This window comes from Ipomoea nil, unplaced genomic scaffold (genome assembly GCF_001879475.1).
Source record: "Ipomoea nil cultivar Tokyo-kokei standard unplaced genomic scaffold, Asagao_1.1 scaffold1317, whole genome shotgun sequence".
Classification (NCBI taxonomy): domain Eukaryota; kingdom Viridiplantae; phylum Streptophyta; class Magnoliopsida; order Solanales; family Convolvulaceae; genus Ipomoea; species Ipomoea nil.
The window spans coordinates 4,954,045-5,026,133 of record NW_017617745.1 but is presented as its reverse complement, the minus strand read 5'-3'; the positions used below and the strand labels follow the sequence as shown (position 1 = coordinate 5,026,133).

The 72,089-nt window shown below is 37.1% G+C and overlaps 3 protein-coding genes and 1 long non-coding RNA gene across 5 annotated transcripts; all 4 read left to right on the top strand.

The window, feature by feature from the left end:
- The first annotated feature begins 17,611 nt into the window (after positions 1-17,611).
- LOC109185140 (probable transcription factor KAN2) lies at positions 17,612-24,595 on the top strand. 2 transcript variants are annotated; one of them, XM_019335115.1, is made up of 6 exons: positions 17,619-18,791; positions 18,907-18,983; positions 19,951-19,999; positions 20,490-20,667; positions 23,130-23,190; positions 23,942-24,595. In XM_019335115.1, exons 1-6 carry the CDS (start codon positions 18,128-18,130, stop codon positions 24,077-24,079), a joined length of 1,167 nt encoding a protein of 388 aa, XP_019190660.1. In that variant the 5' UTR covers positions 17,619-18,127; the 3' UTR covers positions 24,080-24,595. The 2 variants fall into 2 exon arrangements, with proteins under 2 accessions (XP_019190662.1, XP_019190660.1); XM_019335117.1 differs by lacking the exon at positions 23,130-23,190 and having other exon boundaries at positions 17,612-18,791; positions 23,942-24,058.
- Positions 24,596-35,490: 10,895 nt separating this feature from the next.
- LOC109185290 lies at positions 35,491-36,054 on the top strand. The gene has a single exon (XM_019335269.1). The coding sequence runs from the start codon at positions 35,491-35,493 to the stop codon at positions 36,052-36,054; it is 564 nt and encodes a 187-aa protein (XP_019190814.1).
- A 7,251-nt stretch (positions 36,055-43,305) lies between these two features.
- Positions 43,306-43,665, top strand: LOC109185327. Its single transcript, XR_002054965.1, has 3 exons — positions 43,306-43,385; positions 43,430-43,473; positions 43,606-43,665. It is a non-coding gene; the product is annotated as an uncharacterized LOC109185327 (long non-coding RNA).
- Positions 43,666-48,626: 4,961 nt separating this feature from the next.
- Positions 48,627-50,985, top strand: LOC109185289 (zinc finger BED domain-containing protein RICESLEEPER 2-like). The gene is made up of 3 exons (XM_019335268.1): positions 48,627-49,903; positions 50,033-50,819; positions 50,907-50,985. Exons 1-3 carry the CDS (start codon positions 48,627-48,629, stop codon positions 50,940-50,942), a joined length of 2,100 nt encoding a protein of 699 aa, XP_019190813.1. The 3' UTR covers positions 50,943-50,985.
- The last annotated feature ends 21,104 nt before the right edge of the window (positions 50,986-72,089 follow it).

Here is a 72,089-nt window from a genome sequence, read left to right as displayed (position 1 = left end):
TTTTTATGATTTTGTGTGCTGCCCGCCTGTGTACACTGTCGTTCATGGACGTGTGCACGCCGGCCCAAATACTGTGGATTTATATGTGCATACTACATTGGATGTGTGCACTGTCATCCACGAATGTGTGCATACCCGCATTTAGGTGTGTGCACGGTATATGTCCACATGTTTGTATTTCAAGGGTGTTTGCATGTAAATGCAACCCTATATATATATATATATATATATATATATATATATATATATATATATATATATATATATATATATATATATATATATATATATATATATATAATATCACTCACATGTGTATGCTTCGCCCAGACGCGAAATAGGAATGGATTTTGTCCGTCCACGTGTCCAGATCTAATAGATAAGAAATACTGATTTTTTTTTAAAAAAAGCGCGATGGCATTTTCGTAAATAATTGAACAATGATGTGCAAGTAAAATGTATTAAAAGTGCATGTAAAATGTATTATAGGTGCAAGTAAAAGTTTACACTGAGCATCAATACTAAGTGCACCTATAGTTCTACGTAGTTGCACAAATAGTTATAAGTAGATGCACCTAGGTGCATGAAGGTTTGCGGGTGGTTTTCAGGGGTATTACTACCCGCTGAACTCAAATCAATGAAAGTTAACAAGGAAAAATTACATGCACTTATAGGTGAAAGTAGGTGCACCTATAGTTATAAGTAGTTGCACCAATAGTCATAAATAGTTGCATCTATAGTTATAAGTAGGTGCACCCAGGTGCATGAATGTTTGCGGGAAGTGAATGTTAACAAGGCAAAATTACATGCACTTATAGGTGAAAATAGGTGCACTTGTAAGTGATTTTACTTGCACTTCGATGTTAAATTATTTACAAAAATGCCACCACTTTTTTTTTAATCTATTAGATCTGGACACGTGTCGCCCGCGGATTCGTTCGCATATTCCTTTCTGGGCACTTATTCGCACCTGAGTGCATCCCAATATATATATATATATATATATATATATATATATATATATATATATATATATATATATATATATATATATATATATATATATATATATATATATATATAACTTATTTATTTATTTATTTATTTTAATTATAATAATTATTCGGGGACAGGACGAGGCGGGGAGGGGAGGGGTATCCCCGTCCCCGTCCCTATCCCCGCCGGGGAATTTTAAAAATTCCCCGTCCCCGATCTCCGAAAATTTTCCCCATCCCCGTCCCCATCCCCTACAGGGGCGGGGATCCTCGGCAGGGACGAGACACATTGTCATCCCCACTCACCCTAGGCCAGCGGGATACCAACTTAACCACATGCAATCACCAAGACTCACAACTCCTAAAACGGAACCCGAAACATCAAACGAGACTCATAAACATCAAACGGGGTACGACGAGTGGTCAACCACCCGCTGGCCACCCCCCGGTGGGCGGCCATGTACAAGCGGGTACACGGCGGGTGGTCAACCACCCGCCGGCCTCCCGCTGGTACGGCGGGCATGTACTGGCGGGTGGTCAGGTGGGGATTCGTCCCCCCACCGACCCCCCACTGGTACGATGGTCACTTGGCACTTTTCCCAACCCGGGAATTCCACAATTACATCGAAAACCAAGTCCAAATTCATCCCAATACACTACAACAACAGTATGGACTTGAACCACAAGAATTAAGCCAAGAAACCAACACAAACAAACCCTAAATATGTGCTCCTAACATATCAAGATTCAAGAATCAATTCCTAATCATGCAAGAACAACAAGAATCACAAGGACATCAAGATCCCATCAAATAAGCCCTAATGACAAGCTCTAGACATGCCTAAACGCAAGACCACACATATAATCAATTACCAACATCAAGATCGCCAAGATTACCAAATAAGCACAACATAAACCCTAGGCAAAGCTCTATCAAGACTCAATCATAGAATCACACATACAATTATCAATGGAGCTAATAATCTAGATATAGCAAGGAAAATAGGTTTTGTAAGACATGGGTTACCTCTTCGCCTTAATTAATCCTCCCTTGGCTATTAAGGTTCTTCTCTAAGATTTCCCTCCGATTGATCTCCCTAGGCTTGGTTGTGGGGAATCTCTTGGCCCGGTCTCTTGGGAATAATTTCGTGTAATATAACTATGGGTGGTAAGGGTTCTAATTGCTTTCTAATCCCCTATTTATAGAGTTAGGAATCCTAATCAGAGTCTGAATGACAGAAGGTCTACTTTCTTTATTCCTATCGGACTTGGAGTCTTTAATATGGCAAGGGTCCACGATCTATTGTGGACCACATTAATTAATTAAGGGGATCCTGGCCAGATTATGTCCTTTTTAATTATTTGTTAACGGGATTAATTCAATAATTAATCCGGGTTTGAAGGTCATAACACGGGGTGTTACACCCTTCCCCCCCTTATGAGAAGCTTCGTTCCCGAAGCTTAGACATAGACTACTTCCCCGGTTCCCGGGTTTACAAGCAATTTAGGAAGTCATTACACATGATCGTTTTCTACTAGGCACAAGTCAAGGTTGGATCAAGTCAGAAGGCAAGTGATGTAACACCCTGTGTTATGGCTTTCAATCCCAAATTAATTATTTAATTAATTCCGTTAATAATAATTAAAAAGGATTTAATTTGGTTAGGATTCCCTTTAATTAATTAATGTGGTCCACCAGGGATTGTGGACCCTTGCCTAAACTAGAGTCTTAAGCCCATTAGGAATAAAGAGAGTAAACCTTTTACTAGTCAGATTCTAATTAGGAATCCTAGACCTATATATCTATTAGGAATAAAGAAAGTAGGCCTTTATTATTCAGATTATGATTAGGATTCCTGATTCTATAAATAAGGGATTAGAAATAAATTAGAACCCTTACCACCCATAATTATATTACACGAAAATATTCCTCGGAGATTCCCCACCACCAAGCCTAGGGAGATCAATCGGATGGAAATCTTAGAGAAGAACCTTAATAGCCAATGGAGGATTAATTAAGGCTAAGAGGTAACCCATGTCTCAACAAAACCTATTTTCCTTGCTATAATCTTCTTCTTTGGCTCCTTTTGATTTACAATTCTATGCTTGGGTCTTGATAAATCTTTTATGATGATTATGATATGATCTTGATGTTGATCAGGTGATCTTATGTATTGATCTTGATAATCTTGATGATTATAAGAGGATCTTGATAATTGTGTGTTGTTCTTGATTTTAAAGATAAAATTATGATTTTATGATTTGAATATGATTAGAGCCCTAGGTTAAATCGTGAATTTCGTATTGTGATATTTTTGGTATGTTTGGGTGGGATTTCGCATGTTCGGGTGTTGATTATGTTTAGAAGTCATATTAGGATGTGTTTAATGTGATTCTTGGTTTTGATTCATTACTTGACTACTTGGCGTCGTCGTTGGTGTTTAAAAGTGTCTAGACATGGTTTCGGGTTCCACGAAAGATCCCGGGACCGAGATATTACAAAAGAGTCAGTGGGGGGTAGGGGAACCCGCCACCTACCCGCTACCCCTATTGGTGTCGCCGGCAGCGGGCAGGCGACTGCCTGCCGGACACCCGCTGCCCAGAAGCATGCCACCAGCAGGTGGTCTTCCACCCGCCGCCCACCCGTTGGTTTTCCCAATGTGGGATGGTGTTTTTCCCTGTTTGATGTTTCCCCGTCCCCCGTGGTGTCCCAACGGACCCCATTCGTCGTGCCCGAGTCTAGTTTGATGTTTCGGGTACCATTCGTAGGATAAAAGAGTCTTGTGTATTGCATGCTAGTTGAATTGGTATCTCGTTGGCCTAGGTGAAATATGTATGAACCCCTTAGGAATGTTCCTAGTATGTGGATGACCACGCATAAGTTTTATTTATACGTTTTCCCCCCTTCCCCATGTGTTAATGTGGGTTGCATGTGCTTGTTATGTGTTACGTGTGCACGATACCCCAATTTGGTTGCGATCACATTGGCTATACGGGCAGTTGGATGGGTTGTGAACCATCGGCTGTTAACCAGGCCCGTTGTGATCGGTCAGGTATATAAATATTATATAGGGCTGCGGTCCATCGTTTGGTTGCGATCAAACGTTATACATGAGCTGAGGTTCATAATCTGGTTGCGATCAGAAATACACTTTTTGGGCTGCGGTCCACCGTTTGGTTGCGATCAAACGTTATGATGAGCTGCGGTTCATCGGTTGGTTGCGATCAACCCCTTCGTGCTGCAGTACGTGGCAGGGTGCTGCGGGGCCGTGTTAGCGCTATATGCACTGACCTCATGTATCGGCATGTGATTGGTCATGTGGCGCCACCAAAGTGTGCTTATGTGTTGAGATAATAATTGAATAATGATATGGACGATGTGAAATAATATTGTGACCTTAGGATATATGTTAGTATCTTTATATGCATGATTATAACTGTTGAATGTGCTTGTCCCTACTTGTTGAGTTTATTCTCGATTTTAAAGCTAGAGTCTCCTAAGTAGATATCTTCCGGCTTCAAAATGGTTTTCCTATATATATATATATATATATATATATATATATATATATATATATATATATATATATATATATATTATATTTTAACGCGTTGGAGTGGGTTACCAGCATTATTCGCTGAACAGATATATTTGGCTTTCAAGCACAGATGAGTAGCTCCGGAGCGCGCTAGAGGACCCAAGGCTTAGATAGTTAGCTTCTTTTTCGGTCTGCGTGCCATGATGATGTAATGACATTGTTTTGAGGATAATTAGATAGTTTAGCCTGTGCATCTGAGTTCTCCAGCTCAGATGTGGCATAGCACCCCAAACACTTATGTTTAGTATGCTCTGTTTTGGGATTTAATGATAGTATTACCTTCATTTCGTAAGCTTTGAAAGCTTAAAATTTTAGGGGTGTTACAAGTGAGGTTTGAGATTTTAGGTTTACATTGGTTCCAGGCTCCTGAACTGGAGGCCCCTGAGGTCCCGTGTGTCCTCAGCATGGTTTCAATCGCGGACACTCTTTGGTTTATCGTGCCGACCTCGACCCTCAACGAGGTGAATCCCTCTTCCATGAGTTGGTTCTACCTCACGAGTAGCTCCACAACACGGTCTTCGGTTGTGGTCTCCTTGGTTCTCCTCTGTTCCCGAGTGGGTTCCACGTCTCTTGGTTCAACGTCTTCATATTCTTGTCCGTCTTCTTGGACGGCTTGTTTCATTTTCTTGTTTGAAATGCCCAATCGGCCAATCAGTAACCTCTGTTCGTCGGTGGATTTCATGCAAATCTCCTCGAGGGTAATGTATTGTCCCTCTTCGACGTGGTAAATGTCGTTGCGGCGGAGGTTTTGAGCATTAAAGATCATCCCACCCGTGGGCTTGGCTTCGGTCCGGCTTATGTCTACCCCCTTTCTTTCCATAATCCAGCTTAGGATCATCCCGTAGGGTAGGCTGAGCCGATGGCTAGATTTTCAAAACTCAATGTGCTTTAGCATAAGAGCGGGTAAGTTGAATTTAATCTTATGCTTAAGGAAGTAGGCAAAGGTGCACTCAAGGCTTCCCACATCCTTACTCTTGTTGTTGTTGGGCATCAAGCTGTCCGTTACAATCATGACCATGATTTTCTGTTCGGCTATTAACAACTTCTTGATTGGCCTCGTGGCCGAAGTGAAGCCGTCTTCCCTTCCCAACAAATAACTCAGATAGTCTTTGTACCCCACGTTTTGGGCACCAATCCAAGCCTTCCGATCATACTCCGATAAGCCCATGGTGGTTAGTTTTAGGAGTTTGGACAAGCGGGTTTCAGATAGTACTATTTCTTTACCTCGGACTATGGAGGTGATCTCCAATTTGTCCCCGTGCTTAGTAACTACCAACTGGTGGTAGAACTCTTTTACCAGTTTGGGGTACGTATCGTTCTTTATTCCTATGAACATTGCCAACAAACCTTGAAAGTTAAGCATATCGACCATTTCTTGAGAGAATTGGTCGGGTTCGAGTGTTTTACATCCAAATACCGAGTAATCGGCATTGTTCCATTCCGGGATTCGGGCATTGGTGGGTCTCCTTGGCATTGTTGGAATTTTGCAGTTGGGCCTCGCTTTCCCGATGAAGTTTCCGGTGGCTTCCCTGGTGAGCATGATAACGGCAACTACGACGGGAACCTTCGAGTCCGGTGCGGCTGCAGTGGTGGTGCGACGTTCGTCTGGTGCTGCGACGAAGGGGGCGGCGATGTCTCGTGGCTGGTGCGACGCGGTGGTGGCAGTGGGGCGGTGTTTCGTCTAGGCGATCGGCGGGGTTGCGGAAGGCAGTGCGATAGCAGCGGCCGGTTGGCGGTCGACGGCCGGGCGGTGCGTGGGGTGTGGCCGGGTGATTGACGGGTTCGGGGGGTGGTTTCAGCTGAGGGAGGGAGGAAGAGAGAGAGAGAAGAGAAGAAAGGAAGAAATTTTTTTGATTTGGGGATTTTAGGATTTTAGGGACTTGGGATGGGGTTAAGAAGGTTTTGTCTCCCTTAGGTTTTAAGAAACACTTGTGGTCTAATTGTTAAGGCCTTGATTTGGGGATGAGAGGTTTATGGTTTGAGTCTTACTCGTAACATTAGAGCTTTTGGCGCACTCTTTTTATGTTCTTGAGGGCTGTCACCATCTGTTGTCTCAAGGTGGAAAGAATTCCAAGTTTTAAGTTTTTCTAATTGCATCTTTAAGTTTAGCAAGCATTGGTTTTAGGATTCATCAATTATAAGAGGCACGAATTAGTTTCTAATTAGTCGAGGCGGCGTAGGAGAATTAAACCGATTGAACTAATTACGAAATCTTATTATTAAAGACAATGTGCGGGGATCCTAACTAATCGAACTAAGTAGGCGTCTTACAAAAAAAAGGTAGTTTACAATGATTCGCATCTCTCTATCCTAGACAGAATTCCTATTCCGGATTTTCCCCTAATTGGTTCGTGGGGTCCTTGTCTCCCAAAGGTCCGCCTTCGTTTCCGATCCTAGTTTCAGCTTCGGCTTCGATGTCAGCTTGGGTGCGACTCATGACAAACACTTTTCCGGGCGCCCCATAGTTCCCTTGGTTGTTCGGGTTGCCCGGTTGCCATCCGAATAGCGGTCCCGTGCTTGCGGGTCGTTGGCACTGGAAAGCTTTGTGGCCGCTTTCCCCGCAATTGAAGCACCGCAAGGAATTCCCTTGGCAATCCTTGCCCCGATGGTCCTTGCCGCACTTCCGACAAAGGAATTGTCCTCCGCTTGTCTGGATGCTCCTTTTCGGTGGCCCTTGGGTTTGTTGATTAGTCGTCCTCGCGTTGGAATTACTTTTCGCCCTTTTGAAGTTGGGGCCCCCACTTCCGTCATTCCTTCTCCTTGCTTATTCATGAGCCCCACATTGTAACAGTTGTACTCGATAGAGGTCAGCGGCGCTGGCATAGGCTTCGTTGAGAGTCCTTGGTTTGCTTATTGTCAAGGATTTCCTTGCCTCAAAGTTGAGTCTGGCCACGAATTTCTCTACTTTAGTTATTTCCGTGGGCACTAACTCTCGTGCGAAACGAACCAGTTCTAGGAACCTCTTGTGATAATCCGTTACCGTAGTGATTCCCTACTTTAGGTGAAGGAACTCTTCGTACATGGCTGCCTTAGGTGAGCGGGCTAGAAGCGTTCCCGCAACTTAGTCTTTAAGGCCTCCCAGTTGAAAGTCGTCTCTTGTCTATAGGTAGGGCCTTCATGGACCCACCATAGATCGGCCTCATGTCCGAAGTAGAATGAGGCCAACTCGACGCGACGTTCCTCTGGGCAACTCGACGCGACGTTCCTCTGGGCATCCTACTACCTCAAAGATCTTGTCGAACGTTCGGATCTATTCTTCGAGTGTCACAGGGTCTTCTTCTCCTGCGAAAATAGGTGGGCGATGGTTTGACACTTGGCGAGCCACATCATGGCTCCCGTTTGAGGGTGATCGATTATGGTTGTTAAGGATGGCGTTGCTTAGGGTTTGGGCGATTTGAGTTAATTGTTGTAAGTTCTGGGTTATCTGCTCGTGCGCAGGGGAGTCAGGGGTCCTTGCCTGGTTCCTCGATGGTGACATTTCCGGTTCTACAGGGTTAACATTCGTCGTAGATTTAAGTCAAGGGTTTGCACAGTTACCTGGGTGCCGTAACTATAAGCAATTTAAACTAAACGAGGAGTAAATCAAAGGTAAACTGAGCAGAAAGCAATAAATAAACTCACAATCTCACCGCGCGTCCTAAAATTCCTAAGTACTAAGTTCCTAAGTGCATAGAGTCCAAGCCTAATGTCCTACAGTTCTGATCATAAAGGTACACGGCAGGTGGTCAACCACCCGCCGGCCACCCGCTGGTACGGTGGGTGGTCAGGTGGGGATTCGTCCCCCCACCGACCCCCCACTGGTACGATGGTAACTTGAGACTTTTCCCAACCCGAGAATTTCTCAATTAAACCCAAAACCAAGTCCAAATACATCCCAGTACACAACAACAACAGTATGGACTTGAACCACAAGAATTAAGCCAAGAAACCAACACAAACAAACCCTAAATACGTGCTCCTAACATATCAAGATTCAAGAATCAATTCCTAATCATGCAAGAACAACAAGAATCACAAGGACATCAAGATCCCATCAAATAAGCCCTAACGACAAGCTTTAGACATGCTTAAACGCAAGACCACACATATAATCAATTACCAACATCAAGATCGCCAAGATTACCAAATAAGCACAACATAAACCCTAGGCAAAGATCTATCAAGACTCAATCACAGGATCACACATACAATTATCAAATGAGCAAATAATCAAGATATAGCAAGGAAAATAGGTTTTTTAAGACATGGGTTAGCTCTTAGCCTTAATTAATCCACCCTTGGCTATTAAGGTTCTTCTTTAAGACTTCCCTCCGATTGATCTCCCTAGGCTTGGTGGTGGGGAATCTCTTGGCCCGATCTCTTGGGAATAATTTCGTATAATATAACTATGGGTGGTAATAGGGATGGAAATGGGTCGGGGAGGGTTACATCCATCACCCGACCCTCCTTATATTTTCTCCACCCACCCCCACCTCCAACCCGCATCGGGTGGACTTTTTCAAAACCCACCCCCACCCCCACCGGGTGCGGGTGCCCACTACGGATAACCACCACTTATCATCTTATTATGTTTTTTAAAAAATAATATTTAAATTATTTACACATAATAAAAAAATAAAATCCATTAGTGATACTAAAACATAAATAATGGAAATATTTAAATATAATAACTAAATTGTTAATTTTTAAAAATAAACTTAGTAGTTTTGATATAAAAAATAGTAAAAAGATACGCGAAGTTATATAAACTTTTATAAATAACTACATACTACTATACTAGTACTTATTTTACTATTATATATATATACACACACACACACATGGTGGGTCGGGTGGGGTTCTAAGCGGGTCTTGTACATAGAACCCGAATCCAACCCGACCCACCGCGAGTTTGCTTTTGTAAGACCCACCCCCGACCCACCACCCACCATCACCCAAAACAACTCGATCCATGCGGGATGGATTTGGGTGGATATCCACGGGTCGGATTGAAATTGCCATCCCTAGGTGGTAAGGGTTCTAATTGCTTTCTAATCCCCTATTTATAGAGTTAGGAATCCTAATCAGAGTCTGAATGGTAGAAGGTCTACTTTCTTTATTCCTATCGAGCTTGGAGTCTTTAATATGGGCAAAGGTCCACGATCCATTGTGGACTACATTAATTAATTAAGGGGATCCTAGCTAGATTAAGTGTTTTTTAATTATTTGTTAACGGGATTAATTCAATAATTAATTCGGGTTTGAATGTCGTAACACGGGGTGTTAAACCTACCTTGTCAATACTTGTCAAGTATGGGATTTTGGAAACCAAATAAGCAAGGAGTCCTCAGGTTATCACACCCCTAGACTCGTCTCTCAACCGTCAATGTCCCATAGACAACATCTCACGACCTTCAGGCTCACTTACGAGAGTAGGGAATGTTGAAGGTCTAGACTACTCATGCTTATTGAGGGGGATTAGTAGCGTCACGAGAGTGGGACAACCCCGTGTTCCGATTCGGCCTAACATTGGATCACGAGAGTAGCGTGTTAGTATACCAAATTGGTGATTGGTAGTCTTGAACCTGATGATTAAGTTTCTTAACCCTCAATCCTTTGTTCTATGACATCAGACCAATAGATACCCATTCCAATCCCTACCTTTTTATTTATTGTTTTTATCTCGTTATTTCTATTTCCATGCTCATCTTGTTATCATCTTATTGTCTGTTGTTTAGCTTCTATAAATATTTCATGCTTGTGCCTAGATTCTTCGCTGGCTAACCCAAACCCCGCAGTCCAATCCTTGAGGACGATCAAAAACAAATTTATTTTTATTTGTTCTGTAATCCACTACATTGCATTCTTGGTGAAGGATACGGTCGTCACAAATTGGCGTCTTTGCCGGGGATTGACAATGTAGGATAGCCTTTGAAATTTTTCTAGCATAAGTCTTTGAAAATTTTTGGGAAAACAAAGTTTTGTTTTGTTTTGTTTCTATTTGTTTAATTTGTGTTCACTCTTGGTTATTACACTGATCTACTGACTAATCTTCTTCAAGAAATTGCTAGTCTGTTTCAGTTTCAGGAGTAATCTTTTGGTATATGCAAATTCGAACAAAGGGGAGCCAAGGATTACGTCTCCTCAACCAAGAACTTTCAACCATGAATCAAGGAGGATGTTTTAATTCTCAATAATATGGGGCAATACCATATAGTGGCTATTGTGAAACTCCATCGATATCCATTAGCCATCATATCACTCAAATCCCACCTCCAAATTATTGCTATAATGCTCAATTTCAAAATCCTTACCCACTGCAATCAGACAAAAACTCACATTACCATTTCCAAAATCCAGACCACAACTCTTACCCTTCTTACTACCACCAAGACCCACCTAAAACTTCATACCCCTTCCCATGGCCACCAATGGAAGAACTTTCCATCAAGTTGATGGAAGTGATGTCTAGAATTTCAAGTGGGACAATTGAAAAAATCCTTGACCGAAAGAGTTCCCAAAGAGATTTCTAAACCTCAAGGTGATAATTTGATTCAAGGTGGATGACATGTGATGCAAGAGGAAGAGGTGAATCAATAAGAAGAAATTGAAAAATGGGAGAGTAGGAAATGAGAGGAGGTGGAAATAGGAGAAGATGAAGGTGGCTAAAATGCAAGGAAGTGGTGACAAGGAGTACATTCAAGGTTATCTATTGGAAGAGAAAGTGTCGAAGGAGAATGAAATGTATGAATTGAATGAAAATACGCCATTAATAGAGAGCATTTCTCCTGGAGAGCATTGTAACATCCCACTTTTCTAACTCTTAATTATATCTCTAAACAGTCATTAACATAAACTAAGCAGCGGAATCTAGATGATAAGTAGTGGGAGTGTCACTGCCACAACCACCACTCTTGGTGATTGCACAGGCTAAGGGGTAAAAGTACAAATAAGATTAAGTCTGAGTACTAGAAATAAAAACTGGAAAGATAAGGGGGAAAACGTCACCCCAAAACAGTCTACATCAATCCTCCAACACAAGTCATAAGTCTAAATCCATAATGTGATCATAAATAAAATTAGAGTTTACACATCTCAAACTAAGAGACTAATCTAACTCGATCTCTTCTCATTGTTGGGCCCACTTGAAAGGGGTTTTACAAGCAACACATAGACAAACAGGAAAACACCCGTTAGCACGAAGCTAAGCATAACCACACTCAACCCTGTAAAGCATTCTAACATATACTTTGAAAACATTTGATATCTTTATAGCAATAAGCTAATCTTAAAACATCTTTAGATTATCATATACTTTCTAAATGCTTGCACCCTATAATATCAGCTGGCATGCTTATATATGTATAAGACTGATCACGTATATTCATCAACATATAAACTTCTCAAATAACTTATCAAGCAATTCATGCCTACGGATAGGATTACGTTAAAGGACTATATAACAGGTATTCACATGCTTCCACACTCTTATCACATAACTCATTAAGTAGAACTTCTACTACATTACAACAATCATGCTCAAAGGAATACCTTAAGTTAAGCTTCTCATTCAAATAATTCACTTACGATGCTTCATTCGCATACAATCATGTATAACATTATGGTCATACTGCTTGTGCAATCTAGTGCAACAATGTAATCATACTCTTATGCAATCCTATGCAACAATATAATCATACTCTTATGCAATCTAGTACAACAACATAATCATACTCTCATGCAATCTAGTGCAACAATATACTCATACTCTCATGCAATCTTGTGCCACTATATACTCATACTCTTATGCAATCTTGTGCAACAATATAATCATACTCATATGCAATCTAGTGCAACAATACACTCATACTCTTATGCAATCTCGTGCAACAATATACTCATACTCATATGCAATCTAGTGCAACAATATACTCATATTCATAGGCAATCTAGTGCAATAATATAATCATTCTCATATGCAATCTAGTGCAACAATATACTGGGACCGCAATGTCCATAAATATCTCCCGAGAGGAACATAATCCAAACGGTATCCTCCAAAACCTCACCGATATTGATAATACATAAATATATATCTCTCATGCATGCAACAATTCTATTATTTCTCAATGCATCAAAGAATGTTATACCACATGCTCATGGTTTTTGAAAGTATTCTTGGACTCACGTTGGCCCTTTATGCATCTTTGAAATATGACTCATGTGAAATGTCAAAATGCTATATAACATGCTTCTAAATCATGTATACACTAACATGAAGTATTCAAAAATATAACAACATGCTCGGTTTGCAAAATAGCAATTTCTATACATTTCACTCAACAAGTATGCTTCTATTCTCATTGATCAAATAATACAATTTAATCATGCTTTCATAATAAATCATATTCTCACAGGATCATGCTTATATACTCAATAAACCATTATCTGATCACAATAATCAATAATTTTTCAAACACAGAGGACTTAGCAAAATATGCACTGTGTAACATTTCTTCACAAAATCCTTCTTAACAATAAGGATGGCAATGGGTCGAGTGTGGGTCGGGGAGGGCTACATCCATCACCCGACCCACCTTATATTTTCTCCACCCACCCTCACCTCCAACCCGCATCGGGTGGACTTTTTCAGAACCCACCCCCACCCCCACCGGGTGCGGGTGCTCACTACGGGTACCCACCACTTATCATCTTATTATGTTTTTCAAAAAATAAAAATTAAATTATTTACACATAATAAAAAAATAAAATCCATTAGTGATACTAAAACATAAATAATGGAAATATTTAAATATAATAACTAAATTGTTAATTTTTAAAAATAAACTTAGTAGTTTTGATATAAAAAATAGTAAAAAGATACACGAAGTTATATAAACTTTTATAAATAACTACATACTAGTACTTATTTTACTATTATATATATATATATATATATATATATATATATATATATATATATATATATATATATATATATATATATATATATATATATATATATATATATATATATATATATAGACACACACACACACACATGGTGGGTCGGGTGGGTTCTAGGCGGGTCTTGTACATAGAACCCGAATCCAACCCGACCTACCGTGGGTTTGCTTTTTTAAGACCCACCCCCGACCAACCACCCACCATCACCCAAAAAAACCCAATCCATGCGGGGTGGATTCGGGTGGATATCCACGGGTCGGATTGGAATTGCCATCCCTACTTAACATACTTCTTTTTAATCCAAATTCCACGAAATCAAAACCAAAACGAGCGTCGAGACGAGCCCGAAGAGCCAAGCCACAAGGGCCCGTAACACTCGGTCCGAAACGACACATAGCTGAGCCACAAGGGCCCGGCCACTGCACAAAAATCTCATCAGAACAATACTCAGGGACCTGGGGCAGGACTCTCCATAGTCCGCCCCTGGAGCCCCGTTGATGTGCCGGGACTAGGCTACGTCCCTCTTCTAGGGTCGTGCCCTAGTCCCGTGGTGGCACGGCTCTAACCGGCTGCCTTCTGATGGGCCGCGGCTAGGGCCGCCACTCTGATCTGGTGCACACTGTGTTATGCACCAGATGGTATTTTACCTGCAAAAACTCATCCAAACATATCCAAAACAATCTCAACAACGCACAAACACATACTAGATCACTTCCAAGCATAAACACATCAAAAACTCATAGTTTCTACTCATTTCTACTCAAAACTAAGCTTCACAGAGCCAAATCTAAAGAGGAATCCATGGGGTTATACCTCTTGTAGTCTAGTCTTCTTGCTTAGATCTCTTCTTCCTCTTGGCCTAGCTTGAGCCTCCTTCACCACCTACACTTCCCAACACACCTTCTATCCTTAGGCTAGAACCTCAAAGACTAAAGAAACTAGAAGAGAAAAGATACTAGAATGAAGGATGAGCAAGCTTACTAGGTTGATGTTTCTCTCCTTTGATGTTGGCAGACAAAAATGTGAGGAAGAGGCAAAGAGTGAGATCAGGAAAATGAGATGGAATGAAGGGTTTATATAGGGTTCAAAACCCTAGGATGATTCACAATGATTGGTTGAGGGCAAAGGGGTAATTTCCCCAAGCTAAAAGATGATTTTATAAGGGATTTTTGGATGTCTTGTGGTCCACCATGTATCATGAACCATAGGTTGAAATGGTATTTCTTTATTACTTTGGGGTGGAAAATGAATTTTCCCAAAAGCTATATGGATGAACACTTGTTCAAAATTCCCTTTTGAATTCTCCCGGTCTCACTCGGTTAAAATTCTCGATTTAAAACTTGGTACGCGAAGTACCCGAAAACTCTGGAATTTTCGAATGAAATTCACTTCTTCAGTGTCGAATTAATTTTAAAACGGAACAAAATTATTTTATTCAAACACCGATTGATCGCAAAAATTTTTAATGGGGTGAAAAAGCTACTTTGGAATTTCTTAATACTGGATTTATAAAATGAAATTTTGGGTTGTTACAAGCATTCCGTGCGAACGTCTGTGCAAAAAATGCCACAAAAATCTGGGCATTCTGTTTTACGCATGGGCAGTCGAACGCCCGTGCAGCATCCATGCAAAGAATGCATCCCAACTTAGGAGCATCCTAACATGCATTTGTGCTGTCCGTTGGGATGGTTCACGTGGAAAGCTTCTCCCATGTGAAAATTGGGGTTAGATCTGAGCTATTGATCTAATCTAGATTAACGGCTCAAACGGAAGGAAAGTTAAAAAAAAAAAAAAAAGAAAAAAAAAAGAAAACGCTTCTTGGCAACATGGATGCAAATGATCAAAGCGTCTTGAACTGACGCACCTTAAGTTTCAAACTTATGCACCATAAGCTGGAAAATAATGAACTTTAAGCTTTAAACATACGCACCATAAGAGTTAAACAGATGCACCTTAAATTAGAAAATGACGCACCTTAAGCTTTAAACATACGCATCTTACGCTATAAATTTACACATCTTAAGTTATAAGCTTATGCACCTTAAGTTTTTGCACCTTAAACTTTAAACTTAGGCATCTAATGCTATAAACTTATGCACCTTAAGCTATAAACTTACGGACCTTAAGCTTTAAACTTATGCACCTTAAGTTGTGTCCTTACACAAAATGACCATAATGCCACCGCACTTTTTTAATTGTTCTTCATTCTGGGCTATTGCTTTTGGCAATATCAAAGGCTGTAATTAATCCGCACGTTTCACCTAGGAGAAGCTTCGCACCCGATCCCTTGTGTGTGTCTATATATATATATATATATATATATATATATATATATATATATATATATATATAGGGAAGAGATCAGGTGCATTTGTGGCTTCCCGTGCGGATGTGCGGTGGATTAATGTGCGTGAGGTTTATACTTAATGTGCGTGAGACTTGTACTCAATGTGCCTAAGATTTGTACTTAATGTGCGCCATGTTAATATGCATGAGTTTTGTACTTAATGTGCCTGAGTATTGTGTTTAATGTGCGTGAGATTGTGCTTAATATGCGTGAGTATTTCATAATTACGAGCTCGGAAGGAAGCAGAACAGAAACTCACGCACATTAACGCCCAAGTTTCTTGTTACTTCTTCCTTCAATTTGGCCATGGATTCTGGATTATCAGCTACCTTCAGTGCAGTTGAATGTTTATATAGATGACGCACGCACAGTAAAATTTGCACAGCAGCTAAGTGTGGATTTCTGTTGTATTATTCCCATAATTCTTAACCACCATAGCCCGCCTCCGCATCATCATCATCAGGGAGGGGGCAATGGCTACTGGGGATGGGGAAGAAGCTGACATCAATATTTTCTGCTGCATTTTACACATTCACGCACATTAAGTACAAATCTCAAGCACATTAAGCACAACACTCACGCACATTGAGTACAAATCTCACGCACATTAATCCACCACACATCCGCACGGGAACCTTTCACTATATATATATATATATATATATATATATATATATATATATATATATATATATATATATATATATATATATATATATACACACACACACACACACGTAAGGCATACACAAATATAATATATGTAGCATTGCAGACCTAATCAAATTACAAATCAGATTACATACGAAAAACTGAAAAACTTTAACTATGTATCTTAAGAGTTAGTTCCATTTCTTGTCTTAGATTTATAGGTGGCAGTTCACTTTTAATCATTTTTTTATCAGAGCATTTACATTTGGTCCTAGTATTATTGTGGTTCTCTATTAATGAAATCAGGTTCCATTTTTGGTCCTCTGTTAATAAAATCGTTGAAATGTCGTTAAATACAAAGACATTTCAATCATTTTTATACAAAGTGAGTTGACCCTGCTATATTTTTATGTTTATTTTGAAAATTCATAATTGAAAACTGAAATGACTTTGTATTTAACGACATTAAAATTGTTGTGTTGATAGAAGACCAAAAATGGTCATACCACAATAATATTAGAACCAAATGTGGATTTCTGATAAAAAATGACTAAAAGTGAACTGTCACCTATAAATCTAGGATCAAAAATGGAATTAACTCGTATTTTAATATTTTGATAAAGAATGTGTAATGGTGGAAGAGTCAAATTTCTTATATTTATAAAAGATTTTTAACATGTCAGTATGACACCAAAAAAATGATAAATATGTAATTGAATAAAGTTGACAAATTCTTTGTAAGCGAAGAAAAAGAATCTCACCCCTTAGGTTTTGTTTATTTTTCTTGATATCATGGAATGTGATTCCTATTAACCTAAACTTTTCTAAATCAAAGATTACACTAAACGTGAGAGTAATTTTTCCAGCTTTTAAATCCCCAAGAAAATTCAAACTTTCCTGGTTAATAAACGCCTTCCTAGAGTACTTTGAGGGTAGAGTGTTGGTTAGAAAGGTAAATGTGACTAGCTTGTTGATAGACACAAATATAAATGCTATACAAAAGCTTACACTAAAATTTCCTTTTTCATATTTTGCCTTCCCCAAAGAAATCAAAGGGCCGGGGGAAAAGGAGCTAGGTAAAGAAAGGAGTTTAAAGGAATCAAAGTCTCCAAAACCTTATTTACTTTTCCTTTTTTCTCATCTTTTTGGTCACCCCCTTTTCTCATCCTACTACCCACACAACCCCAAACACACCCATACCAATACCATCTTCAAGTGTCATTTTCTCACATATACTTCACACAAAAGAAACAACACCACCATTTGCTTCATACTCTGCCAGGCCATTTCATCTCTCTCTCTCTCTCTCCCTCTCTCTCTCACGTATCTCAAATCCCTACACACAACTGCTCTCTTCAATTCTTCATCAAAAACAAACCCAAATTTCCTCTCTCTCTCTCTCTCTCTCTCTCTCTCTCTCTCTCTCTCTTTCTCCAGCTGAAAATCAAGAAACCCATACTTTTTAGTATTCAAACTGATAATTAACCTTAACCCAGGATAAGTAAAAACCTAGATAGGGAGGAGGAATAAGGAGGAGGAATTCTGGCTGTGCTTGAATAGTAGTTGGAGGAAAGGAGGATAGGAGGAGGATGGAGTTATTCCCAGCACAGCCAGACTTATCCTTGCAGATCAGCCCACCAACAACCAAACAGCAGAAGATAACAGAAGACAGTAATCATCATGAGATGGATTTGGGGTTCTGGAAAAGAGCTCTTGACACCAAGAACCACTCTATCCAATCTTTCTCTAGCAACAAACCTTCTTGCAATTTCGACCTTTCACTTTCTAATCACCCAACCCATTCTTCTTCTCCCCCTTCTAATAACACCAACATCTTCCATTATCATCCTCCTAACACCATCCACCAAAACAATCTCTACTCTCATCACCATCATCACCATCTCTTTCAGCATCATCAGCAGCAGCAACAGCAGCAAACTGGGCCGGATTTTGGGTTCTTGAGGCCCATTAGAGGAATCCCAGTCTACTACCAAACCCCTTCTTCCAATTCCCCTCATCCTTTCCCTTTTCCCCATATTCCCTTTGACAATAATAGTGTTACTGCTACATCGTCATCTTCTGGTGCCCACCAGCATCATCATCATCAGACCTCGGCGGGGCTAATGCGGTCGAGGTTTCTGTCGTCGTCGAGGTTTCCGGCTAAACGGAGCATGAGAGCTCCGAGGATGAGATGGACTAGCACTCTCCATGCTCGATTCATTCACGCCGTTGAGCTCTTGGGTGGTCATGAAAGTAAGTAAACTTCATATTTTAATATTCTTTTTCTTTCATGATTTTCCAACTTTTTAGCTAATAATTACTAATTTTCCTAATTTTTGTGGATTGGGTATTTCTATTTTTTGGCTAGGAGCAACACCCAAATCGGTTCTTGAGCTAATGGATGTTAAAGATCTCACCTTGGCACATGTTAAATCCCATTTACAGGTAAAATTAAAGGCTGGGTTTAATTTTAATTTCTTTAATTAATTTCTCTGTTAAAAGTTTATTGTTTGGAGTTATTGGAAAGTACAGACTACATTGGTTGAAAGGGTGTAAATTTCTACAGACATTTCAAATTCCAATGTTCCTTCTTTTTTATTAAAGAAAGTCTTTTTAATTGCAAATTTTCAGTAAAAGAAAGAGTGGTGTCTCAAACCCTTATTAGCAAATCTTTTCCCACTAGATCTGATGGTTTCTGTAGGCTATTGTTTCAGCTTTTTTTGCTTTGGAGAATGGACCATCCATCCATGTTGGGAGTAAAAACTAGAGAGAGAGAGAGAGAGAGAGAGGTGTATAATGATTCATCAATAATAATGCAATCAGATCAAGCAAATAAGACAGAGCAAGAGATAGATATATAATAGTTATGCCAAGACAAGTTTAGATACAGTTCTTCTTTTCTTTGTTAGTATTAATTTTTTAAAAGAAAATGTGTAACATATTACAGAGAAAGTGGCAGGTAGTGAGAAAGTACAAAACACTATGATGTCTCAATGATATCCTTGTAAGTTGTATCTCTTTGAGGTTTTACAGATTCACTGTCCCCAAAAACCATGGTTAAAAACACTAGGACATACATACATACATGTACATGTATGTGTATGTATGCAATGCATACATACATTATGCACACATACATATGCATACATTGTACCGGGCACATGTAAAAGTCATTCATCATGTTACCCTTTTCCCCGTAATTACTTATTTTAAAGCATATAGCTTATTTTAAACTACAAATAAACTATAAGCTTTGTCTGATTAACAACTATTAGCTTTTCATTTTTTTAGTTTTCAACATTCAGCTAGCTTTTTAATTAGGCATATCCGTATTAAAGATTTTACATTAGCCACCTATATGTACATAGATGTATATATGCAATGTCACCTAATAATTTTCTTGTTTCCTCAGATGTATCGCACGGTAAAGACTACAGATAAAGCAGCAGCAGCTACTTCAGGTTGACCTCTTTTGCTTGATTGAATTGTGATTATTAATTTATTATTATATTAAGAGAACTACTTAATGCCATGTTCTTTAAGTATACTAATTTTGTCACGTTTAATCCTAAACTTTCAAATTTACTACCTTTGATTCTTCAACATTTCAAATCGTTACTATTCATTGTCCAAGTTAACCATCCATGGTCTTTCAACTTTTAAAATTTAACCAGTTATGGTCCTGCTGGAAGGACGATGTCTGGTTAAAATTTAATAGTTGAAGGACCATTGATAGTTAACTTTGACCATGAATAGTTAATTTGGAGCACAGATAGTAACAATTTGAAAGTCGAAGAATTACAAGTGATTAATTTGAAGTTTAAGACTAAATGTGACAAAATCACTATACTCGGACTCCAAATGGTATTAACTCTATAATTAAAGTAAACATCCCAAAATTTTATCTATATTTCACATTTAAGTTGTATATGGAATATTTTGTTCACTTAGGCCAATCGGAGGTCTTTGATAATGGGTCGTCTGGGGAAACATCTGAAGACTTGACGCTTGACATTCGAACCTCAAGGAAGTCTGATGAATTCTCAGTTCAACAGCGAAGAACAAATATTCATAGTAATCAAGACAATATTGATAATTATCATCATGCGCTTTGGAGCAACTCATCGAGGTAATAAACTACTTATATTTTTGGTGTTTGTGATTTATTCATTTATTACTTGGGTGGGGTGGGAAGGGAAATAGTAAGGGGTGTATTTAATCATGAATTTTAAAGACTTTTAAATATTTTTAACTACTTTAAAAGTTTAGTGGTATTAAATTTAGACTTTTAAAGATTCTTTAAAAGTTTACCAGTATTCGATTCAAACTTTTCAAAAGTCTTTAAAAGTATACTGGTATTCGATTTATATTTTTATAGTCTTTGAAAGTCTACAAGTATACAAAAACTTATTATTTCCTACTAATACACCCCTCCTAAGAGTACTTCATGAGCTACCTTAAGTACTAAGCTATTGGTAAATTATATCGTACACCAGGGTACATAAACACTAAGCTTCAAGTATATCATTACTATTTTTATTTACTCTTTCGTATGTTCTTAATATTTCTTCAATATATTAATAAAACAACAAAGCTTAATATACATAAAAACAATTATTCTGTAACATGCTCATAATATTTTTATGCTCATACATTTATTATGTTCATAATGTTCTCTTTTATATATGTTCACAAAAGCAAAGGTTAATATATATAAACATAACACTAAAATAATGACTTTATGCACATAAAGATTTAAAGATAATTAAAAATATATCAATATGAGTGTCATTTAAAAGATTTAAATTAATATTGTTTGTACAAAAAGAAAAAGAGAAAAAAAATTAAATAGAAAAAAAATAAGGTTAAAAAATATTGATGCTTGAAGTACATGTTGCTACATGCACCCTGATCCATGATATAACTATTGAGTAATATTTAATCTAGTACATGATATAACTTTTGAGTAATATTTAATACTTCTCATGTCCTATTTTATTGTTTTGTTTAATATTCATTAATCAAACCATCTTTTCTGTTTATTTTCTTTAGTAGTTTTACTTTTTAAATTTAATTTTTCTTTTTTGTGTTTACTTCTAGTTTGAATGTTGTTTCTAAATATATAAATTTTATATACTAATATTAAACTTATAATAAAATTTTGAATTATAAATAACTTTAGTTTGAGGTTCAACTTAATATGTGTTAGCTTCAATCTCTATTATTTTCATGTGTAAAAAAAAAAATTGAAAATTGTGTACTTTGGAGGAGAATCGCTGACTGAAAAGTGATTATATTCTAAGTTGGAGCATATATGAAGCTACTAGCTATAAGGATTTAAGATCATAAAAGTTAAAAATTGAAGAGAACTATTGATGTCATTCCTATGTATATATATTCTGTTTGTCTAGAACTTGTTAGACACAGAAACTCCATGATGTATTAATAATCCCTTTGGGTAGTGGTTAAAAAGTAAGTCCAGTGTAGAGTATAAAAAGAATTGGATTTGTTTAACTACATACATTGGTTTATAAATATTAAAGTATTCTATTGTGTGCTATATTTGTTACAACAGTATATATGCACAAGAAAAAATCATCAATACAACATAGAGTAAAAGATTTTAAATTTAAGTATTAAATTTAAATTGATGGAGTGTGTGTGTATATATATATATATATATATATATATATATATATATATATATATGCACAAGAAAAAATAATGAATACAACATAGAGTAAAAGATTTTAAATTAGAATATTAAATTTAAATTGATGGAGTGTAACTATAAGGATTTTTTTAATAATGTGGTATTTGAAGGGAATTATTATACCATGGACCAGGATCCACCTTACATTATAGATCCTAGTCCCAAATGACATTTGGATTATGTGTCTACAGTTAACCGATTATATGACTAGACCCTAGTCCAAAATAGCTTTCAAATTATGTAACTGTAGTTAACAGATTGTGTGTTTACTACAATTAACATATTATGTGCGTGTAGTTAATATATTATATACATTCAATTTATCACTTGCATATAATATGTTTACTACGGATACATAATAGGTTAATTGCAGGCCTATAATCTAAATGTTATTTTTGACCAGGGTCCACAATACAAGGTGGACCCTAGTCTGGGGTATAATTTGCCATTTGAAGGGGGACCCAATAGGAAGACTTAGTCCCAAAGTTAAACCCTAATCAAAATATTCTGATGGCCCCATTTGTAGAAATCTTGGTTCCAAAGAACAAGCTATTAGATCAACCCTTCCTATTTGAAGCTTTCTTCAAGGTAGAGTGTTTGTTCTCATGGGTATCACATGGGTGGGTGGGTGGGTTCAGTACCTCCAACTTTATCTGTCATAAAAAGAACAAAGAATATAATATATATATATATATATATATATATATATATATATATATATGTGAGTTATGAAAAATATAAAACGAATAATAATAGCAATAATAAGACAGTAAAAAAGATGGGTTTCTTTTCTGAGTCTGCTTTATTTTCCCTTTTCTTTTCCTCCTTTCTCTCCTGCATGCATGGCTTCCACTGATAGCAAATATTCTGTTACGTAGTAGGGAAAGTTGGCTGCATTCCAACCCAAGTCACAATAGAGGGAACATGCCTTCTCTTGAGGTATAGTATAGTCTACACTTTATTATTAATTAAATAGTTTAATCATTCTTGTAATTACCATATTACCCTCCTCATCATCACATCTTTTCAAGTTCTTTATGTCAAGCATAGGGGCAATATAATGAACTGCCCACAGCCACACATGCACATGTAGATACAAAAAGATGAGGAATTAAAAGAAAAGATTCTGTAAACTAAAGCCAGGATAGGATGCTCATTTTTAATATTAAGTTGGGTCAAATTTTAGAGTAAAGCTGGAAGACTGAACCAGTCATAAAAAAAAAAATAAATAAATAAAGTATGGTATCACCATTCTTTATATATACTGCTTTAGTCAAATGCTGCTTCAATTCTTTTCTGATGAAACACTCATGATTCTTTATAATGTAATATCTGTTCTATACTTTTTTCAATCTTTCTCAGCCCAGATATATAATCAATGTCCCCACTAAGGTTTTATCCTATGACCACTCATCTGGATTGGTAACAGATATGTCATCACACTGCAAACATGCTTAAGATTCTGTTCTTTGCATTTACCTTAAGAATTAAGAATACTACATTAGCAAATTCAAAATGAGAAAAAACAAAAATGGCTTATTATTATACAAACAACCTGCATTGTGACAAATGAACTGCTGGATATATGTATACATATTCCTTTGTGGGTATTCATTCATTTGGTCAACTTGTCCTTGAGATTCTCTTTTGTATATAGTACTCTCACACACACACATGCCTTGTGTTGCAGAAAGACATGGAAGCAAAGTGTTTGAGCTATGATAGGGTATCAGCAGAGGTGAGCTCATCAACCATAACAGAGACAAGCCCAAAGAAGCCAAATCTTGACTTCACTTTAGGGAGGCCCTCATCATCAGATCAGCTCTGAAACAAAGTATCATCATAATCATAATCATAATAATATAATAGAAGAAGAAGAAGAGTAGAATATCTTCTATGTCTTGGTGGGTGCAAGAATTGAAGTATGTAGTGTAGTAGAACTACTCATTTTGAAATCATTATAATCTTTTGACTGATGGGGGGACTGGTGAAAAGAGAATCAGGTGCCCACTCATAAAATCAAAGTAGAGCACAAAAAGTTTTATATAAAAATAAAAAAGAAAAAAAGAAAAAAGAAAAAGACAAGGAAAGGAAAGAGAGGTAAAGAAAGACAAGGAGACAACAAAGACAGAAAGCAACAAAAGGAGAAAGGTGGAATTTGAAAAAAAGGGATGTCCTTAGTCCTTCCCATTCTTTTACTCTCATGCAATCGGGACATAAATTGTTGTTTATTCTCGTTACAAGTAGCTCTCTTTACCACCTCTAATTAAATCAATTGTATTATTGTATTACTATACTATTCCTTTCCAGGAAAATTTATAAAAAAATGCTATTTATTTTTGTTTATGCTAATTATTATGCATTTAGAGAAAGGATAAGAGAGAGAAGAGGCTTCCTTTCTATCATATTATTATTCTTCCAAAAGGAAGAACCCCAACCCGACAAAGCAGTGGGAGGTTGTAAATCATGGTGTCAGGGCCCCCCACACCCCGACAAAGCAGTGGGAGGTTGTAAATCATGGTGTCTCAACTGAACATTAATCACAGGGCCCCCAGGGCCCCCCACACCCCGACCCGACAAAGCAGTGGGAGGTTGTAAATCATGGTGTCTCAACTGAACATTAATCACAGGGCCCCCCACACCCCGACCCGACAAAGCAGTGGGAGGTTGTAAATCATGGTGTCTCAACTGAACATTAATCACAGGCTAGACCATTGCTCACAAGGAGCCCCCCTCACTTTGAGAGGTTGCTCCCACACTGCCGCTGGTGAGACTCAATCCCTGGTCATTCTTCCAAAGTTTCACCTCTATGACCAGTTGAGCTACCCATGCGGGCTCTATCATATTATTATTATTATTATTACTAGTATTTGTCCCGTGCGATGCACGGAAAATATGTTATAAAAATATACCCTATATGAGGTTTATTCATATATAAAATTTTTGTTATTTAATAATTATTATGTGTGAATTCCTATGATAAAATTATGAACATAAATATATTTACAATTAAAATAATATTTAAGGTGGGTGATTACTACAAATCTTAAACTATATTAAAAATTTAGTACATAGTATTTAATATTACAAATTTTTAAGAACTTAGTAAACTTCAATAGTAATTGAATTACAATTTTAGAGTCACCACGGATCAAAATTTTTAGACCTTTGAGATTTCTAACTCTAGATGTAGCAACATACAATTGACCTTTAAAGACCAAAATCACAATCTTAGTTCGAATATTGATTTTTTCTTCCAAATACTATCGAATTAAGTGTGTAATCAATAAAAGATGAGAACTAATAATTCGAGAATATAATCTTAATGTTACTAAGCCACTTCACGTCAATTAAGTTGGAGAGTGTTGTTGGATAGTATCCGATGAATCCACGAATAACGCATCTTTGTCTCCGTAGTCCTCAATATGCACATCAACCATCTTAAATATTAGGCCGCCTAGCTATGCCATATATTAATTTCAAACTTATGAACTTTGAGGTTGCATGCAATAAAAAAGTATATTTTAAATACACTAAGGGTACATTATATATGTATGTAAGGTACTTTCAATATAAAACTAATGTATTTTTAATATATTAAAAATGTATTTGATATTCATGATCCATACAATTATGTGGACCATCGTTCCTCACAATAATTTGCCAGTAGAAATTGAAATATAAATAAATATAATAAATAAATAAATAAATAAGTAAATAAATAAATAAATAAATATATATATATATATATATATATATATATATATATATATATATATATATATATATATTAGAAACTGTCCGTGGAAATTATTATCATTATTATTATTATTGCAATTATTATTATTATTATTGTTATTATAATTAACAATATTATTATGATTTTGTGAAATTAAATGTTGATTATCAACATTTAATTTTCACAATAACAATATTATTATGGTCTTGTGTAAATTAAATGTTGATTATCTCCATTTAATTTTCACAAGACCATATGGCTTTATTATATATAGGATTATAAACTTTGGTGATCTTAACTTCGCTAGACTAATTCTAAGCTCACAGAACCCTGCTCCAATCATTATTGTGTGGACCATGCTATATGGACCACGGTCCAAAACACATAAAGTACATTATTCTAACTTATCAAATACATTATTCTAACATATAAAGTACATTATTCTAACTTATCAAATACATTATTCTAACATATAAAGTACATTATTCTAACTCATAAAATAATTATCTTACCCTAGGAATTTCATTATTCTAAGTACATTATACATTATTCTAATTCATAAAATACATTATTCTAACACATATAAAGTACATTATTTTAACACATAAAGCACATTATTCTAACTCATAAAATACATTATCTTACACTATAATGTTCATTATTCTAACACGCACGCAAATCAAGGAATTTTTTTTTAACATCAAAACGACGTTGTTTTGGATCATGATCCACACAATCAGCTCACCAATCAGATCCACTATAGAAGTAGATCGCAAGTCATGCAATCAACTCACCAGTCAAATCCTATCTAGTCTTAATGTGCGCGCACAAGAAATCCAATCCAGACCTTCCAACATCCTTCAGCTATATTTTTTTATTATTTATTTTATTTTTGGTTGTCCTTAACAATCTAAAAACCTAGGTAAGTGCGCTTCCTCCCTGGTAATTGTATTGGGATCTTTATGCATGTCAAGTGTATTTTTGGATGTAGCATGTTCTATCTATTCCTAGGCATCCTCAAATGCTAGCTTTATACTTCCCCAACCAAGAAAAGTGAAAGGAAATTGAAACAATAAAATGACAAATAGGAAATGAAAATCTTATTTTGATTGTATATATTTGACCAAAAATTTAAATCTCTACTAATAGATCCAAGATGTTATTGATATTTTACTAATGAATTTATAGGAATTACTTTTTTTGTTCCATTAAAAAACAAAAGTAGATAAAAAGAAAGAGAGAAAGTAAAGCAACGGAAAAGAAAAAGACAGGAAAAAAAAGAAGAAAAGGATATATGTTTTATCTTTACCCCTACCTTTTTATGGTCATTATGTGAATACTTTTGTTCTATATGCTACTTATCTGTCCAAACTCCACAGCTTTTTAAAACTTTTACTAGTTACACGTTCCAATATTGTTATATTGAAAAGCACTATCATATCCATGATGCACCAAATGCCTACACTCATGAAACAATACTTAATTATATCAAGTTGTGCCATATTCTAGCTCTCTATAAATAGTGCATTACCTATGTTTGTTGTATAATTTTAATGCCGCTAAGTTGCTTATAGTTCTTTAGTATATCAGAAAATACAAGTTAATATACTATTAGGAATAGGCGTAACTAAATTTTGACAAGGAAAAGTGTAATTTAGATAGAGGTGTCAAATGGAAGGGCTTGAACCGGCCTGGCCAGCTCGTCATTGGTCCGCTTATTTTTTAGCCTGGTTTGATTATATTTTTGACCGGGCTTAGCCCAGTCCGAAAAATGAAAATTAAAGTCCGGCCTGGTTTATAGTCGAAAAAATTGTCAATTTAATACCATAACTATTCAATTTTTTCTCAATTTTAGTCCATCCAACCAAATTGCCTGCGAAAAGTCGCCGAAAATTTTTAATGGATAAAATCTTGAGGGCAATTTTGTCATTTGCTCCTCCTCTTTTCTTCTACTCCGTTTCTTGTCTTTTACGTTGAAATTTTTTTCTCCTCTCATCTTTCTTCTCAAAGCCGACCACCTCGAGATCGACGAAAGCAACCTCTTTTGGTCCTGCAACCACTTCAAGACAACGATTTCTAGCCTCGTCCGTCGCAAATCCACTCTAAACCCTACCCTCTCTGCCGCTGGCCTCTGCCGCCAAGATAATCTCTCAGGTCAACTCCAAACCGAATTCCAACGGCGTTTGGTGAATGTGCCCGCCTGGCCCGAGCATAAGAAGGGAGGATTCGATGTGTTTGAAGAGTTCGATGAGACAGATTTCAAGCTCGACGATATAGCTTAAGGTGTGTAGTTTTATAGCTTAAGGTGTGTATATTTAAAGCTTAAGGTGTGTAGTTTTATAGCTTAAGGTGCGTATATTTAAAGCTTAAGGTGCGTCATTTTCTAATTTAAAGTGCTTAAGTTCTAAGGTTAAGGTGCGTAGTTTTATAGCTTAAGGTGCGCATATTTAAAGCTTGGTGTGTCACTTTTCTAGTTTAAGGTGCGTAGTTTTATAGCTTAAAGTGCGTCATTTTATAACTTAAGGTGCGTAGTTTTATAGCTTAAAGTGCGTCATTTTATAACTTAAGGTGCGTAGTTTCATATCTTAAGGTGCATCAGTTTGAGACAGATGATAATTTGCATGCATGTTGGCTGGAAGCGTGTTATATATGGCCACTATTCAAGTGAGACCACCCCTTCCCATGAGTCCGTGTGGACAAATCATATCCGTGTGGAAGCGCGTTATATATGGGCCACTATTCAAGCGCAGTTGTTGTTTCTTCATTTTTTCGGTTTGTGTGTGTGGGGGCTAACATCCTTGTGTTGTGTGGGGGTTGGTTGGAATTTTTATTTGAGGTGTGTGCATAAGAGAAATGGAGTCTGTGCACAAAGATGTTTGTGACAGGTATCAACTGTTGCATTTGTTATTTAGTTTTTTTTTTGCATTATTAAGGGGTATGCGTGACAGTATTGAAGTATGTGTGCATATGCTTCTGACCTGGTATGGGTGATTGCATAGTTAGGTATGTCTAAGTTGAATGGGGTGTGTGCACATACGCTTTTGACCTGGTGTTAGGTCGTCGTGCATTTCAGACGCCGCTGCTGTTCTTTTGCTATTAGCATTTAAAGGTGTGTGCGTGTTAGACATGTTGTATTTGCACACTCTGTATAGTTATTCGGGTACTTGGTTGTGTTAGGTGTGAGCGTGAGAGGAATGGAGTGTTTGTGTTTACGTAATTTAACAACAAATATTGCCTGATGTAAGACAGTTTGTGCATTGCCTTTTTTTTTGGGGGGGGGGGGGGGGGAGGGGGGGGTTTAATCTCGGGATTGTATGTGCATTTAGCTTTGATGCGTATGTGTTTGCAGGAAATGCAGATGGTGAGAGTTAAAACGTGGTTCGAGATAGTCCGTCTAATGTTGGGTGAAAATCAAAAGTAGTCCAACTAAATTGTTTGTTAGTGCCTATACTTTTCAGATTAGACTACGGACATATTATATTCATCTATTAATTTCGAATGCAGAGTTTATTTATTTAGATGTAATAAATTTTGATGGAATATCATTTACGCACTTACTTTTTCATTTTTACTTTTTCATTTCTACTTACGCTGGATAGGTCCTATTCATACTAACTACTAAACATGTATATGTCTTATGCACACACATTTGGGTATACACGCAGTCTTATTCATACTAATTTGTAATTACTAAACATGTATATGTCTTATGCACACACATTTGGGTATACATGTACCTTATGAAACGGCTACCCGCCTCTATATTACGGCAACACACACAACAATGCACAGACATATAACCTAATATGCACACACGCCATAAACATATACAATTAGGGTTTCACACTCAATTGAGCGTTGACGCACCAGAGGTTGCTCTTCACTTCAGTAATACGGACATGTGTTCAGTATTCCGCACACAATTTCGAATAGCGCACTCAAACATTTCAATCTTGCTTAGTGAAATGCTCACTCCATAATCCGAGCATGCACACACCCCAGATATGTGATTCACTCCCACCTCTCTAATACGGTAACGTACAGAACAATGCACATACATATAACCGAGTTTGCACACACGCCATTTACGTCAAAAGCATGTTACTAAAAGTATATACTTAGGGTTTCACACTCAAATGGGCGTTGGCGCACTAGAGGCAGCTCTTTACTTCAGTAATACGCACATGTGTTCAATATTCCGCACAGAATTTCGGATAGCGCACATAAACAACATTTCAGTCTTTCTCAGTGAAATGCACACTCCAGAGTCCAAGCATGCACACACCCCAGATATGTGATCTACACCCACCACTGTACTATGGTCACCTTCAGTAATATGCACACATAGTTTCCGGTACACTCACATAGGGATAGGGATGGCAATTCTACCCGAACCCAATGAGTTCCCCGCATTCCCGCCCCTACGGGTTTTAAAATACTCGCACAATTTGGATAATGGGTGCGGATATGGGGGGAATTTTGTATACCCGCGCGGGTATGGAGACGAGTGCGGGGGGAGGTATCCTCGCCCCGCACCCGCACTTATATATATTGTTATTAGTATTCATTTATTATATATGTTTATGTATATTTTTTAATTAAAAATGCATAACGAATTAAACTTCTTAGTGTTTGTTAATTAAAATTGAATAAGAACAACACAAATAATATAATGAGTAAACACTTAATTCAATTTATACTACCAACACAATTTTAGTTCCAATTAAGGATTAACTTCATTGGCTCTTATTAAATTTTAGATTTACGTTCAAACTTATAAAAAATATACATGTGATAATTAGAATTGTAGTATAAAATTTTTATTAGATTTAAGTGTAATATTAATAATTAGAATTGCGGGTTGGGTATTACCAGCACCTGCAAAATCCCCGTGGGGGCGGGTATGAGGTAGGAATATCATTACCCGCGCGGGTGCGAGTGCGGGTAGTGGGTTGGGAATGCGGTGCGGGGGCGGGGCATATATCCCCCGCACCCACCCCGCCCCATTGCCATCCCTACATAGGGATGTCAATCGGGCCAGCTCGCTCGGTTTCGGGCTAGCCCTGTCGGGTTGCCGGGCTAATCGGTTATTTTATTATTTTATTTTCGAGTTCGGTTTGGCCCAAACCCTAATCTTCGGGTTGTCGGGCTAATCGGGCGGTCTGAACCATCTAAATTAAAATTAAAACCTGAAAGGCTGAAAGTGAGTACCCATATTTAGAGTAGGGATGGAAACGGGGCGGGAAGTATACTCCTCGTCCCCATCCCCGACGGGGAATTAAAAATAGTCCATATCCCCGTCCCCGCGGAAAATTTGGCGGAGACTGGGAATTCCCTTCCCCGGTCAATTTTTAGTCAAAATATTAAATTAGTGTAGTTTTTAATTTTAAAAAACTAAAAACTTAAGTTTTTGTTGGTTTTACGGCTTTGGATGCCGGTCGACGGGCCAACACTACCGTAAAATACTGTAAACGAGAGTTCATGATAAAATAAAAAAGAAAAAAAAAAGAAAAAAGAAAAAAAAAAAAAAGAGTAGGGCAATGGGGATAATAATGCGATATTATTTCTCTAGGATTTCGGCCGCTTAAGTGCCAAGAGAAGTCAAAAATGATCAATTTTTCCAGACTCTTACATGGTGATCCCAAGGGGATACTTATACAATAAAACAAAATTTGTACAAGGAAAGTAGGGTTGGCGTAGAGCCAAGATCTATAAGCAAAGTAGGGTTGACACATAGGGGCGAATCAGCTATGGAAACTGGCCGCTATTGCGCCCTAATTGCCTAAATTAATAAAGGAAGCTACTTGCATTAAATGCGGAAAGTAAATCTTCGTGGGACATGTTTATAACCGCCTCTGGGAAGTACTCGGTCGGGGAGTATCCTGGTTGCTGAGGAGATGCCTCGGGGGGCTGCGGTGCTCGGGCGAAGATGTCCCGACCGCGTAGCCTAGTCGCCTGACTGTCCTCCTGAATGGTTACCGACCTGGGATGCGCTGCCTGCGGAGCCTGGTCGCCCGCCCACATTCTGTAGGGCGTTCGGTCGGGGACACACTGGCTGTCGCATCTGCCCGCTTTGCTCAAGCCGACTGACCTTCACTTGGACTGGCAGTCGTTCTTCCTGGTGGTCAGTCGTCAGGGGCCGGCCAGCTACGATCTCCCGGAACCCTTCCTGCTATCGCGGGTGTTGGCCCTTTATTAAGTGTCGTATTGCGTTCACAGCTAACCGCCTGGCCTCATCTTCTCGACCGGGTATCCGTTTCAGGGTACCTATCAGTTTTAATTTAAATGTTATATATATATATATATATATATATATATATATATATATATATATATATATATATATATATATATATATATAGGGTTGAGTTCAAATGAGGACAACAATATATAGAGGACTGTGAGGACAAATAATGAGCACACAACAAATTAATACCAGGCACACAAATTAATACATAATGGCACACAAGAATAAATGTAAACATCAGGTTTCGAACCCAGGCTCTGAAAATTAACAAATCTAGCACGCGACATACAAACTGTGACACACGACTTCATTCGGCCATGCACACGACATACCGGCTAATGTCACACACTACATCTGTCCTCACAGTCCTCTATAATATACTTGTCCTCATTTGAATACACACACACACACACACACACACACACACACACACACACACACACACACACACACACACACACATATATATATATATATATATATATATATATATATATATATATATATATATATATTTATTTATTTATTTATTTATTTATTTATTTATTTATATATTTCATTGGTAAAACCCAAATAATAATCCTACGAAAAGATTATTATTTTATGGAAAAAATTGGGAAGGAAAGGGTGAAGAGCATTGTAGCCTAGGTTTTCCAGAACAAAACGTGCTACAATTCAATTGTTTGAGCACCCAAACAATGAACCCGGCGAACAAGAGCAAGGTTTTGAACACAATAGGCTAAAGAAAGGAGTAGAAGCATAGTATTTTGGAGCTGAATACATAGAGAAATTATTCTCTCTTGTTGTGTTGAAAATCCGCTGCTCTACCCTCTCTTATATAGGGCTGTTGGGATTAAATAGCATTTCTTTTGGCATTCAAACTGATTCAAAATCAGCTTATAACACCTGAAACAACATGCCACTAAGTGAGATTAAAATCAGAATTTAAAAATTGGAATCAATGCGGAGTTAATTCCGTAACGGATGAGGTGTTATACCAAAATTTGTCCAAGCCTCTATTCTATACATTTCAATAAGCTTTAAAAGAGCTCTTGTATAAATAGTGGTGCAAACTCACTTCTCAAACCAATGTGGGACAAAAGATTCACCTTTTCCCTTCATTATCCAACTCAAATGGGTCTACTTTGAGAATCAATTTCTCATTCACCCATTATCCGTTTTGAGCATACAATATATCAATCTCTTCGTCTCACTACAAAGAACCCGAATCCACTTTGACCCGACCCAAATCAGAAGTAGAACCCACTAATAATTGTACCACAAAATAGCCACTTAACATATCATTTTAAGCAATTGATTTTCAGGGTATTTTGAAATTGGAAACAATTGTGTTCACCGGTCGATCCCTACATAGGATGGGTAGGGGTTACTGCACCCTTTGAACCTTCCCTTGTGAAGATATATTTACTCTACTGGCTGTACGGTAGAACGCGATGTCTTTGAACCGACTGCCGTTTGTGTAGATGATGACATATCTCACACAGGAACCTCCCAACCATGCTCTGTTCTCATGACTGTGCCCATTTTGATCGTGGGTCACCGTTCCTGGTTCTGCAAGAGTTTGTGAAGAATTGAGCCCTATTCAATTCTCCTTTGAAGCGGCCCTCACTTCTCTCTCACATAGGTGATTCTTTACCAAGTATCTCGCATACTCAGACATGTCAACGGACATTCGAATCATTAAAGCATCAATGTGCTATCCTCGTACGGGAATCACTATTCTAATGAGGAGAGGTAGGGAGTCCGAGACCCCCACAGTAACTAACTCCGTTCCATAACTTAGTTGTCCCATTAAACCTAGGTGCCAACTAGGTTGGGTATCCACAATAGAACTTTTTGTTAGGAACAAGTGTATTTAGATTTTGATGATATCAAACTGTCTTAGATTGTAGACCCATATTTTTCATTTATTAAATAAGTCTCGTATAACAAAGCCATGAGGTGTATAAATCATGCACGAGAATAGTATAATAGATCTACATGAAGACTTGAAGATAACAAGATGATCGAGAGATGCTTCCAGACGAAAGAAGGATTGAGCAAGTCTCGGATAGATTGCTTTTACAAAAGGAACCATCGTCTAAGAAGAAAGGACGAAAGATGATGACAATCTTGCGTTCCTCTCTCTCAAGTAAACAAGTCAAAGACAGACTTGTAAAAGACAACACTCATTATGTGAAGCAATGAGAATGTTGTCTATGACTCAGATGGGCAAATCATTCGGACAAAAAGTGTCCTAGGAATGATCTTCACAAAAGACAAGGAGCATTAAAAGTCTTGTACCATCTTATCAGAGATCAAGGACAAAAGCCATAATGCTTATGGCTCCAACGGCTATACAGTACAAATACATTAAATGCCCAATGCCCACTGGGTAATACTCACTGGTTATTAGGTTTGAAATTTTCATCTCCCTCCAACGGATGAATTTTTCCACCTATAAATACCTCTCTTCGCCATTGAAGAAGGTGCTGGTTAATTCACTCTTGCAATCCAAAGAAAAGCTCTTCAAGCAGTCTCATCTACCAAAGCTTTTCATAACCAGTGATTTTGTGATTTTTTCAAAGACATATCCATCTCCATACTTCACAACTCGAAGTAGTCTTGAAATTTCTCAAGTGAAGATCAATCCAGACGTCAAGTCAAAGCTTCAACCTGTTGGAGAAACATTAGACTATCTTTCCAACTACTCAACTTTGGAAGAAGTTGATAGAGGAGGAGTAAACTCGTGGAGTTGAAAAACCTTCAAAGTGGTTGTTCGGCTTAGTGATTAAGGAAGCGAGCTTGAAATAGTTTGTACTAGGAGCGATAGTGCAATCCCTTTCACGTGTTGTGAAAGAAGAGTGGAGTAGGCTTCGTTAACAGCTGAACCACTATAAAAATCTCTCTCTCCATATCTCTTTACTTTCAGCTATTACTTTCGTGCATTACATATCATATTGACCAAACGCTAAGTTTTAACTTTAACGAAAGTGTGCAAAGAATATCCAAAACAAAACACCATATCCGTTGTGCATCGCTCCGAAAGGAGTTACTTTTGAAAAATCGATTAGAGTCTATTCACCCCCCCCCCCTCTAGACTCTCTATCGACCCTACCGGGACCAACAAGTGGTATCAGAGAGGTTACCTTGTACGGTAAACGTTTTGCTTTACTGCCTAGTAGATCCCTTTTGCAAAATCTCATATAATTTAAGCTATTTTTCGTCTTTGCACGTATTTTCTAAAAGAAAAATGGAAAGAGATCATTCTAACCGTTCTAGGCCTCTTGCCTTTAATTTCTCAAAGTTTGATGATTGGAAAGTGAGAATGCAGGCACATCTCTCGGCCATTCATGATGAAATGTGGGACGTGATAAGTGAAGGTCCTATTGTCGTAATGATGGTAAACACGCAGGCAGTTGCTCAAGGAGCAGATCCAGAAACCATGATACCTAAGCCAAAATCACAACTTACTTCATATGAGAAAACAAGAGCAAATCTCGACAATGTTGCAAGAGATATTCTCTATAAGTCTCTAGATGATTCGCTGTTCCCGAGAGTACGGAAATGCACTACAGCAAAACAAATCTGGGATACTCTCATGAGTCTAGGTGAAGGGGGTGAACAAGAGAAGGACAACAAGCTCACCGTAGCCATGAAGAAGTTTGAAGATTTCAAAATGATGTCAAATGAAGCCATCACCGACATGGAGCTCAGATTCACAAAACTCATGGGTGATCTTTCGGATCTCGGAAAGGAGCCGACTGAAAAGGAAAAAAATCTAAAGATACTTCGAGGGCTTCCAAAATCATGGTAGATGAAAGTAACAGACATGAGAGACCACAGAGACATGAAGACAACCAGTACGAGCAAGATCTTTAGTGATCTCAAAGCGTACGAGTTTGAGCATGAGCTGAAAGAGTTTGAGGAATCCGAAACGAGAAATATAGCCTTGGTTGCTAGTCAACAAACGTCAACATCAAACAGGTCGAATTCTAACCCTAGTGAATTTTCATCTGATGAACAATATGCGTTGTTTGTGCGAAAGATGAAAAGGTTCATGAGGAAGAACAACTTCCAAGATCAACAAAGAACGTCAAATCGAAGGCAATACGAAAGATCTCCTCAACCGTCAAAACAAGAAACGATGGACTCACAAGTGCTTTGCTACAACTGTCGAAAACTGGGGAATTTCAAAGCAAATTGCCCTCACCCCATAGTCCGCAAATATCAGGACCAGGGCACAAGCACAAGCACACCAAAAGAAGCTGTTGAATTTAGCAAGAGAAGCGGAAAACAAGAATCAACAAGCTCACAACACTAGAGAAGAAGAAAGGCAATGATGGTAAATGAACCAGCTGAAGAAGCTCAACCCGAAACAAGCTCCTCAAGCTCAAATTCAGAGAGCGAAAGTTCGGGAGATGAGAAAGGTCTTCTGTGTCTATTCAGTCAAAAAGAAGGAACAAATGATCTATGCTTAATGGCTGGTGATGATGAGGTAAACTCTCAGACCTCCTCGTCAAATCAAATAGAACCTAGTTCGGGTAGTGAAGGAAATCCAAATGAAACTATCTTTGAGATGATGATGGATTTCAAAGTAATCAAAAACACATACTCTAAATTAAAAGAAGAGAACTCTCGATTATTGATCAGCTACGATGAGCTAAGGAGAGTTAGAATTGATAACATTAAGCTAGCCATCGCAAAAGAACAGCTCGAAAAGCAAGTTCATCTTCTTAAAGAGCAGTGTACAGAAAGAGAGTTGCGGGAGCAAAATTTGCGTGAGGTTCTTGATTCGTTCAACAACTCATCCAATTTGATGGATCGATTGGTGAATGGATCAAAACCGCCAGGGAAAAGAATCGGATTGGTTATGACCTCAGCTCCCCTTCACATATCTTATTGCACAAACCTACAGACATTTACTCACACGAAAGTTTCAAGTCTGCGTTTTTTCAAGGCCCTACCCAAATGTCTGAGCCAATGATAAAGATTAACAATCGTGATCAACCACAATCAACAAGCCAACCGAAAGGAAAGGCTGTACAACGAATTGTGGAACCTCAGAATGGAACAAGTGTATTTAGATTTTGATGATACCAAACTGTCTTAGATTGTAGACCCCTATTTTTCATTTGTTAAATAAGTCTCGTATAACAAAGCCATGAGGTGTATAAATCATGCACGAGACTAGTATAATAGATCTACATGAAGACTTGAAGATAACAAGATGATCGAGAAATGCTTCCAGACGAAAGAAGGATTGAGCAAGTCTCGGATAGATTGCCTTTACAAAAGGAACCTTCGTCTAAGAAGAAATGACGAAAGATGAGGACAATCTTGTGTTCCTCTCTCTCGAGTAAACAAGTCAAAGACAGACTTGTAAAAGACAACACTCATTAAGTGAAGCAATGAGAATGTTGTCTATGACTCAGATGGACAAATCATTCGGACAAAAAGTGTTCTAGGAATGATCATCACAAAAGACAAGGAGCATTAAAAGTCTTGTACCATCTTGTCAGAGATCAAGGACAAAAGCCATAATGCTTTTGGCTCTAACGGCTATACAGTACAAATGCATTAAATGCCCAATGCCTACTGGGTAATACTCACTGGTTATTAGGTTTGAAATTTCCATCTCCCTCCAACGGATGGATTTTTCCACCTATAAATACCTCTCTTCGCCATTGAAGAAGGTGCTGGTTAATTCACTCTTGCAATCCAAAGAAAAGCTCTTCAAGCAGTCTTATCTACCAAAGCTTTTCATAACCAGTGATTTTGTGAAGTTTTTCAAAGACATATCCATCTCCATACTTCACAACTCGAAGCAGTCTTGAAATTTCTCAAGTGAAGATCAATCCAGACGTTAAGACAAAGCTTCAACTTGTTGGAGAAACATGAGACTATCTTTCCAACAACTCAACTTAGGAAGATGTTGATAGAGGCGGAGTAAACTCGAGGAGTTGAAAAACCATCTAAGTGGCTGTCCGGCTTAGTGATCAAGGAAGCCAGCTTGAAATAGTTTGTACTAGGAGTGATAGTGCAAACCCTTTCACGTGTTGTGAAAGAAGAGTGGAGTATGCTTCGTTAACAGCTGAACCACTATAAAAATCTCTCTCTCCATATCTCTTTACTTTCAGCTATTACTTTCATGCATTACATATCATATTGACGAAATGCTAAGTTTTCACTTTAACGAAAGTGTGCAAAGAATATCTAAAACAAAACACCATTTTCGCTGTGCATCGCTCCGAAAGGAGTTACTTTTGAAAAATCGATTAGAGTCTATTCACCCCCCCCCCCTCTAGACTCTCTTTCAACCCTACCGGGACCAACACTTTTTAGTCCAAAGGCTTTAGACCTATTCCTCGTGTCAGCTTCTCTACAACTTCTTTGCCTAACCCTTTGGTTAGCGGATCCGCTATATTGTCTTTTGCCTTTACGTAGTCAATTGAGACAACACCAGTTGTGAGAAGTTGTCTAATGGTATTATGTGTATAACGCATATGTCTAGACTTACCATTAAACATATGACTCTGTATTTTCCCAATTGTGGCTTAACTATCCCAATGCACAGATATTGGAGGTACATGTCTTTCCCGATTAGGAATATCCTCTAGAAAATGGCGTAGCCATTCAACCTCTTCACAGCCTTTGTCCAAGGCTATCAACTAAGATTCCATCGTGGATCTAGCTATCACGGGTTGCTTAGAGGATTTCCATGCAACGGCTGCACCAGCTAGTGTAAACACGTAGCCACTCGTGGACTTAGAGTCCTTAATATCATATATCCAGTTAGCGTCGCTATACCCTTCAAGTACAGCGGGATATCTCCCGTAGTGCTATCCAAAGTCACGAGTATACCTCAAGTATCTCATAACATTTACTATTGCCTTCCAGTGCATAGCACCGGGGTTACTCGTATATCTACTGAGTTTACTCACCGCAAAGGCAATATCCAGCCTAGTACAACTTATAAGATACATCAAACTACCAATAACCCAAGCATATTCTACTTGAGAACTACACTCTCTGTGGTTCTTGGTTAGATGAACGTTTGTATCAAACGGTGTCTTAGCCAATTGATCATCATCCTTGTTAAATTTTGCAAGGATTTTGTCAATATAATGTGATTGGCTCAACACAAGACCATCAGGTCTTATATTGATTTTAATCCCAAGGATTAAATCAGCCAAACCCATATCCTTCATGTCAAATCTCACATTTAACATGTTTTTGGTAAACTTGATCATCCGATCGTTACTACCAACGATGAGCATATCATCTACGTATAAACAAAGAATGACGTAGCCGTCTATTGTTTCCTTAACGTAGTAGTAGATGCGGTATTGACCATTAGAACCTTGGCAGATTGACTGAGAGGATCATGGACGCTAATGTTGTTGTCACGGAGGAACTTAGCAAGTTTGCAACAAAAACGAGTGTCATGACCTGGATAATCACAAAATTTGCAGTAACGGTTGTTACGAGTGGCGTTTCCACGTCCAGAATTTGGACGTCCAAATTGAGCAGAAAAACCACCTCTACCACGACGATTTTGTTGTCCATAATTCTGAGAGGTTGATCCTGACGATGGTGGAAAAGGTATTAAATCGGCGTTGAGTGGCACTTGCTGTAGCAATTAAAGACTGGTGGGCACCCTCATTATCTTTTAACAAATGTTCATAATTAGTTAGGACATCACTTAATTCACCAAAGGAAATTGGTGTAGTCTGCACGCGGACAGCAGCAAGCGCATGTAGGTACTAATAGAGCAACTCCCTCTTGGATTTTTCACAAGCTTTGCCTTCAATATCTGTTCATATACTTTCTCAACCTACTAAAACACAAAGAACCAATAACGCCTCCACTGAGGCTCGAACTCACAACCCGGGTACCATTAGACCACATAGTCTTGGTGCCTAAGAGAGCACTTAGTATTATACGATCTTGTCTTTTCCAAATTGTGTAAAGGGGATTAATGGTGTTTGTAGCTGCATCGGAAAGTCGTTCTAGAGCTTTGATAGAAGCATCAACATAGCTAATAACATCAAGGCCAATGAGAGTAGACTCAACTTGATTCCTCCATATTGAGAAATTGGTTGTAGTTAACTTAATGGGAAAATGGGTTGGAGCATTGAGATGAACATTCTAGGTGGTTTGCGTGATAGACATGCTTGGGAAAAAAAAAAAAAAAAAAACTCAGTATTAGCCTCTTGATACTATATAGAAGCTGTATATTGAATAACCAAAGTAAACAAATGTTACCTCTTATATATAGGCTACAAACAGAGAGTACAGGAATAATTACAACCAACCTAAAATTAATAAAGAAAATAGAACACCAAAAACAACAGGACTTATTCTTTCACAGGCTAGAGGGAGGGAAAAACTACCAGAGGTGTTCATAAAGTAATGAAGTCGTAATTACAGTAGTGACTTAACATAATTGTAGGTTAACTATAAAATTTTAAAACATATCAATATAAATTTAATTTATTATTGCATAATAATAATAATAATAATAATAATAATAATAAAATAATATAAATATTTTTATAGATATTTTTACAATGTTAATCGCTAATAATAAATAGTTAATTTTGTTAAACATTTTTTTACAATTCATTGATGTGGTAATTACTAATCGGTGATTGTGGGCATAGTTATTAAAGAGAGAAAGGCCGTACAGTGAGTGGTGCAGCAGATCGAGACAGCAGAGCAGTAAGTGTGGGGTGGTTCAGAACTTAAAGAATGTCAAATAATTTTAACATCATTATGCTATCATTCAATTTCAGAATCTCGGAGTATAAGCCGGACAGGTGTCGAGATCTCGTGGTCAAATGTTGCTTGGTTTGGCCGTCAGATCTCTGGAGCTCACAGTAAAGAAATGTTGCTTGGTTTGGGAAATGGGGACAGTGACTTCTGAGTATCGTCTGTGACTGTGTGAAAGGCTTTTTTAAGGATTTCATGTTTTTTAAAGAAATGTTACTCTCTCTCTCTCTCTCTCCCAATTTTCCCTTTCTTCCGTTCTTCATAAATTTTTGCAGCGGAAAATTGATTAGCTCGAGAGACTTTTTTTCTTTCTTTCTTTTTTTTGCATGAATAAAGTAAGGGTTTTTGGGACCCCTGAAGAGGACAATTAAATATGCTTGAAAATTACTACTCACTCATCATTTCTATTTCTTTCATGGTCCAGTTTTATTATATATACTAGTATTTTTTGTGCGCGATGTGCAAAAGAAAATAGGTGTTCAATATTAATATATTATATTAAAATTTTAAATTTATTTAGATTTTTGATATTTAAATTATTCTAAATAATAATAATAATAATGTAAATCATTTTTATAAATTTGATATTTATATTTATTTAATAATTAATATATAACTCAAATATTTAATGTGTATGTATTATTATTAATAAAGAAGATAAGAAAATATATTGTGGATGCATGTGCATGGTAACAATAGTGGAAAAGATAACGGAAGTTATAACGATAGGGGTATGTTTGTCCAAAATATTTTAATGTACAACCTTTATAACATAATGTACAAAAAAACTTAACGGAAAAACCGGACATAAATCAGGGGTATAACTTTCATTCACACTTATTATGTTTTTAGATAAGGAAAATTAAAGATCATGTGAAAATATATAATCTTGTAAAAAATGGAATAAATTTGGAAATTTTATTTCAAAATAATGAACGAACAATATCTATGTTTAATTAAATAAATATATGATAACATTTTTTAAAATAGGTAAAGTTTTGCCTTAGGGTTGGGGTTCAACCTTTTGAAAGAATTCTTCATTATATGATTTAAGACCAAGGACGATTAAATGTTAAAAATTAAGGAAAAATAAGAAAAAAGCACCGATGACATTTTCATAATTATGATGGTATATTTGAAAACGCTTAATAGGGGCAATTGCGGATAATTAATAGTGCATACACATTAGCACTATTATAGACCATGAGTGCCATATTGGTTATCCACGAATGCATTATTATGGCCGTGTTTGATAAAATAGTTCACCTTTCAGTCAATTTTTGTTTATTTGACCACTATTAATTGTTTGACTTGGTTAAAATATCAATATAAGTGTTTGGTTAATTAGTTTTTTGTAACTACAAAATGCTACAATTCAAAAAGCTGTTCAAAGCAATTTTTTCAATAAATTTTTTAAAAATAATAATAATTATACCAAACAGCTATCAGTAACAGCTAATTTACCAAACACCTTTCTACAATCATAGTAATTATAAAATTGTAACCACATTTTTTTTATTTTCAACTTTTGATTATATTAGATGCAGGGGTGGATCCAGGAATATTTTGAGTGGGGGTGAAGTTTAAATGAATTCAAAAATGTCGATAACAAAATATCAAACACCGAGTTAAATATAAAATATATTATAAATTACAATACAATGTTATAATGAATTACATAATAGTTAGGGACGGAGGCAAATTATACTTGATGCAAAATTTTAAAGCACTTTGAAATACTATAAAAATATTAATGACAATATATGAAACGTAATCAATAAAAAAAATAGTATACTTGAGGCAAAATTTTAAAGAACTTTGAAATGTTCTAAAAATATTTATGACAATATATGGAATATAATCAATAAAAATATTAATATACTTGAGGCAAAATTTATCAATAAAAACATTAATATACTTGAGGCAAAATTTTAAAGCACTTTGAAATACTATAAAAATATTTATGGCAATATATAAAACATAATCAATAAAAATATTAGTTGGGATAGAAAAGACACTATACATCACAAAAAATAAAAATATTAAAATGCTTTCAATGGGGTTTGATCCAAAGACATTAGATTAGATATATATTAAATTAAATCTTGAAGTACAACCACTTTAAGCTATACAAATGCTTATAAACATACATACATATATATATATATATATATATATATATATATATATATATATATATATATGATTTTGCTATTGGGTGGGGAGGGTGAGGGGGAAACTGCCCCGTTGCCCCCTCTAGATCCGCCTCTGATTAGATGGATGGTGGATTGAGAGATAACAACTCCGAATGGTACCTTTCGAAAGGTACCCGGAAGGTTACGAGAACTGACCTTTATGATTTTAAAGTTTAAGGTGCGTATTTTCAAAACTTAAGGTGCGTCATTTTAACACTTAAGGTGCGTCATTTTTACACTTAAGGTGCGTCAGTTCTACACTTAAGGTGCATAAGTTTTACAGTTAAGGTGCGTCATTTTAACACTTAAGGTGCGTCATTTTAACACTTATGGTGCATCATTTTGACACTTGAAGTGCGTCATTTTATCACTAAAGGTGTGTTGTTTTAACACTTAAGATGCGTCATTTTAACACTTAAGGTACGCCAATTCAACACTTAAGCTGCACCAATTCAACACTTAAAGTGATCCAGTTCCCGCATTTTTTTTCTTGATTTGAGTCGTTGATCTAGATTAGACCAACGACTCAAATATCACTGCATCTTTAGCCTAGGATACTCTTCGCACGTGAATCTCTCACACACACACACGTCACCTCAAAGCTGGTTGGTAAATTTATTGAACGAAATGCAATAAAGGATTACAAGCTACAAAGTCGTTGGTGAAGATACAAAAGCAATTCGTTTTAATTAAGCTGGATTTACCTAACTGCGAACAAAACATTTGCATCACATTATTATATGCAAAAATGGTCTAAATGCTAAAATGCATTATTCTGTTACATTATTATATGCAAAAATGGTCTAAAGGCATTATTTTTTTACTCGAGTTTCAAACAGCTTTGTTCGTATGTAGTACCATAATTCTTTGAGGACATTATAAATTTGTGGACCTATATAGGCTTAGTTATTAGTGCAAGTAAAATGCTGTAGAAGTTTGAAAATTTTAATTTAAGATGTAGCAAGCTAGAAGACAAATGGATATTATTTCATCATTTTCAATGGGGATACTCTATATCTTTTATAATTTGACTATGCCTCCTTCCTGCTAGATCCTTTTTAATTGTCTCAAAATTGCAAATCAATTCTTTAATATTAATTATTATTTTTGAGAAAATGACACTTTTTCCCCCTGAGTTATATGCATATAGAACTTTTTTCTCTTGAATTATTCAAGTAAGCATATTAGCCCCCTCAATTATTCTAAAAGTGACAGTCCCCCCCCCCCCCCCCCCCCCTCACCGATATATTAAATTGACATTTCTACCTTTAAAGTAAACATTTTATTTATATTTCTTCTCCAACAAATTATTGCGTATACGTAGGGATGACCACGGTTCGACTCGAACTTAACCGGACACTATACCAATCGAATTAAAAGTTTCCGGTTATGATTCAGGGATCCAGAACCCACTATTTGCATTTCAGTTTATTAAAATTATGAATAAAAAAAATTGGATCCTGAACCGTGAACCGGCGGTTCCAAATCTGGTTCACGATTTTGAACCGTCTTTATTTTAAAATAGTCTAAGTTCAACAATAAATGTATTTTATTTTTCAGTTTGAAACATGAACTGGCCATTCCGGTTCGCGATTTTAATAAACTCTAAATATCGGGTTTTGATTATAAATTGTAATTGGAATATTTCGGTTTGGTTGCTATAGTGTCTGTTTCGTTTGAACCAAATTGTGGTCATAATTTGTTGGAGCAGAAAAATAAATTAAATATTTATTTTAAGGGTAAATATGTCAATTTAACATTTCGGGGGGGGGGGGGGGGGGGGGGGAGGAATAGGCACTTGAATAATTTAGGGGGAAAAAGTGCTATAAGTATATAATCCAGGGGAAAAAAGTGCTATTTTCCCTATTATTTTTTGAATTATGGGTGTGACACAAAGTGCTATAAGTATTCCTCCGGAGCCATTGCTCCTCACCTGCTTCCGCCAGCTTGCCGCCGATCTCATAGACATACGCAATGTCATAAATAATATAATAATACATATCACGTGATAGTATACCGCCAATCAATTGAGCAAAGCTCATTACCACCAATCTCATAACAATCACATAGTCATCGACATAGATAATTGAGGCTCAACAATAGCCCAATCAAGAACAATCACAAGAGTACAACATTTGTACAAGCTTCAACAAGAGATCAATCCAAAGACTTAAAGGAGAGACATAAAAGGAACATTCAATACAATGACACAATAACGATAGACTTCAATCCAAAAATTACAATGATTGGTGAATACAAGTTACCAATCTTCATTGAGAACGAATGAACAAGCACATACTAGTACCAACAACGTAACTAGCATGCAAATCAATAGGATAAACATAACGGTTCAAACGAACATCAATGACTTCACATTAATCCAACGAATCACAAAGTTGGACCTTTAAACATGATTCAAGACTCATAAATCCTATCATGGTTACTTAGGACATCGTTCTAAACGTACGAAATATCAAAGCAAACACACAATTGCACAACGGTTCAACAAAATGAAGGTCAAGACATCACACCAGTGGGCAGAACGGTGGGGGGTCAACCACTCGCCACGCCCCCCACTGTGTACCAGCGGGAGGAACCGCGGTGGCCAACCACCCGTGGCCCTCCCCGCTGCCACACCACACCGGTACCAGCGGGTAGACTGGCGGGTGGCACACCACCTGCCCGTGTACCCGATGGTACACCCGAGCCAAAAACAACTCCCCTTCGGGGGAAAATGCAATGAAGTCCAAGTTAAGTCCAAAACACCCAAAATCTCACATACAACTACAAGGGAACTTGAGCACATGAAATAGCTCAAAGAATAGCATTTGTGAACCGTAAAAACAAGCTCTAAACATGCATAAACACAAGAATATGCATAAATAATTCTCTCAAGAACATCAATAGATAATCAAGAAATCATTAATAACAAGTATAAAATAGGTTTTGTAGAACATGAGTTACCTCTTAAGCCTAAGAACACTTTCTCCAACTCCTATTATTCCTCCGGAGGTCTTCTTCTTCAAGATCTTCCCAAACACAACCAAAAACCCAAACAAGACAACAAAACTTAGAAAAATGATAAGGAAAGACTAAGTAAAAACACTAGCCAAGCTTAGGACTTCCCCTTCCTAAGGTTTTGGTGGATGAAAGTTAGGATCTTGATGGATTCCTTGCAAGATTGGAGGGGGATTCTAATTTAGCTTGGAGAAGAAGCTAAAGTTTAGAGAGATGGTAGAGTGAGGATGGTTTCTTGCCTAATGTGAGGAAGACAAAGGTAGCAGCAATATGGAAATATCTTGGATAACAAGTAAAAGTTAGGAAAGGACTAAAATAGCCTTCCTTGTCCACAAAAAGGTTAGAAAGAAATCAAAGGCTAGGTACAAGGCATAAAGCATAGTGTCTTTTCCATTGACTAATTTAATTGACTAAGAAATTTTGTCAATTTAGGTCCTTCAACTATTTTAATAAGGAAATTTAGGAAAGAATTTATAAGGCAAGTTTAGAATTAATTAAATAATTAATTTCGTTTAAGGGTAATTTTCTGGGGTGTCACAAAGTCGGGTTGTGACCTAAGGAAGCTTCAAGGAGCATACCTTTTGGGAAGTAGTGAGCCCAAAAAATACGAGAGACAAGGGATGTAGGGTTGGTCAGAAAGCGCCATCCCTGGCTTCCAAGCAACACAAGATTGAATGCATGAAGTTGCTTGAAACCTAGACCTCCAAATTTCTTAGGGACACTTAGTTTATTCCAAGCTAGCTAGCTAGTGAATGCCCCTAACACTAGGGGTGTTAGCGAACAGAGCTTTCGGCAAACTACTCGTGTTCGTGTTCGGTAAGCGTTCGTTTATGTTCGTTTGTTAAGGTAAACGAACATTAACAAACAAAATTTAGAGCTCGGTTAATAAACGAACAGAGTTTGAACAGTTGTAAGCTCGTTTGCTAAAAGATCGTGAACAAGCTCGTTTGTGTTCATTTAATAATGTTCGTGAACAAGCTCGTTTATGTTCGTTTAATAATGTTCGTGAACAAGCTCGTTTGTGTTCGTTAATAATGTTCGCGAACATGTTCACAAACATATAAGTAAGTATATATATATATATATATATATATATATATATATATATATATATATATATATATATATATATATATTAGTAGTATTAATTTAATACAAACACATAATAGTATTAATTTAATACGTACAAATACATAGACATGGGTAATTACTAATTACTTAATTAGCTAGGTAACTTAAACATTGTTTAATAAACAATAAATAAGTCACTTTTATTTAGCCATTTAGGGACTAGGGTTTTCCACGTTTCAAACTTCAGATCATCCTTCGCACTTTCAGTCTTCACACTTCACCGCTCAATCGTTCTTCTCCGCCATCATCGTTCACACCTCCACCGCGACTCCACCTTCACCGCTCACACAGTCACACCTCCACCGTGAGTCCGTGACTCTGCCTTCATCGCTCACACGTCCACCGCAACTCCATCGCAACTCCACCAACGCTGTCTCTCGTAGCCACCTGCCCTGCTGCCCAGCCATCGCCGTCAGCCGTAACCACCACCCCAGCCAACACCGACTGCCGTAGCTACCACCCTAGCCAACGCTGACCACCGTAGCCACCACTTCCCAGCCCAACACCTCCGGCCTCTATTGACGGTAAATACCGTACCTCTGTAAACATATACTTCATTAGTGGTTATTGTTTAACTTCATTAGTGTTTATTGTTTATTGTTTAGCTTCATTAGTGTTTATTGTTTATTGTTTAACTTCATTCTGTAATTATCGGCTTGTATACTCAGTACTCACCCTCCCTATGAGCAAATGGCAGAAATAGTATACTTGATTACTGTTTATTGTTTAATTGAAAGCAGAGAGAAATTCATTGAAAACATAGAGAATTTTTTTTTTCATTTCTTGATTAGTGTTTATTGTTTTAATCATACTGTTTCTTTTCTTGTTTGCCTAAGAGAAATTTCTTGTTTCTTTTAATCATTGAAAACATACGGTCTGCTACTCTATTGTTTAATCCTACTGTTTAATCCTCAGATCTCCTTGCTTGCCTGCTGACTGTTGTTTCAATCGTCCTCGAAGCTTTAAAAATACATACGGTATTTTTAATTTTTGTTTTTTTTTATAGATTAATATTATTGAGTTTATATTCACTTTAGAGCTAGTATGCCACTTTGACATTGTATTTGTGTGTTTATTTGTTCTTTGAATTTTCTTGTTTAGCTGGTTGGATAACTGGACAAGATGAAGAAGAACAATATAACATATTGTACTATGTCAATGTGGTAGTATTCTTTATTCTCTACTTTTTTTTTTTTTTTGTTTGCATTATTATAGAAAGAATATAACATATTGTATACATTTTTTTTAATTACTTGTTTGTATAATAGCTATGTCTTACGAAGATTACAACACAATTGATGAACCTTCAATTCCAAGTGTTGGTTCTTCAACAATACCTATTGAAATGGAAGAACTAAACCCAACACCAAATCATCCAAATGTGGAAATCATTGGATTTGAAGGTGATGTTGAGAAGGACATTGGCCGAGAAGTTGAAGAAGTGGAAGGAGAAAGCGAACCTTATAAGAAGAAGCAAAGGAAAAAATCATCAGTTATTTGGCAAGAAATGACAGTGGTGAAACTTGAGAATGGGGAAGAAAAAGTGCAATGCAATCATTGCAACTTTAAATTGAAAAAGCAAAAGGATGGCACGACCACACAATATAAAAGACATTTAGACAGTTGCATAAAACGCAGAATCAATCTTTCAGGGCAAAGGAACATTTGTGTGGTTCCATCGACACAAAAATCGGAGAGTGTCAGTGGTGTTCAGAGTTGGAAGTATGATCAAGCAAGGATGAGGGAGGTTATATCTCACATGATTATGGTTCATGAATTGCCATTTTCGTTTGTTGAGTATGAACTCTTCAACATAGTCATGCAATCTGCAAGTCCATATTATGAGCGGATTGGTCGAACAGCAACCACAAAAGATTGTTGGTCAACTTATGAGCTAGAAAAGAAACGAGTACAAGGATTGTTGAATTCAGTTGACAAAATTAGTATCACAACTGACATATGGACATCAAATCAGAACATTCAATACATGGTGATAACTTCTCATTTTGTGGACATGGACAGTAAGTTGCAGAAAAGAGTTCTAAACTTTGTTGAAGTGCTTCCCCCGCATACCGGTACATGTGTTTGTGATGCAATATACAAATGTTTGCAAGGATGGGGTATTGAAGAGAAAGTGTGGACAATCACAGTGGATAATGCTTCTTATAATGATTCAGCTGTGAGGTTGTTGCATGACTCTCTTTCTTTTCATACAACTTTGCCACTAGAAGGTAAGTTGTTTCATGTTCGTTGTTGTGCACACATATTGAACATTCTTGTGCAAGATGGCCTTTCTGAGATTAAGTCTATCATTGAAAATGTCAGAGATAGTGTCAAGTATATTAGTGCTTCACCTCAACGGTTGCATAGTTTTAATGAGATTTGCAAACAGCTCCAAGTGCCTAACAAGAAGTTGATTTTAGATTGTTGCACTAGGTGGAATGCAACATTTGCTATGTTATCTTGTGCTTTGGATTTCAAGCAAGTATTTCCTCGGTATCAACTTCGAGATCCAAATTACAAATGCTTGCCTTCTGAGGATGATTGGCAAAGGGTTGAAGAGATTTGCTCTTTACTGGTGCATTTCAATGAAGTTACTAAAATTATCTCAAGTAATTTATTATACAGTTCTAAACTTTATACATTTCAATATATATGATTGTTATATAATTATAGTATTTGTTTTTTGAATATAGGTTCTGAATATCCAACAGCAAATTTGTTTCTTCCTGAACTATATAACATCAAAGAAATTCTCGGTCAAAAGTCTGAAAGTGTAGAACCTTGGATGAAAAACATGGCCCAAAGGATGCAGCATAAGTTTGACAAATATTGGGGTAGTAGCAATCTATTACTTTCTATTGCTGCCGTTTTAGATCCTAGAAATAAGATGACATTTATCCAATTTGCTTTTCCAGTCATTTATTCTGAAAAGGAAGCTACTACACAAATTGGTATTGTTCGTGATGCTTTGTATGAGTTATACAGGATCTATTTGGATAAACATACAACAGCTTCAAACCAATTAATGGAAAATGATTCTCAAGCAAGGAATACTTCTGTGCAAGGTGTTACTACTGTTTGGAAAGGGAAGGGACCGGCTGTTGAAACTGGGAGATCAAAATTTGAGAAATTTGTGAGAAATGTTGATACTGTCCAACATGTGAAGTCTGAATTGGATACTTATTTACAGGAGGGTGTATATATTTGTGAAGGGGATTCGGTTGAATTTAATGCATTGGATTGGTGGAAGTCAATGAACTTGAAGTTTAGAGTATTATCCAAAATGGCATGTGAAATCTTATCAATTCCAATCACAACGGTTGCTTCAGAGTCAACATTTAGTGCTGGTGGTAGGGTTATTGATACATATCGGGCATCTTTGGGGACCGATACTGTCCAAATGCTACTTTGTGGAAGTGACTGGTTGCGTAACTTATATGATATGAAAAGAAAACCAAAAGTAAGTACTGTCAATTCTTTTATTATATCATTTATTTTCAATACTTTTTATGTCATATAACAATATATTATATATCATTTAATGTAGTTTACTGAAGATGTGAAGACTATATCACTGGAATGAACTTGGAGTTAAGGTATTAAGCTTTTGGGATGATGGATGCAGAATATAAATATATCATGCTTTATGTTTTTATGTTTTGGCCCTGTTTTGGCTTGTAATGTGAGCAGACAAATTATGTGGACTTGGATTTTTATTTTGATATTAGATGCTACGTACGGATGGACTTATTAAGTTATTTGTATTAGTTTTGTTGTTTGTTTGATTACTATTCATGAACATAGATTATTTATTGTTCACGAACGAATTGTGTTCATGAACATGTGCATGTGTTTGTTTATTAAGTGTTCGCGAACATGTTAATGAACGTAAGTGAATATGTTCGTGAACGTGCTTGTTAATGAACATGTTCGCGAACGTGTTTGTTAACGTTAATGAACATGTTCGCGAACGTGTTCACGAACGTTAACAAACACGTTCGCGAACATGTTCGTTAACGTTAATGAACACGTTCATGAACGTGTTCGCGAACGTTAACGAACACTAACGAACTCTTAACAAACGAACACGAACAGGATTTTCAAAAACCTTAACAAACGAACACGAACACGAACACTCCAAATTCCTTAACAAACAAACACGAACAAGCTCCGTTCGTTTATGTTCGGTTCGTTAACAGCCCTACCTAACACTGTTGTTATTTCACTAAAATTTATTCATTCTCCACTCTAGAAACTCACAAAAATTTTTGGGAGTAAAAAAATACTCATTGCATACATAGGCATTGCTTGAGCCACACCTTTGAGCATAATTTCTTTCCTTGTCCGAGAGAGCAATTTCTTATTCTAGGCACCTATTCGGTCAATCAATTTCTCCTCAATATATGTAAATATGGCTTTCATGTTGTGACCTATAAATGATTGAAACCCCAAATATTTTTTGAATCATTCTCCCTGCGTGACATCTAAAATTCTAGCCACCTCATTTCTTTCCTCAGCACAAATCTTCTTGCTAAATGAGATGTAAGATTTATTAAAGTTAACTTGTTGAATAGATAAATTCTCATATGTACTCGGGAATTTATTATTTTGAATCTGCTTAGGAGTTAGCTTTTAAAAAAAAAATAACAAACTGCCATCCGCAAAAAAAAAAAAAAAAAGATATGGGAAACTGAAGGTTCACCTCGTGCTACTTTGTAACCATGTATAAGACCCTTCTTTTTGGCCTACTACAGTAATAGGGATAACTCTTCGGCACAAATGATGAATAGGTAGGGGAAAAGATATCCCCTTGCCTCAACCACCGAGTAGGAAAAATAGTACATGCCACCTTCCCGTTAACCAAAATATTGTATCTCACCGTTGACACGCGAACAATAATCAACTCTACCCACCTAGCCTCAAAACCAAAACCTAGCAACATACGCTTCAAGAACTCCCCTCCATTTTGTTATAAGTTTTAGCCATGTCTAGCTTGAGAGTTGCCCAACCCGTCTTGCTTAACTGTTTCCGCCTTAGGAAATGACCTACCTTTGCTACTACCATAATGTTATCCGAGATTAACTTGTCAGGGATAAAAGCATTTGAGATAATTTACTTTAGTTGATTTTCATGTGGTTCACAATCATTTTGGACATAATTATAGGCCACATTACATAGGGCAATGGAAATGAGATCTAAAATAGTTTCATGGGTCTTCTTTTTTTGGAATAAAAATAACATTCGCATCATTCAACTTGGGAGGGAAACGACCCTCATTTAGACACCCCAGCAAAAACTCAATCACATCCACCCCCACTACTCCCTAAAAGTGTTGAAAGAAACCATGGTTCATACCATCTAAACTTGGAGCTTTATCTAGGCTCATGGCAAACCATGCTTCCCTAACTTTCTCTCTAGTGAAAGGTCTAAGGAGTTCATTGTTCATACTTTTAGAAACCTATGGCTATAGAGAGCTAAAGAACTCTTCCCTATTACATCCTTTTGATTGGAAGATTTCCTCATGAAATCCCAACACAACCGACCGCATAAACTCCCCTACTGCCCACCTTCCCAAATTATCCTTCAACCTGGCAATGTGATTTTTCTTCTTCTTATGAGAAGCGACGCGGTTTAAGAATTTTGCATTTGCATCTCTTCCCTGGGCCAATGTTAATTGACCCTATATTTCCAATACGCAACTTCTTGCCCCAGTAGAATATGCAATTCCCTATCTAACAAATTGAATTTTGATTGCACATCAACACTCATGTTACCCTCAAGGGTTCTATCTCTTTCCACATGGCACTCATACAATTAGAAAAATTATAGAACTTATCACCTCCCCAACGACTCAGTGTTGTACCACACTCTTGTAACCTCGCCTGTAGTCCCAGACCCTTTGTGACATTCCACATATCACCCTGCCACGCATGCAACAACTATCGTCAAGCAGCCAAGCGTTTTCGAACTTAAAACTATGTTTTCCCCTATGAACCACATGCTCATAGATGTATAGGAACAAAGATGAATGATCTTAAGTACCAATTTTTAAGTTGGCAATCCTTGTCACCACATGCAACACACACCACTCATCATTTTCCAAAACCCTATCAAGTCTCTCTTCTACTAGTTGTTTGTACCCCTCCCTCTTTCCAACGTAAAAGGGTAACCCACCGTTGGCAAGTGTAATAGACCAAAACTATCGACTGTCTCTAAGAAGCCTTGCAGCAACCCCACAAGGTGCGCATGCAGTCTTCTCTTTTATGCTTGAAGAGCATGGTCATTGAAATTCCCGATTATAACCTAAGGAAGGGGAAATTGACCTTTAAGCGATCTCAGGAGCTCCTATGATTCCTTCCCCCAACTCTTTTTTTTTTTTTTTTTTTTTTTTTTGGAAATGGTAGTAGCATGTCAATCTCTATGGTTGCATATCCTACAATGAAATGATCATATCAATGTGGTTATGAGAAATGTTAAGCAAGCTAGCCACGGAATTCACTTTTCAGAACAAGCCCAAACCCTCCACTTAGCCCCACATTATCAACATGCATAGAATAACCCCTCATACTCCATCTTAATGCGGAGCCTCTCTACATGCACACGCCCCACTTTAACCTCCATCAAGACATATTGGATTTCTTAGAGGATGTGAAACCCTGAACTTCGTGAACTATATGTGGATCATTTAAGCCACAACATTTCCAACTAAGGACACTCATTCGGGGAGGTGAGCCTGAGCCTCAAAACTTGCCAGAACAATTATTTTCGAAGCATCCCCCATCACCAAATTGGCACCTCTTATTGGATAATCCCCCCCCCCCCCCCCCCACCCTTCCTTTAGGGCCCAAGTGCCACTCCTACATTAGCGAATTATGTATCATTGATTAATGCTCCACATCCCACCATTCCACTTGCCACCCCCACCATGTCGCCATCGTCAACAGCGTCTCTAGTCGCCACCGTCTATCCTTTTCCTGATGGCTTGTCGACCAGCCATAGAACCCCAATAGCTCTCGTCCCCCTTTTTTCCTTTGATCGTAAACATGGTCCATATGGGTAGTTTTCCTATGAAACCCTAGTTTCTCTAGCACCAATGAAACAATGACTAATGTGCACTAGTAACCCATATTTTAGACGGGCTGGGTTGGAGAATTTCCAACCTGGCCCATATAACTCGTGTGGGGTACGGGTTATACGAGTTGGCTCGTGGGTTACACGAGCCAAACCGTATAACTCCCCCCCCCCCCCCCTCCCCCCTCAAATTTGTTGTGTAATTGGGTATCGTATCAATAATTTAAAATGTTGTTGCTAACAAAACTTGAACCTTGACCTTTCACTTAACTTATCACTACTGGAACCATATATATATATATATATATATATATATATATATATATATATATATATATATATATATATAATTAGATCATTCATCAGCATTATATATAGTTTATTTATATTACATTTATTACAAGTATTAAATAATACAATTAATTGTATCTTTATATAACATTAATATAAAGTGTATTTATTATATAAATAATATAAAGTTATAAATTATATATTTTATAAACTTAATACAATTAATTGTATCTTTATATAACAATAATATAAAGTTTATTTATCATATTAATAATATAAAGTTATAAATTATATATTCTATAAACTTTATAACTTAATAATATTATAATCACAAAATAAAAATATTACATGTAAACTATATTAGCATTAAATATAAAATAAATAAATTATGGGTATGTGTTTAAAGAATTGAATGTGTTTGGATGGAAATAGTGTTAGTTGTTAATGTAGAGGTTGGGGGTTTAATTCCTAAGCTTTACAAAATTTTAAAAATTTTAACAATATAAATTAAAAAATAAACAAATGGGCTGACAAGTTGGCTCGTTTAGCTAGTCAGCCCGTTCAACACAGGTTGGGTTTGGAAAATCTCAACCTGTATAAAAACGAGTCGGGCCAGTCCTGGATGAACTCGAGATGGAACATCCCATATGGGCTAGGTTAGCCTGTTTTGACAGCTCTAGCAAAATTTGTGAACAGGGTAATCGATACTAGCAGAGTGCCTACAAAGCTTCACGACGCGTTTATTGCCCTCATCCCAAAAAAAAGGAGAGACCGGAGAACGCATGTGACTTCAGGACCATCACACTGTTGAATGTCATTTTCAAGCTAAGATCGTGTCTAAAGTGTTGGTGAACAGAATGAGGTTAATCATGAAAAAGATTATCGCATCATATTAGAATTGTTTCCTATCGAGAAAGTCAACACTGGACAATGTTATCCTCTCTCAAGAGATCGTGCACACTATGAATTGCAAGAAGGGAAAGAAAGACATGATGCTACTCAAGTTGGATCTCCATAAAGCCTACGACATCTTGGACTAGGGTTTTCTTGAAAGAACCTTTCTCTTGTTTGGGTTCCCGAGGGGGATTTTTAATTTGATTATGTTTTCCATCCAAGAGAGCAGCATTGACATCCTTTAGAATGGGGAAAAACTCTCGTCAATCCTACATGGGCGAAGGCTCAGGCAAGGGGATCCCCTTGCCCCTTACCTCTTCATCATTGGCATGGAAAGGCTCTCTTGGACAATCCAAGATGCCGTAAATCAGGGAAAGTGGAGGCCGGTGAAGATATCTCGCAAGTGCAGTGGAATCTCTCATCTTTTCTTCGCCGACGATCTCATGCTCTTCGCAGAAGCTTCAGTGTCCCAAATCAGGCGGGTTATGGAATGAGTGGAGGATTTCTCGGGTAAATCAAGTTTGCAAATTAATCTCAATAAATCTTTGATATGTTGTTCCGCTAACACTGATTGCAGGCTTAAAAGGAGCATTAAAGAGATTTTTAAGATTTCATTAACTACCCGCCTTGAAAAAATATTTAGGGATCCTGATCCTTCATAAAAGAGTCACACGGGACACATTTAGTTACATACTTAAATTGATAGCCCGTGGAAAAGGATGGCTAACTAGAAAGCGGAGTCCCAAAGCCTTGTAGTTAAGCGCATGTTGGTTCAGGCCTCCTTAGCTAGCATACCTGTTTATTCTATGCAGGTCATGGCTATCCCAGAAGGAGTTTGCAAAGACATTGATCGGATCTGTAGGAACTTCCTTTGGGGGGATACAGATGTGATACCCCGAAATTTCTAAATAAAGTATTTTCCCTACAAAGACTAAAACGAAAATTTATGTTTATTTTTATTTCCTTGGAAATAATATCTAGTTATAAACTTTTAAAAACAAATGTTTTAAATGAAAATATTTTTATAGATATTTATGGTTTTTTTTTTTTTTTGAAATAAAGTACTTAAGATATTTATGGTTTTATGAACCCTATTTATACAATATAAATCCTATCCAAATTTTAACCCAAAAGTCTATCTGAAACGAACCTGAGATCCTGATATTACTTATTTTGAGCCTAAGTTTGAACTCAAAACAAACCTAACCTATTTTTATACTAATCAAATTTTATTTTTGTCTAAACTTGATCCAACTTTTGACCTAAAATTATAACCCAAAGTTTTGGAACCAAATTCCCAAAATTTCACTCTCCTAATCATGAGATCTCCCTCTTCCTAGGGTTTTGTGCCCACTATTTAAACAACAACATTCCATTGCCACCATCTTCAATCCCTCCACATTCCCTTCATTTCGTTCTCTAAGGAAATCTTAAAGCTAGCTTAAGGAATATCTACAGTAAGTTTTTATTGTTCATTCTTCCTTCATCTTTCTTCCCTTCCCTTTCCTTTCTTCCCTCTCCCCACTATCGTGTGTGTGTGTATGTATGTGTGTGTGTGTGTGTGTGTGTGTGTGTGTGTGTGTGTGTATGCGTGTAATGTTGATGTTGTTATGGTTGTTTTCTTTGGTTTGGGGCTTAGGGAGTGGTGAAGGAGACCAACCTTGAAGCTTAGAGGATGGGTTATTGTACTCTAGGGTACCACATATTTACGTATTTACTAACTATATATTTATGTCCTTCCTTCATGGCTAATTCTATCTTGTGTTGAGTTGAAAGTAATTAAATGTTTTAAAACCCATCGCTTGAACTGTTTTTAACTACCAAATCTCGTATTTTCAAAACTTATATAAATGTACTTATTTTACGGGGCTGACTTGTTCTTACTTAGCATTTTATGCTAACTATTTGCTTCTTGTATTTTCAACTTAACCCTTTTTCAGGTTCTACTGATGCATGTTGAGAGCGGTAATAGAGGTTTGATTCTCAATAGCCCTATTTTGTTAGCTTAGTCTTTTAGATGACCGACCCTTCTTGATATATCTTGATAGTTGGTAGACTTGTAGACTATTGATGTTGGATCCTGTGGCATTTCCTGGTTACTACTTTGGGTTATAGTGATGCGTAGACATCTGGGTCCTAGAACCCTTGTTTAATTATTTTCTTAAGCATGCGATTGTTGTTTTGTGGTTTTTAGCCAATACAGCTATCTGAGAGTGAATTGTTGTGGCGGTAACATTCCCTGGTTTTGGATTATGGCTGTTGTTATTAGTTTAATAGAATCCTTTGATTTATTATGCTACGTAAGTATATTTAATCTAGGCTCTAGAGTTGCAATTCGGGGGTGTTACAACGGAGAAAAGAAAGAAAGTGCACTTGGTCAATTGGAATGAGATATGCTCCCCCCCCCCCCCCCCCCGCCAATATGGGCAGGCTTGGGATTTGAAAAGCTAGTGATATGAATTCAGCATTGTTGGCTAAGCTTGCTTGACATGTCATAAAATGCCCCGAGAATAGGGATGGCAATTCTACCCACACCCAACGGGTTCCCCGCATCCCCGCCCCTACGGGTTTCAAAATACCTGCACAATTTGGGTAATGGGTGCGGGTATGGGGGGAAATTTATATACCTGCGCGGGTATGGGGGCGGGTGCGGGGGGAGGAATCCCCGCCCCGCACCCGCACCCGCACTTATATATATTGTTATTAGTATTCATTTATTATATAAGTTTATGTATATTTTATAATTGAAAATGCATAATGAATTAAACTTCTTAGTTTTTTGTTTATAAAATTTGAATAAGAACAACACAAATAACGTAATGAGTAAAGACTTAATACAATTTATACTATCAACACAATTTTAGTTCCAATTAAGAACTAACTTCATTGGCTCTTATTAAATTTTAGAGTTATGTTCAAACTTATAAAAAAATCAATGTGATAATTACAATTGTAGTATAAGACTTTTATTAGATTTAAGTGTAATATAAATAATTAGACTTGCGGGTTGGGTATTACCCGCACCCGCAAAATTCCCGCGGGGGCGGGTATGGGGTAGGATTTTCATTACCCGCGCGGGTGCGGGAAGTGAGTTGGAAATGCGGGTGCGGGGGCGGGGGATATGTCCCCCGCCCCCACCCCGCCCCATTGCCATTCCTACTCGAGAAACCGTGGGTCCAAGAAATGAGGAATAAGTACACTAGAAATGGGAACCTCTTGGAAGCCGTGAGCACTAAAGGAGCCTCTTGGGGTTGGAAGAGCATTCTGAAAAGATTTGTCATGGAGCGAGGGGCCAGCTCTAGAGTTGGAAATGGGCAGTCTCTGAACTTCTGGATGGACTGGTGGGTGGGTTAGAAGCCATCACTTTTGATCTGGAGGAAGAAATACCGCCAGATCTAATCTACATGAAGGTGAGTGAGGTGATTTTGGAGGGGGGGGGGGGGATGGGATGTCCCGAAACTGGAAGAGATCCTACCTTCCAGAAAGGTGAATGAGATTAGGGCAGTCCCACTTCCATTGGATGCCAACCTTGTAGATACTCTTGCTTGGAACGACTCCGTCTCAGGTAAGTTCTCGGTTTCCCTTGCTTTTAAAACCATTGTAGGTGATGACGAAGAAGGCGAAAACCTATCCTAGATTTGGAAACTCAAGTGCGTGGAGAGAGTTAAGATGTTCATTTGGATCGTTGTAAAGGGCAGGCTGCTTACAAATGTGGGATGGTCGAAGACTGCGTCTACCCCAGATGTAGTGAGGAGGCAATTGTTATACCGTACACCAAGGCGCACAACGCTAAACGACGTCGTTTCCATTATTGATAACGGAGATTGGGTGTGATGGACGTCCTCCGTCAGTCCAATCACCATTACAATTTTCATTTTATTAAATTAAAATATAAAAAATGCGGTCTCTTCTTCTTCCCCAAGACAAACCATTTCGATCATCCAAAAGACTGAAGACAGCACAACAAAAATCTATCGCCAGAAGAGCGAAAAAGTTCGAAAGCAAAGCACAAAACAAGTAATAACTCTCATGTTTTCATCGTTCATCGCACTACGCAACACATTTGCATGAAACTTCAAACATTTCTTTGTTTGAAGATCAAAATATTGTGAAATTTGTAACATAACACATAATTTCAGCGCATATATCATGGAATATATGAACATTTATATGAAAATCCATCATTAACAAGCATTTTCCGTTAAGCTAGGGTTACATAACAGTACTAACATGAAACTCTGTAACTGAATGATATTACTAAATTATGTATACAATGTTATGAGTTTTTGTGTGTTTTTTGGGTAAAAAAAAAAGAAAAAAAATACTAGAAATTATATCTATTCTGAGTATATATTATGTGTATTATACTATACACCTCATCAAACGTACTATATATTCCTTATTTCTTGGATTATGTGTTTTCTTATTAGACATTATGTGTATTCTAGTATAAGATTATGTACATATGACTTCCAGTTGCTATTCACCTCATCAAACATACTATTTGTTCCTTATTTATAGGATTATGTGTTTTTTGAGTTGAGATTATGTGTATGCGTGTATAACATTATGTGTATTATATTGATAATTTAAATATTTTCTGATGTAAGATTATGTGTTATAATATTTTCAGTATGTTTATAATTATGTCGAATATATATTATGACTAATCATTCATTAGATTCTATACATTATGCCTTTAAACTCTGTGCATTCATTCAGTGTCTAATTGGTTAATCTAGGGTTATATGTTACTTATACCTATAATTATGTGTATCATATTCATAGTTTATGTGTATTCTAGTATAAAATTATGTATATTATGAATTTACATCTGAAGTGCTCTAATTTTATACTTTTATTGCAGAAATGTCAAGCTTCACAGAAAGTGATCCCACACTAATGGAAATGCAGCAATTATATGCAAGAAAAAGAGATAAGGCATCTACTTCAGTGATCCCCCTGTAGATCATGAGCCTGGCCAGCCTAAAACAAGACCAAACAATCAAGAAGGGGGAAAGAACCAGAAGACAGTGTGCCAAGGCAGACAAAAAGAGCCAAATTAACACATACCACCCATCCTAACAGGCATGCAACAACACCAAAAAAAACAATCAAGGAAAAAAGAGAGATGACGATGTACCAAATCATTTGAAGTACTTGGGCTTGAGGGCAACACCAAGGCAAATTTATACTCTTATCAACAGTTTAAGCCTAGAACAGCATAAAGCTATTAAAGATATTGGGTTTGGATCTCTACTTGACATAAAAATCTCGTCGTGTAATGCAAAGTTGATCAAGTACCTCCTAGAACGTTTCGGTATTGGTCGATGCTCAATTCATATTGAAGAAGATGAGCTCTTTCTAGAGGAAGCAGATGTGCAGTCTACACTTGGTATACCTAGAGGAAATATTCCTGTTGTTGAGGCTACTAATGCAAATGCAACACCTGAATTCAATAAAACAGTTGTTGAATGGAGAGCCCGATGGGGAAAACAAAGGGGACACCAACAACTACTGAAATGCTGAACAAGATTGTTGAAAGGGGCGATCATGGAGACATGTTTAAGAGGGACTTTGTAATCTTTGTGGTAACCACACTGATTAAGGGATTCCAATACACATTCGTTAACTATAAGATCCTCTATTCACTACTTGACTTGAATAAAATCAAAGATCTCAACTGGTGTGCTTACACAATGAGCTGTCTCCTTGACACTGCTCATGAATGGAAGAACAAAAAAGATTCACAATTTGTTGGACCATCCACTTTCCTAATGGTATGGAGTTATGAGTATTTTTTATGAATTCTGAGTATTAATGATAAATTATGTGTATTATGTTAATAGTTTATGTGTATTCCCATATAAAATTCTGTATATTGTATTGTAAAAATTGATACTAATATGTGTGTTTTTAAAGCTTGTATAGACAAGGTCCAGATCAAAGGGCAAATTGTGACAAAAAAAAAAATGTCCCACCATCACTGTTTGGACTACGGAGGAAATGAGGAAAAGATTTGCTGAGGAGAAAAAGATTGGAGGATTTGGCCATGGAAAAGTGATTGAGAGGAAAGCACAGCTAGAGGAGCCCCCAACACAAGCACAAGTACAACCACAATCAGTTGAAAGAGTGACGGCAGCTCTGAAGAAAATGACCTCAAGGATAACGGAGTTTGGAGAGATCATGGCAGAGATTGAGACACAAAACTCTGTGGTGGATATAATAAAAAATGTATTTAGTAACTTCTACCAATCCACAAATATCACACCAAGCCCCAATCCAACCCCACCAGAGAGGTTGCTGAGGGATGATGATTTGTTCAACCAACCGAGCTTCCTAGACGCAGTTGCTGAGCTTGAAGCAGCTTTCTATGCCACAATGAAGACCATGAACACGCCTCCTGATTTCCCTGCCCCTTCTTTTAATCTATTGACACCAACACCACCACATTCACCACATGATGCTACTACTCCCATTGCACCTGCCGAGGAGACAAAAATAGCAACAGCAGAGCTAGCAGCAACTACAGAGCCAGAACCAACTGTAGATCCAGCAGCAACAACAGAGCCAGAACCAACTGCAGATCCAGCAGCGGCAGCAAAGACAACAGCAACAGTACAGCAAGTAGCAGCAACAACACAACCACCATCAGCTCCAACAACTTCACTGCCATCAACCCCATTGACCCCCATGGCAACTGTTGGTTTTATGACTTTTGGGCAGTCAACGGCAGGCCAACACTATCGTTAGAGTAGCGAGAATATAGGAAAATATATGAGAAATATATGGCGAAAGTATAGGAATGTTGTATTGATGAGTATTGCTCGTGAATTGCTGAGAGTTCTCCCCCTTTCTCTATATGAGGGGTCTATTTATATATATTTTGGGTCTAGAGCCCTATAAGGAATAAGAATTCTAGAGTGCCTCATATTGGGAGTCTTAGTTACATAATAAAATCTAATTCTATTATACTAGAACCAATGAGTCCAATTCTAATTATACTGGGAATAATAGACTCAGTCTTTGACAAACTCTTGGGTTGCTCCATATCATATATCTTTCTTGGGCTTCCTTGATACAGTTGCTTTCATGGGCCGGTCCCTGTGGTCCAGGCCTAGTATATTATCCATCAGCAACAATTATAGAGAACTTGGTTGATGATATTTCTAAAATATCAAAAGACCCACTGCCACCGCCAACACCAGATGAACTAGAATTTGATAGGTATAAATTGAAATCTAAATATACTTGTTTTTATGCGTATTTTGTTAGGATTTTATGTGTATTTTATTATATAATTCTATACACTGTGGATCCATTTACCAAAACTTATGATTATGTGTATTCTGTTAGTAATTTATATGTATTATATTATATAATTTTGTACATTCTGATTTTAAATTCCATACCTCAATATCTATAAATGATATTTATGCAAATATGTGTCTAGCTTATTATGTTAAGTGTTTATCTGTATGCACATGATGATAAAATTGCTTACTGTGTCTACTCAGCATCATTGCTGAGTCTAAAGATGAAATGGAAGATGTCCAGAAAAGGAAAAGACCACGTCGAAAATTCAAACAACTGCCATTACACTTGTGGTCCCCATACTGGGCAGAGATCCTCTCGAAGCTTAAAAATGTTTCAACCAAGGAGAAAATCATATCAGATTATGCCTTCATGCCAAGTAGTGGTGACTACCCAGAATAGTATGAGTTTCTTCTCATCCTTCATTAATTACACACAGAAATATTATTACATGGACTTATGATTATGTGTACTATGACTCTTACTAAATTCAACTATATAATTTATTTTTTTTTTATTTTTGGCAATGAAATGTTGTTTAATACAGACAGTATGTGTAACACCCCCTAAAACCATGTTATTTAAAGCCTCAAAACATGAAGATATCTAAACCAAAACATTAAACACAGCAGAAGACTGAAAGAGGAAATATATATAAACAAAGGAAACGGGGTACTATGCCACGCTCACCCAAGGGTGAACGCACAGGCTAAATCTGCATTGTTTAAAGTCTACAACCATCAAAACAAAGTACTAGTCTAGATTGGCTCACAGGCCACAAAACATAAGAGGGGAGCTATACTAGCAGGCACTAAATCGCGCACTCGTCTAAGAATCACCTGAAAGAAGCATATAAAACATGGGACGACGCCTGGTCAGCGAATAATGTTGGTAACCCACCAATACATGTGAAATATCATACATAGGTAAGATATACATTTGTAAAATCATTTGCGAAACGGAATACATATATATAAGTCCAAAATCAAGAGTAATAGTTAACACAAGACTCAACACTCTCAACAAGAACACGGGAACATATCCCAAGACTACAAAGAACAACAACGACTCACAAGAAGTCTCAAGGCATAATCTATCATCACACAATAGATTAATACCCGACATGCATAACTCAAGGAATAAAGACACACCAAACGGCAACACATGCCTTTGTGACTACACACGTCACAAGAAGAGAACTCACAACAACGGCTACACAAGCCCTCGTGACATCACCCATCACGAGTTGATATGCCTTCCTTATGCCCGGTTCCAACCTTATGGCTACCCCCAACCTTATATCTTCTTCCAACCATTACCTCCAACAAGACCCCTATACTTCTTAGTCCAACCTTTTCCCTCCTGGGACCGTCGTCCCCCACCAACAAACCACCAACAAGACCACCAATTCATATTACACGAGGGTACCGATCACACACACGGCAACACATGCCACCCAAGAAATACGTGAACCCATCACTCAGGTCACAAACTCCATAATCGCGTCATGGCCACCACGAGGACCACTGCAATACCTTGGTGACTAGTGTCTCATACCACTAATCGTGCAATCTAGGTAAAGCCACACACACATCATACCACAACAGGAATCAATCAACGGATCACAACGAAGATATGAAACCATACGCAATCAAGGAATGGATCACAGTCCAACAACAACAACGATGAATAACACAAGTTATCATCAACCTTTAAGAATGTACAAACAACACACACGCTAGCATTTAAACACCGAACTAGCATGCTTATCAAACGGGTAAACTAAGCGTAGTTCCGAAGAACACACAAGACTCATCACGGTTCAACGAAACACAATGTTGAACACTTAGCACGATTCACGACACCAAAACCTACATGGATTCCTACCATATAGTTCTAGACATACGAAACATCAAGAAGACACTCAAATAGTTCCACAAAAGAACATCGGGAAGTCAAAAGACCAAATACCGAGCCAAAAGAATCACGGGGAACAAATCCCCCAACATCCATATACTGTACCCCGTGGGTGGACCCACGGGTAGGCCCCTACCCGCGGTTCCGCCCGCGGGTACCAACCCACGAAGCCTTTGTACCCCGCGGGTAGGCGGCGGGTAGACCCCCTGCCCGCCGTTCCGCACACGGGTACGTAACCCTGTACAAAATAATCCCTTCGGGGATTTTCATCTCCAAACTCAAATTCAAGTCCAAAACATGCCAAATCTCACCAAATACAACAAAATGACTTGAATAAAAGGAATAGCCAAGCAATGGCATACAAGAACCCTAAACACAAGCTCTAGATATGCATTTTCACAAGACAATGCATAAACACTCACATTTCATAACAAAACCCATGTAGAATCCAAGAAATATTCACATAGGTAAGCAAAATAGATTTTGTAGAGCATGGGTTACCTCTTGTAGACAAAAACCTTCACTTAACACCTCATCAAGCTCCTATCAAAGCTCACCTTCCAAACCCACTTCAAGAACACACCAAAAGATCATAAAGATTCTATCTTTAAGAAAAGACACCTAAGAAAACACTAAAAACACAAGATGAACATGGATCTTACCCTCCTAGATGCCCAAATGTATGAAAGGTAGAATCTTGGAGACAATTCTTGAAGTTTTGGCAAAGCTTCAATCTTGGCTTAGAAGAAAAGCTATCTACATTTTTAGAGAGAAGGTGGAGCTAGAATTTTGGAAAGTGTAAGGAGAGAAATGAGGATGCTCTTACTAGGTTAGCTTACAATACTAACTCAAGGTGAAAGGTCAAGAATACCCTTACTAACATGAAGAGGTGTAAGGAAACAAGGGAACTCCTTACAAAGCTCAAGGTACAACTTTGACTTTGGGTTTGACTAGTTAATTACTAGTCCCCGACTATTGAATTTCAGGAATATAAGGAATTAAATTACAAATTGAAATAGGATTAATTATTTAATTAATCCCTTAATTGAATTTTGATTTCGGGGTGTCACAGTATGTTTGCCACACGGGAGGACTTCAAGACATTGGCAGCAGGACAAGTATCCATCAAAATTCTTCAAATTTGGTCTCAAAGGATGAATGTAATTGACATGCAAAGAGCTGTTGATCATCCAAAGAGAGTCTTTTTCTCGGTAGCCGCTTATGTAAGTAAACAGGATAACATGAACTTCTTTTTTGTTTTGTTTTGATAGATTATATAACAATCATCAATTCCTTTGACGGATGCTACTAGAAAAAATGCAATTGAAGGATGTGAAAAAAAAAATGTGATCGGTTTCTCTAACAACCTCGATTATCAGTTGAGATCAGTATGTGTTGATATGACTGGTGCACAGATTGTAAGTATAAAATATCTATACCCTAAATATGTTTATGTTTCTTGTACTTGATTTTATATGTATTCAGTTAGATGTTTATGTGTATTATATTATAAAATTATGTACATTTTGATATTCAATGTCATACCTCACTAAGAATAAATGATCTCTCTTATACTAATAATTGTGAGTATTATATTAAGAGTTTATGTGTATTCAATTGTATATTTTTGTACATAATACAATATGTTATATTTTTTGTAATTTTTTATAATAGGTCTTCTTCAATATATTGCTACATCAGCATTACTTTCTGATATGCTTCGACTTTCTGAAGAACAAAGTTCAATTGATTGACAACAAGAAATTGCCTGAAGGGATAACAAACAAGGACAAGTATCAGGATTGTCCAGCAAAATTAGTAATATATGCTTTTACTAATATTTTATATCTATGTTCTTAAATTTTAATATCTATATTTCTCATATTATCTAAACATTATTATAACTACATTCTACAGGTGAGTGCGTTCACTAAGTACCTACAAGCGAAGAGCAGGCCTCTTGCTAAAAAGATGAGCAGTATGAAAATGCAACATTTGGAAATGCCATGGAAAGTCAGTGACAATGTAACAGATTGTGGCATATATTGCATGAGATACATGGAAACATACAAAGGGACATCATTAGAACATTGGGCACCAGGATTCACAGGAGGTTTAAAAGATGTAAGTACACAAATATTCAACTTTGTTACATACTACATGTTTTACCCTTCGTTTCTAACCACTTTTCCATTATCTTGTTTTGTAGCAAAATTTCATTGCATCGCTGCGAGCAAAATATGCAGCTAACATAATTATGTGGCCAATGAATACATCACTGCCAGTCACCACAGCAGCTTCAAGGAAGAAATATAAAAATCGAACTGAATCTTATTCTGATGTGTGTAGATTTATTCTGATGTCTGTAGATTTTGGCTTGTAATCCTCAACTGTTACTGGTTAAACATGGTGTACTTTTTGACAACATTATGTGGTGAACTACTTTCTATAGTGTTTCATTTGTAATGAAACATCATTTTGTCTTGCGTTCTATTATAAAGTGTCATATGAATTACATATCTGTACATTTTAGTTATTACTTATATTCATTTTATAGATAATACTCTATATATTACTTATAAAAAATGTGGACACAGTGCATCAAGTAAATAAAATGTTTGCACTTTCAATTTCTGTGCAACTACGTTATAATTCTGTGTATCATCAAGGTAAATTCTGTGCATCATGAAGGGAAAATCTGTGTATTAAATAATATGATTCTGTACATTTTGAAATTTGTTAATTAAATTTTCAAAAAAAAAAAAAGAAATTTGTTAATTAAGACAAATATTTTGTATTAAAATGTTTAGAATGTTTAGAATTACATAATATAACACACATAAACACACACCGTAATACACATAATAATAAGTAATAAACTGATCAAACAAAATTCAAAACGTACAGAATTTAATAGACGAATACACATAAACTCATCACATAAAACACATAACTCTAAAAGAATTATCATCAAACGAAGCTTTGATTATCCTTTCAAATTGTAATTGGCCTAACGTGACAAAAATTTAAACCTCCAAAACTTGGATGCACAAGATAGCCATCTCCAGCAATACTAGAAATAGCATCTTCAGCTTGAGCTTGAAACAACTGATTTTATTTTAGATGCAACCATATGAGCAATACGCTTTCATCCCCTTGTTATATTGTATTTCTTTGAAATAACACTACTCGCCCTCCTATTACGCAACCCTTTTAATCGCCTGCTTGATGGATCCTTTATAACACCACTAGATGATTCTGTATCACATTCTTCAAAAAAAAAAAAAATAGGACCACAATCAGCTTCAACTCTTCTCTTGGCATCTACAACTGCTTGTTCACATATTTTTCGTCCTTCATGGTTTTCTTGACAACAAACAGCCAACCTTTGAAATTTCCTAGTGATTCCTAACATCCAAACAGAAGAGACATCATTAACACTCTGAGATGATGATGCGATATCAACATAGTCATCTTCAACAACTTTTTTAGTCCATCTTTTCAAAATATATTTCTCATGGACTTCAGACACGCAATGCACATTAAAAATGCGTAAACAGTGGCAGCATAGAATCCCCATCTCTGTAAACATCTTGCAACTACATCCAACATCAAGCTCTCTAAATTAAAAAATCACTTCATGCCTAATAATATCAACATCAGGCCTCCAAACATGATACTTATACACATCATCTTCAAATAATGAAACAAACTCTTGATAACATGGTGCACCTTTCAAAAATTGTTCCTCAAACAAGTAATATATCTCAATTGTATAAATTTCCCTAGCATGTAAAAGAATATTAACACGGTCCATAGCCATTGTAGGTAGACCTTGTGAACATCGAATATCTTCCCCACCCTCTCTACTTCTCCACTCCGAGACAACACCAATAAATGAGCTATAAAAGTCACACAGTCTAGCAGTCTTGGATAACCTTCTAGAAAGAGAGTGATTTGTAGTTTCACTCCTTTGTGAAGATAAAATACCACCCGAAAAATAGTCTTTATTAAATGCAGGGCACCATTTTTCTCTACATTGATAAAGCTTTTCAAGCCAAGTATTATTATGACATTTGTATGTAGTAACCATCCTGAAATAACATAATTATATAGTATTAGAACACATAAACTAATAATATACATAATGTTATAACATAATACACATAAAGTACCAACATAATACACATAAAAATTAATGAAGAATATATCAGAATCCATACCTTGTCCAGTAAAACTCAAATTCTGCCTCTGTATCAGTACATTTCAGCAAGCAATTGAATATGTCTAAAAAAAATCTTTTTGAATTCTTAATCCTTTAATATGCTTCTTTGAATTCTCACCAATGTGCCATATACATAACCGATGTCGTGTGCTTGGAAAAACTTGAGCAATAGCAGCAGCCATAGCAGCGCATTGATCAGTCATTATACTTTGTGGTCTTCTGTAATCCATAGACCTCAAAAACGACTTAAACAGCCATACAAATGACTCAGTCTTCTCATTCATCAAAAAGCCACATCCAAACATGACATTCATGCAATGGTGATTCATCCCAACAAACGGACCACAAATCATATCATATTTTTTAGTACGATATGTTGTATCATGAACTAACAAATCTCCAAACAATTCATAATCTCGCCTCATTTGTCCATCCCTCCAAAAAATATATATATATATATACAATCTTGACTCACAACTAACTTCAAAATCAAAGTAAAAATCCTTTTCGCTTGACTGCCTTCGTCTAAATATTTCAATCAATGTATTTGAGTCAGTCCCATCCAATTTTTTCAATGCATCAGTACATAAAGAGTTGTATACATCCCTACTTGTGAAACCAACACGCGGTGATCCACCCGACTATGTTTTTATAAACCTTATACCATCTGCCACAGAAACACCACACTCCTTCAAATCCTTTAGATAAGAAATATGATTCCTAGACACCATTCTATGTGACCGTAGAAGGTAACTCTTGCTCGGTGGAACCAAATCATGATTATGCAACTTTTCATGCTTTGAAGCAGTCCACATCCCATTCCCATCTACATCAAATTGAACAAGTGCAGGGCAACCTGTTTGACCATCAACTTTAGAATAACAACCATTTCCCAAATTCCTTTAAAATCTAGCCTTTGAACAATGAAATGTCTTCGTCTTCACTGTTTTCGTAGCACCACTATATCTTTGCTTACCCTTCCTCACACTAAAACCTAATCTAAATACATATTCATTATACATGTCATATGCTTCATCAATCGAACACACTGACATCCTTACCAAATTCTGATCAACTGCAAATCACATAAAAGGTTAAGTTCCCCTAAGATGAATGTACATAATCCAAAACCCTAATACATATAATAAATACTCATAATACACATAATCATAAGCATAAGGAACATCTATTATGTATGCTAAGTTATATAACAACTGACTATCTTAATGTACGTAATCTTATATCGGAAAACACATAAACTACCAACATGATACACATAAACATAATTCTAATTAATATGTAACCATAGCCATAATACACATAATCCTAAAAAGCAAACGGAACATCTTCTATCTATGCATCTTAATGTGCATATTCAAAACAACAATACACATTAAAACAACCCTAGATTGACAAACACGTATATTGCTAGAAACTGATCATAAAATACGCAGTCTCCAATACAAACACAATCAAGCTAAATTGAAAATACGCACATCAAATACGAATTCAATCCTATGAAATGAATATAAATTCAATCATATGCATCACCAACAAAACTATAAAACAAGCGAAAAATCAAAAATAAAAAACCTAGAGCATCATCCTCCGTAACTGCCAAATCAACCGAATCATTGCCTCCGTCTATCACTGCAATCTCCTGCTGCTCAATCACATCATCCATGTTTGGAAAACACTAGATACGAAAATCAAATCGCAAATATGAGCTCGATAAAGAACCCGCCAAGTTGAACAACACGGATGAAAATAAAATAACGACGAAGATTTTGATAAATAAACGACGTTAACGAAATCTTAATTGCCAAAAAAAACCGTTATTATGACGACACAAAATGACGCCGTTTTGCACAAGGGCGCATGGTGCAATGCGTGCCCTGGTGCACGATATAATTTGCAGTGAGGAGGAGAAAACCCTTTGGTACCTCTTAATTTGTTTCTTGTGCTAACTCCCGAGAGTGCTAGAATAGATGCTTGAGCCCTACCGCCTTCCCGTACACCCATATAAGAGATGTGAACGATTGGATCAAGACCAACTCAGCAGACATGAGAGACTTTGGGATCGCTCAATTTGGAACATCAAATTATGCTATATGCTGTGGCTCATTTGAAAGGAGAGGAATGATTGGGTTTTCAAGGGGGTTATGAACCCTATTGCTAAGATAGTCAAGAAGGCCACGGTGTTGGCTAAGGAAGCATAGGATATTTTGGTTAAAAAGGGGTTTGTGGAAGGTTTCAAAACTCACTGGGTTAGGTGGACCCTGCCTACGGGAGGTTGGGTCAAACTCAACACGGATGGTGCTTGGAAAGAAAACTCGGGGCTTGCGAGTGCGGGTTGTCTCGTGAGGGATCATAAGGGAGATTGGATTATTGGGTTTGTGGCCAAAATAGGGGTTACCATGAGCTTTAGGGCTGAATTGTGGGGGCTTAGGGGCTCCGATTGGTTAAGGATAAAAGGCTGGGAAACTTGGTCATTGAAATGGACTCAGAAACGGTGATTAAATTCTTGACTGATGATGGAGACGGCGATGACGAGAATGGGGTTCTTGAGCGGGACGGTAGAATTTTGGTTGGGGAGATTGGGCCCGTGAGATTCTCCCATGTGCTTAGGGAAGGAAACAAGTGCGCCGATTGGTTAGCCAATCTTAGACAACATGGGAATTGGGGGACGACAATGCTTGAAGAAATGTCGGTTGATCTTATTCATCTCCTGCAGGCGGATCGGATGCCGGGGGAGTAATGACCTTAAGGACGAACTAAGCTCGTGGGGCTTGTCCTGCAAACGCACCCAAAAAAAATATAGATATGCATATATCCATGCATATCGAAAGTACTAGCTAGCTATCTGCTGTCCGCAGAATTGATAAGAGGCAAAATAGTTATGGCATTTTCTTATTTGTACTCACAACTGCTAATTAACCCTTTCTCCAACTCATTCAATTCATTCACTCATTGATTTGAGAGATAGAGGGGGACGCGGGGGTGCGGGTGGGGGGACCA

Coding starts and splice junctions, on each gene's coding strand:
- LOC109185140 (XM_019335115.1), top strand. CDS start 18,128: ATGGAGTTATTCCCAGCACAGCCAGACTTATCCTTGCAGATCAGCCCA. Junction 18,792..18,906: donor GCTCTTGGGTGGTCATGAAA/GTAAGTAAACTT, acceptor TTTTTTGGCTAG/GAGCAACACCCAAATCGGTT. Junction 20,668..23,129: donor CTTTGGAGCAACTCATCGAG/GTAATAAACTAC, acceptor TCTGTTACGTAG/TAGGGAAAGTTGGCTGCATT.
- LOC109185290 (XM_019335269.1), top strand. CDS start 35,491: ATGGAAAGAGATCATTCTAACCGTTCTAGGCCTCTTGCCTTTAATTTC.
- LOC109185289 (XM_019335268.1), top strand. CDS start 48,627: ATGTCTTACGAAGATTACAACACAATTGATGAACCTTCAATTCCAAGT. Junction 49,904..50,032: donor TTGCCTTCTGAGGATGATTG/GCAAAGGGTTGA, acceptor ATATAATTATAG/TATTTGTTTTTTGAATATAG. Junction 50,820..50,906: donor ATATGAAAAGAAAACCAAAA/GTAAGTACTGTC, acceptor CATTTAATGTAG/TTTACTGAAGATGTGAAGAC.